General features: G+C 42.8%; 3 protein-coding genes and 1 pseudogene across 4 annotated transcripts; 2 read left to right on the top strand and 2 right to left on the bottom strand.

Moving 5' to 3' along the window:
• LOC135528665 (complement C1q subcomponent subunit B-like) overlaps window positions 1-16,459 on the top strand; it is a 25,408-nt pseudogene extending 8,949 nt beyond the window's left edge.
• An 18,963-nt stretch (window positions 16,460-35,422) lies between these two features.
• LOC135528664 (BUD13 homolog) lies at window positions 35,423-43,371 on the bottom strand. Its single transcript, XM_064957777.1, is given in 11 exon segments — window positions 35,423-35,647; window positions 36,982-37,063; window positions 37,421-37,611; window positions 37,864-37,944; window positions 37,946-38,015; window positions 40,297-40,405; window positions 40,680-41,002; window positions 41,444-41,722; window positions 41,824-41,908; window positions 42,049-42,139; window positions 43,219-43,371. Coding segments are annotated over 11 exon segments (1,548 nt in total). The 5' UTR covers window positions 43,362-43,371; the 3' UTR covers window positions 35,423-35,553.
• A 4,880-nt stretch (window positions 43,372-48,251) lies between these two features.
• LOC135528657 (maternal B9.15 protein-like) lies at window positions 48,252-52,110 on the bottom strand. The gene is given in 6 exon segments (XM_064957772.1): window positions 48,252-48,463; window positions 48,466-48,553; window positions 48,999-49,129; window positions 49,831-49,952; window positions 50,833-50,970; window positions 51,935-52,110. Coding segments are annotated over 6 exon segments (795 nt in total). The 5' UTR covers window positions 52,108-52,110; the 3' UTR covers window positions 48,252-48,320.
• A 3,639-nt stretch (window positions 52,111-55,749) lies between these two features.
• Window positions 55,750-70,136, top strand: LOC135528658 (cilia- and flagella-associated protein HOATZ-like). Of its 2 annotated transcripts, none has more exons than XM_064957774.1 (6): window positions 55,750-56,215; window positions 57,238-57,276; window positions 62,239-62,306; window positions 68,354-68,413; window positions 69,750-69,802; window positions 69,903-70,136. In XM_064957774.1, the coding sequence occupies exons 1-6, from the start codon at window positions 55,963-55,965 to the stop codon at window positions 70,000-70,002; spliced, it is 573 nt and encodes a 190-aa protein (XP_064813846.1). In that variant the 5' UTR covers window positions 55,750-55,962; the 3' UTR covers window positions 70,003-70,136. The 2 variants fall into 2 exon arrangements, with proteins under 2 accessions (XP_064813846.1, XP_064813845.1); XM_064957773.1 differs by having other exon boundaries at window positions 69,884-70,136.
• Window positions 70,137-72,089: the final 1,953 nt, after the last annotated feature.

Here is a 72,089-nt window from a genome sequence, read left to right as displayed (position 1 = left end):
TACAGCTATAGACTAATTAGACTGGGTTAGGGTTAGGGTTAGTATGAATATTTGAATACAGCTATAGACTAATTAGACAGGGTTAGGGTTAGGGTTAGTATGAATATTTGAATACAGCTATAGACTAATTAGACAGGGTTAGGGTTAGGGTTAGTATGAATATTTGAATACAGCTATAGACTAATTAGACAGGGTTAGGGTTAGGGTTAGGGTTAGTATGAATATTTGAATACAGCTATAGACTAATTAGACAGGGTTAGGGTTAGGTTAGTATGAATATTTGAATACAGCTATAGACTAATTAGACAGGGTTAGGGTTAGGGTTAGTATGAATATTTGAATACAGCTATAGACTAATTAGACAGGGTTAGGGTTAGGGTTAGTATGAATATTTGAATTCAGCTATAGACTAATTAGACAGGTTTAGGGTTAGGGTTAGTATGAATATTTGAATACAGCTATAGACTAATTAGACAGGGTTAGGGTTAGGGTTAGGGTTAGTATGAATATTTGAATACAGCTATAGAGTAATTAGACTGGGTTAGGGTTAGGGTTAGTATGAATATTTGAATACAGCTATAGACTAATTAGACAGGGTTAGGGTTAGGGTTAGGGTTAGTATGAATATTTGAATTCAGCTATAGACTAATTAGACAGGGTTAGGGTTAGGGTTAGTATGAATATTTGAATACAGCTATAGACTGATTAGACAGGGTTAGGGTTAGGTTAGTATGAATATTTGAATACAGCTATAGACTGATTAGACAGGGTTAGGGTTAGGGTTAGTATGAATATTTGAATACAGCTATAGACTAATTAGACAGGGTTAGGGTTAGGGTTAGGGTTAGTATGAATATTTGAATACAGCTATAGACTAATTAGACAGGGTTAGGGTTAGGGTTAGGGTTAGTATGAATATTTGAATACAGCTATAGACTAATTAGACAGGGTTAGGGTTAGGGTTAGTATGAATATTTGAATACAGCTATAGACTAATTAGACAGGGTTAGGGTTGGGGTTAGTATGAATATTTGAATACAGCTATAGACTAATTAGACAGGGTTAGGGTTAGGGTTAGTATGAATATTTGAATACAGCTATAGATTAATTAGACTGGGTTAGGGTTAGGGTTAGGGTTAGTATGAATATTTGAATACAGCTATAGACTAATTAGACAGGGTTAGGGTTAGGGTTAGGGTTAGTATGAATATTTGAATACAGCTATAGACTAATTAGACTGGGTTAGGGTTAGGGTTAGTATGAATATTTGAATACAGCTGTAGACTAATTAGACAGGGTTAGGGTTAGGGTTAGGGTTAGTATGAATATTCAAATACAGCTATAGACTAATTAGACAGGGTTAGGGTTAGGGTTAGGATGAATATTTGAATACAGCTATAGACTAATTAGACAGGGTTACGGTTAGGGTTAGGGTTAGTATGAATATTCAAATACAGCTATAGACTAATTAGACAGGGTTAGGGTTAGGGTTAGTATGAATATTTTAATACAGCTATAGACTAATTAGACAGGGTTAGGGTTAGGGTTGGGGTTAGGGTTAGTATGAATATTTGAATACATCTATAGACTAATTAGACAGGGTTAGGGTTAGGGTGAGGGTTAGTATGAATATTTGAATACAGCTATAGACTAATTAGACTGGGTTAGGGTTAGGGTTAGGGTTAGTATGAATATTTTAATACAGCTATAGGCTAATTAGACTGGGTTATGGTTAGGGTTAGTATGAATATTTGAATACAGCTATAGACTAATTAGACAGGGTTAGGGTTAGGGTTAGTATGAATATTTGAATACAGCTATAGACTAATTAGACAGGGTTAGGGTTAGGGTTAGTATGAATATTTGAATACAGCTATAGACTAATTAGACAGGGTTAGGGTTAGGGTTAGTATGAATATTTGAATACAGCTATAGACTAATTAGACAGGGTTAGGGTTAGGGTTAGTATGAATATTTGAATACAGCTATAGACTAATTAGACTGTATTATGGTTAGGGTTAGGGTTAGGTTAGGGTTAGTATGAATATTTGAATACAGCTATAGACTAATTAGACAGGGTTAGGGTTAGGGTTAGTATGAATATTTGAATACAGCTATAGACTAATTAGACAGGGTTAGGGTTAGGGTTAGTATGAATATTTGAATACAGCTATAGACTAATTAGACAGGGTTAGGGTTAGGGTTAGTATGAATATTTGAATACAGCTATAGACTAATTAGACTGGGTTAGGGTTAGGGTTAGTATGAATATTTGAATACAGCTATAGACTAATTAGACAGGGTTAGGGTTAGGGTTAGGGTTAGGTTAGTATGAATATTTGAATACAGCTATAGATTAATTAGACTGGGTTAGGGTTAGTACGAATATTTGAATACAGCTATAGACTAATTAGACTGGGTTAGGGTTAGGGTTAGGGTTAGGGTTAGTATGAATATTTGAATACAGCTATAGACTAATTAGACTGGGTTATGGTTAGGGTTAGGGTTAGTATGAATATTTGAATACAGCTATAGACTAATTAGACTGGGTTAGGGTTAGGGTTAGGGTTAGTATGAATATTTGAATACAGCTATAGACTAATTAGACTGGGTTAGGGTTAGTATGAATATTTGAATACAGCTATAGATTAATTAGACTGGGTTAGGGTTAGGGTTAGTATGAATATTTGAATACAGCTATAGATTAATTAGACTGGGTTAGGGTTAGGGTTAGTATGAATATTTGAATACAGCTATAGACTAATTAGACAGGGTTAGGGTTAGTATGAATATTTGAATACAGCTATAGACTAATTAGACTGGGTTAGGGTTAGGGTTAGTATGAATATTTGAATACAGCTATAGACTAATTAGACTGGGTTAGGGTTAGGGTTAGGGTTAGAATGAATATTTGAATTCAGCTATAGACTAATTAGACTGGGTTAGGGTTAGGGTTAGTATGAATATTTGAATACAGCTATAGACTAATTAGACAGGGTTAGGGTTAGGGTTAGGGTTAGTATGAATATTTGAATTCAGCTATAGACTAATTAGACAGGGTTAGGGTTAGGGTTAGTATGAATATTTGAATACAGCTATAGATTAATTAGACTGGGTTAGGGTTAGGGTTAGTATGAATATTTGAATACAGCTATAGACTAATTAGACAGGGTTAGGGTTAGTATGAATATTTGAATACAGCTATAGACTAATTAGACTGGGTTAGGGTTAGGGTTAGTATGAATATTTGAATACAGCTATAGACTAATTAGACAGGGTTAGGGTTAGGGTTAGGGTTAGTATGAATATTTGAATTCAGCTATAGACTAATTAGACAGGGTTAGGGTTAGGGTTAGTATGAATATTTGAATACAGCTATAGACTGATTAGACAGGGTTAGGGTTAGGGTTAGTATGAATATTTGAATACAGCTATAGACTGATTAGACAGGGTTAGGTTAGGGTTAGTATGAATATTTGAATACAGCTATAGACTAATTAGACAGGGTTAGGGTTAGGGTTAGGGTTAGTATGAATATTTGAATACAGCTATAGACTAATTAGACAGGGTTAGGGTTAGGGTTAGGGTTAGTATGAATATTTGAATACAGCTATAGACTAATTAGACAGGGTTAGGGTTAGGGTTAGTATGAATATTTGAATACAGCTATAGACTAATTAGACAGGGTTAGGGTTGGGGTTAGTATGAATATTTGAATACAGCTATAGACTAATTAGACTGGGTTAGGGTTAGGGTTAGTATGAATATTTGAATACAGCTGTAGACTAATTAGACAGGGTTAGGGTTAGGGTTAGGGTTAGTATGAATATTCAAATACAGCTATAGACTAATTAGACAGGGTTAGGGTTAGGGTTAGGATGAATATTTGAATACAGCTATAGACTAATTAGACAGGGTTACGGTTAGGGTTAGGGTTAGTATGAATATTCAAATACAGCTATAGACTAATTAGACAGGGTTAGGGTTAGGGTTAGTATGAATATTTTAATACAGCTATAGACTAATTAGACAGGGATAGGGTTAGGGTTAGGGTTAGTATGAATATTTGAATACATCTATAGACTAATTAGACAGGGTTAGGTTAGGGTTAGGGTTAGTATGAATATTTGAATACAGCTATAGACTAATTAGACTGGGTTAGGGTTAGGGTTAGGGTTAGTATGAATATTTTAATACAGCTATAGGCTAATTAGACTGGGTTATGGTTAGGGTTAGTATGAATATTTGAATACAGCTATAGACTAATTAGACTGTATTATGGTTAGGGTAAGGGTAAGGGTTAGGGTTAGTATGAATATTTGAATACAGCTATAGACTAATTAGACAGGGTTAGGGTTAGGTTAGTATGAATATTTGAATACAGCTATAGACTAATTAGACTGGGTTAGGGTTAGGGTTAGTATGAATATTTGAATACAGCTATAGACTAATTAGACAGGGTTAGGGTTAGGGTTAGGGTTAGGGTTAGTATGAATATTTGAATACAGCTATAGATTAATTAGACTGGGTTAGGGTTAGTACGAATATTTGAATACAGCTATAGACTAATTAGACTGGGTTAGGGTTAGGGTTAGGGTTAGTATGAATATTTGAATACAGCTATAGACTAATTAGACTGGGTTATGGTTAGGGTTAGGTTAGTATGAATATTTGAATACAGCTATAGACTAATTAGACTGGGTTAGGGTTAGGGTTAGGGTTAGTATGAATATTTGAATACAGCTATAGACTAATTAGACTGGGTTAGGGTTAGTATGAATATTTGAATACAGCTATAGATTAATTAGACTGGGTTAGGGTTAGGGTTAGTATGAATATTTGAATACAGCTATAGATTAATTAGACTGGGTTAGGGTTAGGGTTAGTATGAATATTTGAATACAGCTATAGACTAATTAGACAGGGTTAGGTTAGTATGAATATTTGAATACAGCTATAGACTAATTAGACTGGGTTAGGGTTAGGGTTAGTATGAATATTTGAATACAGCTATAGACTAATTAGACTGGGTTAGGGTTAGGGTTAGGGTTAGTATGAATATTTGAATACAGCTATAGACTAATTAGACTGGGTTAGGGTTAGGGTTAGTATGAATATTTGAATACAGCTATAGACTAATTAGACAGGGTTAGGGTTAGGGTTAGTATGAATATTTGAATACAGCTATAGACTAATTAGACAGGGTTAGGGTTAGGGTTAGTATGAATATTTGAATACAGCTATAGACTAATTAGACAGGGTTAGGGTTAGGGTTAGGGTTAGTATGAATATTTGAATACAGCTATAGACTAATTAGACTGGGTTAGGGTTAGTACGAATATTTGAATACAGCTATAGACTAATTAGACAGGGTTAGGGTTAGGGTTATGGTTGGGGTTAGTATGAATATTTGAATACAGCTATAGACTAATTAGACAGGGTTAGGGTTAGGGTTAGGTTAGTATGAATATTTGAATACAGCTATAGACTAATTAGACAGGGTTAGGGTTAGGGTTAGTATGAATATTTGAATACAGCTATAGACTAATTAGACAGGGTTAGGGTTAGGGTTAGTATGAATATTTGAATACAGCTTTAGACTAATTAGACAGGGTTAGGGTTAGGGTTAGTATGAATATTTGAATACAGCTATAGACTAATTAGACAGGGTTAGGGTTAGGGTTAGGGTTAGTATGAATATTTGAATTCAGCTATAGACTAATTAGACAGGTTTAGGGTTAGGGTTAGTATGAATATTTGAATACAGCTATAGACTAATTAGACAGGGTTAGGGTTAGGGTTAGGGTTAGTATGAATATTTGAATACAGCTATAGAGTAATTAGACAGGGTTAGGGTTAGGGTTAGTATGAATATTTGAATACAGCTATAGACTAATTAGACTGGGTTAGGGTTAGGTTAGTATGAATATTTGAATACAGCTATAGACTAATTAGACAGGGTTAGGGTTAGGTTAGGGTTAGGGTTAGTATGAATATTTGAATACAGCTATAGATTAATTAGACTGGGTTAGGGTTAGGTTAGTATGAATATTTGAATACAGCTATAGACTAATTAGACTGGGTTAGGGTTAGGGTTAGGGTTAGGGTTAGTATGAATATTTGAATACAGCTATAGACTAATTAGACTGGGTTATGGTTAGGGTTAGGGTTAGTATGAATATTTGAATACAGCTATAGACTAATTAGACTGGGTTAGGGTTAGTATGAATATTTGAATACAGCTATAGACTAATTAGACTGGGTTAGGGTTAGTATGAATATTTGAATACAGCTATAGATTAATTAGACTGGGTTAGGGTTAGGGTTAGTATGAATATTTGAATACAGCTATAGATTAATTAGACTGGGTTAGGGTTAGGGTTAGTATGAATATTTGAATACAGCTATAGACTAATTAGACAGGGTTAGGGTTAGTATGAATATTTGAATACAGCTATAGACTAATTAGACTGGGTTAGGGTTAGGGTTAGTATGAATATTTGAATACAGCTATAGACTAATTAGACTGGGTTAGGGTTAGGTTAGGGTTAGTATGAATATTTGAATACAGCTATAGACTAATTAGACTGGGTTAGGTTAGGGTTAGTATGAATATTTGAATACAGCTATAGACTAATTAGACAGGGTTAGGGTTAGGGTTAGTATGAATATTTGAATACAGCTATAGACTAATTAGACAGGGTTAGGGTTAGGGTTAGGGTTAGTATGAATATTTGAATACAGCTATAGACTAATTAGACAGGGTTAGGGTTGGGGTTAGTATGAATATTTGAATACAGCTATAGACTAATTAGACAGGGTTAGGGTTAGGGTTATGGTTGGGGTTAGTATGAATATTTGAATACAGCTATAGACTAATTAGACAGGGTTAGGGTTAGGGTTAGGGTTAGTATGAATATTTGAATACAGCTATAGACTAATTAGACAGGGTTAGGGTTAGGGTTAGTATGAATATTTGAATACAGCTATAGACTAATTAGACAGGGTTAGGGTTAGGGTTAGTATGAATATTTGAATACAGCTATAGACTAATTAGACAGGGTTAGGGTTAGGGTTAGTATGAATATTTGAATACAGCTATAGACTAATTAGACAGGGTTAGGGTTAGGGTTAGGGTTAGTATGAATATTTGAATTCAGCTATAGACTAATTAGACAGGTTTAGGGTTAGGGTTAGTATGAATATTTGAATACAGCTATAGACTAATTAGACAGGGTTAGGGTTAGGGTTAGGGTTAGTATGAATATTTGAATACAGCTATAGAGTAATTAGACTGGGTTAGGGTTAGGGTTAGTATGAATATTTGAATACAGCTATAGACTAATTAGACAGGGTTAGGGTTAGGGTTAGGGTTAGTATGAATATTTGAATTCAGCTATAGACTAATTAGACAGGGTTAGGGTTAGGGTTAGTATGAATATTTGAATACAGCTATAGACTAATTAGACAGGGTTAGGGTTAGGGTTAGTATGAATATTTGAATACAGCTATAGACTGATTAGACAGGGTTAGGGTTAGGGTTAGTATGAATATTTGAATACAGCTATAGACTAATTAGACAGGGTTAGGGTTAGGGTTAGGGTTAGTATGAATATTTGAATACAGCTATAGACTGATTAGACAGGGTTAGGGTTAGGGTTAGTATGAATATTTGAATACAGCTATAGACTGATTAGACAGGGTTAGGGTTAGGGTTAGGGTTAGTATGAATATTTGAATACAGCTATAGACTAATTAGACTAGGTTAGGGTTAGGTTAGTATGAATATTTGAATACAGCTATAGACTAATTAGACTGGGTTAGGGTTAGGGTTAGGGTTAGTATGAATATTTGAATACAGCTATAGATTAATTAGACAGGGTTAGGGTTAGGGTTAGGGTTAGTATGAATATTTGAATACAGCTATAGACTAATTAGACAGGGTTAGGGTTAGTATGAATATTTGAATACAGCTATAGACTAATTAGACAGGGTTAGGGTTAGGGTTAGTATGAATATTTGAATACAGCTATAGACTGATTAGACAGGGTTAGGGTTAGGGTTAGTATGAATATTTGAATACAGCTATAGACTGATTAGACAGGGTTAGGGTTAGGGTTAGGGTTAGTATGAATATTTGAATACAGCTATAGACTAATTAGACAGGGTTAGGGTTAGGGTTAGGGTTAGTATGAATATTTGAATACAGCTATAGACTGATTAGACAGGGTTAGGGTTAGGGTTAGTATGAATATTTGAATACAGCTATAGACTGATTAGACAGGGTTAGGGTTAGGGTTAGTATGAATATTTGAATACAGCTATAGACTAATTAGACTAGGTTAGGGTTAGGGTTAGTATGAATATTTGAATACAGCTATAGACTAATTAGACTGGGTTAGGGTTAGGGTTAGGTTAGTATGAATATTTGAATACAGCTATAGACTAATTAGACAGGGTTAGGGTTAGGGTTAGTATGAATATTTGAATACAGCTATAGACTAATTAGACAGGGTTAGGGTTAGTATGAATATTTGAATACAGCTATAGACTAATTAGACAGGGTTAGGGTTAGGGTTAGTATGAATATTTGAATACAGCTATAGACTAATTAGACTGGGTTAGTGTTAGGGTTAGGGTTAGGTTAGGGTTAGGGTTAGTATGAATATTTGAATACAGCTATAGACTAATTAGACTAGGTTAGGGTTAGGGTTAGTATGAATATTTGAATACAGCTATAGACTAATTAGACTGGGTTAGGGTTAGGGTTAGGGTTAGTATGAATATTTGAATACAGCTATAGACTAATTAGACAGGGTTAGGGTTAGGGTTAGGTTAGTATGAATATTTGAATACAGCTATAGACTAATTAAACAGGGTTAGGGTTAGTATGAATATTTGAATACAGCTATAGACTAATTAGACAGGGTTAGGGTTAGGGTTAGTATGAATATTTGAATACAGCTATAGACTGATTAGACAGGGTTAGGGTTAGGGTTAGTATGAATATTTGAATACAGCTATAGACTGATTAGACAGGGTTAGGGTTAGGGTTAGGGTTAGTATGAATATTTGAATACAGCTATAGACTAATTAGACAGGGTTAGGGTTAGGGTTAGGGTTAGTATGAATATTTGAATACAGCTATAGACTGATTAGACAGGGTTAGGGTTAGGGTTAGTATGAATATTTGAATACAGCTATAGACTGATTAGACAGGGTTAGGGTTAGGGTTAGGGTTAGTATGAATATTTGAATACAGCTATAGACTAATTAGACTAGGTTAGGGTTAGGGTTAGTATGAATATTTGAATACAGCTATAGACTAATTAGACTGGGTTAGGGTTAGGGTTAGTATGAATATTTGAATACAGCTATAGACTAATTAGACAGGGTTAGGGTTAGGGTTAGGGTTAGTATGAATATTTGAATACAGCTATAGACTAATTAGACAGGGTTAGGGTTAGTATGAATATTTGAATACAGCTATAGACTAATTAGACAGGGTTAGGGTTAGGGTTAGTATGAATATTTGAATACAGCTATAGACTAATTAGACTGGGTTAGTGTTAGGGTTAGGGTTAGGGTTAGGTTAGGGTTAGTATGAATATTTGAATACAGCTATAGACTAATTAGACTGGGTTAGGGTTAGTATGAATATTTGAATACAGCTATAGACTAATTAGACAGGGTTAGGGTTAGGGTTAGTATGAATATTTGAATACAGCTATAGACTAATTAGACAGGGTTAGGGTTAGGGTTAGGGTTAGTATGAATATTTGAATACAGCTATAGACTGATTAGACAGGGTTAGGGTTAGGGTTAGTATGAATATTTGAATACAGCTATAGACTGATTAGACAGGGTTAGGGTTAGGGTTAGGGTTAGTATGAATATTTGAATACAGCTATAGACTAATTAGACTAGGTTAGGGTTAGGGTTAGTATGAATATTTGAATACAGCTATAGACTAATTAGACTGGGTTAGGGTTAGGTTAGGGTTAGTATGAATATTTGAATACAGCTATAGACTAATTAGACAGGGTTAGGGTTAGGGTTAGGGTTAGGGTTAGTATGAATATTTGAATACAGCTATAGACTAATTAGACAGGGTTAGGGTTAGTATGAATATTTGAATACAGCTATAGACTAATTAGACAGGGTTAGGGTTAGGGTTAGTATGAATATTTGAATACAGCTATAGACTAATTAGACTGGGTTAGTGTTAGGATTAGGTTAGTATGAATATTTGAATACAGCTATAGACTAATTAGACTGGGTTAGTGTTAGGGTTAGGGTTAGGGTTAGGGTTAGGGTTAGGGTTAGTATGAATATTTGAATACAGCTATAGACTAATTAGACAGGGTTAGGGTTAGGGTTAGGGTTAGTATTTGAATACAGCTATAGACTAATTAGACTGGGTTAGGTTAGTATTTGAATACAGCTATAGACTAATTAGACAGGGTTAGGGTTAGTATTTGAATACAGCTATAGACTAATTAGACAGGGTTAGGATGAATACAGCTATAGACTAATTAGACAGGGTTAGGGTTAGGATGAATACAGCTATAGACTAATTAGACTGGGTTAGGATGAATACAGCTATAGACTAATTAGACAGGGTTAGGGTTAGTATGAATACAGCTATAGACTAATTAGACAGGGTTAGGGTTAGTTTGAATACAGCTATAGACTAATTAGACAGGGTTAGGGTTAGTATGAATACAGCTATAGACTAATTAGACAGGGTTAGGGTTAGGGTTAGGGTTAGGGTTAGTATGAATATTTGAATACAGCTATAGACTAATTAGACAGGGTTAGGGTTAGTATGAATATTTGAATACAGCTATAGACTAATTAGACAGGGTTAGGGTTAGGGTTAGTATGAATATTTGAATACAGCTATAGACTAATTAGACTGGGTTAGTGTTAGGATTAGGGTTAGTATGAATATTTGAATACAGCTATAGACTAATTAGACTGGGTTAGTGTTAGGGTTAGGGTTAGGGTTAGGGTTAGGGTTAGTATGAATATTTGAATACAGCTATAGACTAATTAGACAGGGTTAGGGTTAGGGTTAGGGTTAGTATTTGAATACAGCTATAGACTAATTAGACTGGGTTAGGGTTAGTATTTGAATACAGCTATAGACTAATTAGACAGGGTTAGGGTTAGTATTTGAATACAGCTATAGACTAATTAGACAGGGTTAGGATGAATACAGCTATAGACTAATTAGACAGGGTTAGGGTTAGGATGAATACAGCTATAGACTAATTAGACTGGGTTAGGATGAATACAGCTATAGACTAATTAGACAGGGTTAGGGTTAGTATGAATACAGCTATAGACTAATTAGACAGGGTTAGGGTTAGTTTGAATACAGCTATAGACTAATTAGACAGGGTTAGGGTTAGTATGAATACAGCTATAGACTAATTAGACAGGGTTAGGGTTAGTATGAATACAGCTATAGACTAATTAGACAGGGTTAGGGTTAGTATGAATACAGCTATAGACTAATTAGACAGGGTTAGGGTTAGTTTGAATACAGCTATAGACTAATTAGACAGGGTTAGGGTTAGTATGAATACAGCTATAGACTAATTAGACAGGGTTAGGGTTAGTATGAATACAGCTATAGACTAATTAGACAGGGTTAGGGTTAGTATGAATACAGCTATAGACTAATTAGACAGGGTTAGGGTTAGTTTGAATACAGCTATAGACTAATTAGACAGGGTTAGGGTTAGTATGAATACAGCTATAGACTAATTAGACAGGGTTAGGGTTAGTATGAATACAGCTATAGACTAATTAGACAGGGTTAGGGTTAGTTTGAATACAGCTATAGACTAATTAGACAGGGTTAGGGTTAGTATGAATACAGCTATAGACTAATTAGACAGGGTTAGGGTTAGTATGAATACAGCTATAGACTAATTAGACAGGGTTAGGGTTAGTATGAATACAGCTATAGACTAATTAGACAGGGTTAGGGTTAGTTTGAATACAGCTATAGACTAATTAGACAGGGTTAGGGTTAGTATGAATACAGCTATAGACTAATTAGACAGGGTTAGGGTTAGTATGAATACAGCTATAGACTAATTAGACAGGGTTAGGGTTAGTATGAATACAGCTATAGACTAATTAGACAGGGTTAGGGTTAGTATGAATACAGCTATAGACTAATTAGACAGGGTTAGGTTAGTATGAATACAGCTATAGACTAATTAGACAGGGTTAGGGTTAGTATGAATACAGCTATAGACTAATTAGACAGGGTTAGGGTTAGTATGAATACAGCTATAGACTAATTAGACAGGGTTAGGGTTAGTATACAGCTATAGACTAATTAGACAGGGTTAGGGTTAGTATGAATACAGCTATAGACTAATTAGACTGGGTCTAAATAAACCCTGTAATCCTGTAAATTCCTGGGATTTGAACTACATTAGACATGACTAATCACTACATACAGCAAAACCTCAAATTGCAGAAATAAGTCAATTAAATCATTGATGAGAGAATTGCCAGATGAACGATAACTAAAATATCAGTGCAGATGGCACTCTTTTTGCTCAGTGAAGATATGTATTAAAGGTAATGAATGTTTCGGGAATGCTGCAGACTCTGTGACACCCCAGAAAGGTCACCTCAAATCCAGAGATGGGGTCATATTTTAGCTGAATAGTGATAACACATGGAATTTCACATTTGAAAACGTAAATCACATGTGAAGTGTTTCAAAAACATGTTTTCACATGTGAAATGGCACATGAAGTGTTCTAAAACCACGTCTTCATACATAAAATTAAATGAAGTGCTCCAAATACATGTTTTCACATGTGAAGTGCTCCAAATACACATGTTCACATGTGCAGTGCTCCAAAACCACATGTGAAGTGCTCCAAATATATGTTTTCACATGTGAAGTGCTCCAAAAACAAATGTGAAGTGCTCCAAAAACACGTGAAGTGTTCCAAATACACATTTTCACATGTGAAGTGCTCCAAATACACGTTTTCACATGTGAAGTGCTCCAAATACATGTTTTCACATGTGAAGTGCTCCAAATACATGTTTTCACATGTGAAGTGCTCCAAATACACATTTTCACATGTGAAGTGCTCCAAATACATGTTTGTATTCAGCCCCTTTACTTTCAGTGCAGCAAACTCTCTCCAGAAGTTCAGTGAGGATCTCTGAATGATCCAATGTTGACCTAAATGACTAATGATGATAAATACAATCCACCTGTGTGTAATCAAGTCTCCGTATAAATGCACCTGCACTGTGATAGTCTCAGAGGTCCGTTAAAAGCGCAGAGAGCATCATGAAGAACAAGGAACACACCAGGAGCAATTAGGGGTAAGAGCCTTGCTCAAGGGAACATCCTGAGATTTTTCATCTAGTCTGCTCAGGGATTCGAACTAGCAACCTTGTAAAAAACAGTAACTTTTATTTAACCACGCAAATCAGTTAAGAACAAATTGTTATTTACAATGACGACCTACCCCGGCCAAACCCAGACGACGCTGGGCCAATTGTGCGCCGCCCTATGGAACTCCCAATCACAGCCGGTTGTGATACAGCCTGGAATCCAACCAGGTTCTGTAGTGACACCTCTAGCACTCAGATGCAGTGTTTTAGACCACTGCAACACTCGGGAGCCCAAAACCGCTGTTTAAATTGAATGAATGTCAATTACGCCTTTGGAAGTTAAATATTCTAAATTACATTTGACACCTGTTTTTTTTTTCATACTGAAGTTGTGCATCCTCATGTTGTCACATATATTTCACATAAAACACATGTTCTTACATGCTCAAATGTTGACATACGTGCAGTTTTATTATCACATGTTGTCACATTAACAACAAATTTATCACACAATCACAAAATCTAACAGGAGACAAATTAGAGGTTAGTTGTATTATTTAATCTACCAGAAGATATAAATTAAGGTTAGTTTGATTAATTAATCTAAGAGGTCTAATAGACTAAAGTGGGCCTCATCCTTAAATAGTTCTCCATTTAAATAATTTTCTGTCCAGTACTAGGCTGAATCTATGTCTGAGAAACTGTTTTATATTAATTTAGCCTTTCATATCTCCCTTTCATCCTGTGTTTTTATCTAGAATATTTATTTGTTTTGCTACTTCTGCATTTATTTTATTCTGATCTTAATATAAAGCATTTGATTCTGTCTGGATCTTTGTATGACAGGGGCCAGGATTCAATCCAAAACTGTGTTATAGCGCACTTTGACATTTACAGGTCATTCCTGATTGAGCCGACATCTGCAGCTATTACTTTGACTACGACCTCTGTGAACATGGCAACATTGCCTTTAAAAGATGCATTGTCGACAGCATTGTACACATTGAATCCCAGCTTGTGGTTGTGAAGGGGTTCTGTTGTGATGGTGTTATATTGTTGTTGTTGTTGTGAAAGTGTCCTGTTGTTGTTGTGAAGGTGTCCGGTTGTTTTTGTTGTGAAGGTGTCCTGTTGTTGTGAAAGTGTCCTGTTGTTGTTGTGAAGGTGTCCTGTTGTTGTTGTGAAGGTGTCCTGTTGTTGTTGTGAAGGTGTCCTGTTGTTGTTGTGAAGGTGTCCTGTTGTTGTTGTGAAGGTGTCCTGTTGTTGTTGTGAAGGTGTCCTGTTGTGAAAGTGTCCTGTTGTTGTTGTGAAAGTGTCCTGTTGTTGTTGTGAAGGTGTTCTGTTGTTGTGAAAGTGTCCTGTTGTTGTTGTGAAGGTGTCCTGTTGTTGTTGTGAAGGTGTCCTGTTGTTGTTGTGAAGGTGTCCTGTTGTTGTTGTGAAGGTGTCCTGTTGTTGTTGTGAAGGTGTCCTGTTGTGAAGGTGTCCTGTTGTTGTTGTGAAGGTGTCCTGTTGTGAAAGTGTCCTGTTGTGAAAGTGTCCTGTTGTTGTTGTGAAGGTGTCCTGTTGTTGTTGTGAAGGTGTCCTGTTGTTGTTGTGAAGGTGTCCTGTTGTTGTTGTGAAGGTGTCCTGTTGTGAAAGTGTCCTGTTGTTGTTGTGAAGGTGTCCTGTTGTTGTTGTGAAGGTGTCCTGTTGTTGTTGTGAAGGTGTTCTGTGATTGTAAGGTTGTTATTGTTCTAGGTTATGTGATAAACGTTGTTGTTGTTGTGAAGGTGTCCTGTTGTGAAGGTGTCCTGTTGTTGTTGTGAAGGTGTTCTGTTGTTGTGAAGGTGTCCGGTTGTTGTTGTGAAGGTGTCCTGTTGTTGTTGTGAAGGTGTTCTGTTGTTGTGAAGGTGTCCGGTTGTTGTTGTGAAGGTGTCCTGTTGTTGTTGTGAAGGTGTTCTCTGATTGTAAGGTTATTATTGTTCTAGGTTATGTGATAAACGTTGTTGTTGTTGTTGTGAAGGTGTCCTGTTGTTGTTGTGAAGGTGTTCTGTGATTGTAAGGTTATTATTGTTCTAGGTTATGTGATAAACGTTGTTGTTGTTGTTGTGAAGGTGTCCTGTTGTTGTTGTGAAGGTGTTCTGTGATTGTAAGGTTATTATTGTTCTAGGTTATGTGATAAACGTTGTTGTTGTTGTTGTGAAGGTGGGGTTCTGTGATTCGTCGAGTGGATTCCTGGTGACGTCTGGGTCGGTGGTGCTGGATCTGTTGGAGGGAGACGTGGTGTCTCTACAGCCCACCGATAACAACGCCTCATCACTAAAGACGAACGAGCTGACAACACTTTCACCGGCTTCCTGATCTTGCCCAACTCATAGAACCACATGAAATCACACAGAGCCACACAGAACCACATTGAATGAGCTCAAACCAGATTCAACCAGATCTAATCTCGGTTACCCAGAAGTAACATTTTCGCGAAAGTTTGTTACGTCCTATTTTACTTCAATTTTGAATTTGTAGGTGTGGTATCTAGCGGAAACCTTTCATCATCCATACACGGGTTTGAAATCTCAGCCACAGTTTGATTACTGCTTTTGAACAATCCTGATTCTATCAAATAATCAATGATGAAAACCCCAAACCAGGAACTGCCGCTGCTCGTAATCCCATAATTTTACGTGAGCCTTGACAGATTGTTTCCAATTACATACAGAATTTGTCCACGAGAGATTAAACCAGATCACACCTGCTGAAACCAGCTTCCTGCTCTTCCACACCACATAAAATACATATCACAGCCACACAATTCTGTTCTAGAAGCATCTGCAGAACAACCAACCATCTCTGTGTCTGTTTCTGCCTCCCTGTCTCTACTGCTGCCGCTTGCTGAGACAGTTCATCAATCAATTCATTCTCCCAGGTCGTTGTTGTAAATGAGAATGTATTCTCAGTCAACTCACCTGGTAAAATAAGGAATACATTTCAAATAAATCAAATAATCAATCATGTATTGCATCTGCTGAGCTGCCTACCAAAACTCAAAGATACCATTTTGGAAATGAGTTTGCAATCAATAAAGTGATTTGTTACCATTTTTTTTTATCAACAGTATAGATTGATTGTGAAAAATGTTGAGGCTGTCTACACTTTACACTTACATGTGACTTCTGCTATCAGAATAGGAGGATCGCTTTGAAAAGACAGGTCTCGATGCACAGAAGTGCCACTGTGGTCAGATAGAGTTCACATGTCGGACCACCACAGACAGCTGGTGGCTTTTTAATTGTGGAAGATGGGCTCATAGTAATGACTGGAACGGAATATATGGAATGGTTCCCATGTGTTTAATAACATTCCATTCCATCCATTATTATGAGCCGTCCTCCCCTCAGCAGCCTCCTGTGCTGACCACTTCAGGAGGTGGTCAGGGATGCATTGTGTGTGGATTTGTCCTCAGTCTGGGTGTCAGGGATGCATTGTGTGTGGATTTGTCCTCAGTCTGGATGTCAGGGATGCATTGTGTGTGGATTTGTCCTCAGTCTGGGTGTCAGGGATGCATTGTGTGTGGATTTGTCCTCAGTCTGGATGTCAGGGATGCATTGTGTGTGGATTTCTCCTCAATCTGGGTGTCAGGGATGCATTGTGTGTGGATTTGTCCTCAGCCAGGATGCAATCAGGTGACTGAAAGCGCCTACAGTGGGCGACATCATCAGCACCCCTCCCACAAGTCTCCAGAAAACGTGTGTTTTGGGACCGAGAGGCACTTTTTCATTATAATGTTGGAGGAAATGTGTTCATAGCGTGTCGGGAACGTGTTTGCTGACTTCATAAATGCTAGCCAGCTAGCTTATTCAGAAAAACATGTGTTTGTCTATGTGATATGCTAGCCAGCTAGCTTATTCAGAAAAAACATGTTTGTCTATGTGATATGCTAGCCAGCTAGCTTATTCAGAAAAACATGTTTGTCTATGTGATATGCTAGCCAATTAGCTTATTCAGAAAAACATGTTTGTCTATGTGATATGCTAGCCAATTAGCTTATTCAGAAAAACATGCTTGTCTATGTGATATGCTAGCCTGTTAGCTTATTCAGAAAAATATGTGTTTGTCTGTGATATGCTAGCCTGTTAGCTTATTCAGAAAAACATGTGTTTGTCTGTGATATGCTAGCCTGTTAGCTTATTCAGAAAAACATGTTTGTCTATGTGATATGCTAGCCAGCTAGCTTATTCAGAAAAACATGTTTGTCTATGTGATATACTAGCCAATTAGCTTATTCAGAAAAACATGCTTGTCTATGTGATATGCTAGCCTGTTAGCTTATTCAGAAAAATATGTGTTTGTCTGTGATATGCTAGCCTGTTAGCTTATTCAGAAAAACATGTGTTTGTCTATGTGATATGCTAGCCTGTTAGCTTATTCAGAAAAACATGTGTTTGTCTATGTGATATGCTAGCCTGATTGCATCGGTGCGTAGGTTACTTTCTAAATGTAATCCGTTACAGTTACTTGTCCAAAATTGTACTCAGTAACCTGAGTTATTTGGGTAACTTTTGGATTAACCAAACTCAGTAACGTAATCTGATTACATCCAGTTACTTTTAGATTACTTTCCCCTTAAGAGACATTAGAAGAAAACAAAAACGTATGTAACTAATTGAACCACATCTATTGCAGGATAAATCAATGTTAAGGTTTACATAGCTGGTCATATATGGATGTAACATGTTACATTATGGGTTGGTTATGTAGGCTTCTTCTAACACATCGCTTTCTACTACATTATAATAATACAATTCAAGTATATCTTTACATTAAAAACCAAAGTCTATCAGAATTACAGTCATTCCAATAAATGTTATACCCTTTGATCGTCAAGAATAGGACTATGAAAGTATAGATCCCCAAATTGTTTTACCTGAGCATGACGCCAAAACTAAGGACTTATGAGCCAGTCCTACTCTGTTGCCATGGAGGGCTGACTGGGCTCATTGATTCAAGTTGAAAAATATGGAATGGCATGCTCATGGAATGGCATGCTCATGGAATGGCATGCTCATGGAATGGCATGCTCATGGAATGGAATGGCATGCTCATGGAATGGCATGCTCATGGAATGGCATGCTCATGGAATGGCATGCTTTGCCAAGAGTGTGCAATGTTGTCATCAAGGCAAAGGTTGGCTATTTTATAAATGATATTCTTCAAGAATCAATGGAGATATAAATGATACACTGCTCAAAAAATAAAGGGAACACTTAAACAACACAATGTAACTCCAAGTCAATCACACTTCTGTGAAATCAAACTGTCCACTTAGGAAGCAACACTGATTGACAATAAATTTCACATGCTGTTGTGCAAATGGAATAGACAACAGGTGGAAATTATAGGCAATTAGCAAGACACCCCCAATAAAGGAGTGGTTCTGCAGGTGGTGACCACAGACCACTTCTCAGTTCCTATGCTTCCTGGCTGATGTTTTGGTCACTTTTGAATGCTGGCGGTGTTTTCACTCTAGTGGTAGCATGAGACGGAGTCTAGAACCCACACAAGTGGCTCAGGTAGTGCAGCTCATCCAGGATGGCACATCAATACGAGCTGTGGCAGGAAGGTTTGCTGTGTCTGTCAGCGTAGTGTCCAGAGCATGGAGGCGCTACCAGGAGACAGGCCAGTACATCAGGGGACGTGGAGGAGGCCGTAGGAGGACAACAACCCAGCAGCAGGACTGCTACCTCCGCCTTTGTGCAAGGAGGAGCAGGAGGAGCACTGCCAGAGCCCGGCAAAATGACCTCAAGCAGGCCACAAATGTGCATGTGTCTGCTCAAAAGGTCAGAAACATACTCCATGAGGGTGGTATGAGGGTCCGACGTCCACAGGTGCGGGTTGTGCTTACAGCCCAACACCGTGCAGCACGTTTGGCATTTGCCAGAGAACACCAAGATTGGCAAATTCGCCACTGGCGCCCTGTGCTCTTCACAGATGAAAGCAGGTTCACACTGAGCTCATGTGACAGACGTGACAGAGTCTGGAGACGCCGTGGAGAACGTTCTGCTGCCTGCAACATCCTCCAGCATGACCGGTTTGGCGGTGGGTCAGTCATGGTGTGGGGTGGCATTTCTTTGGGGGCCGCACAGCCCTCCATGTGCTCGCCAGAGGTAGCCTGACTGACATTAGGTACCGAGATGAAATCCTCAGACCCCTAGTGAGACCATATGCTGGTGCGGTTGGCCCTGGGTTCCTCCTAATGCAAGACCATGCTAGACCTCATGTGGCTGGAGTGTTCCCCAGGCCTGAATCCAATTGAGCACATCTGGGACGTCATGTCTCGCTCCATGCACCAACGCCACGTTGCACCACAGACTGTCCAGGAGTTGGCTGATGCTTTAGTCCAGGTCTGGTAGGAGATCCCTCAGGAGACCATCCGCCACCTCATCAGGAGCATGCCCAGGCATTGTAGGGAGGTCATACAGGCACGTAGACACCACACACACTACTGAGCCTCATTTTGACTTGTTTTAAGGACATTACATCAAAGTTTGATCAGCCTGTAGTGTGGTTTTCCACTTTCATTTTGAGTGTGACTCCAAATCCAGATCTCCATGGGTTGATAAATTTGATTTCCATTGATCATTTTTGTGTGATTTTGTTGTCAGCACATTCAACTATGTAAAGAAAAAAAAAAGTATTTAATAAGAATATTTCATTCATTCAGATCTAGGATGTGTTGTTTTAGTGTTCCCTTTATTTTTTTGAGCAGTGTATACCTACTGCTGAAGTTGGAAGTTTACATACACTTAGATTGGAGTCATTTAAACTTGTTTTTCAACCACTCCGATTATTTCACTTATAACTCACTGTATCACAAATCCAGTGGGTCAGAAGTTTACATACACCAAGTTGACTGTGCCTTTAAACAGCTTGGAAAATTCCAGACAATTGTGTCATGGCTTTAGAAGCTTCTGATAGGCTAATTGACATAATTTGAGTCAATTGGAGGTGTACTTGTGGATGTATTTCAAGGCCTACCTTCAAACTCAGTGCCTCTTTGCTTGACATCATGGGGAACTCCAAAGAAATCAGCCAAGACCTCAGAAAAGAAAATGTAGACCTCCACAAGTCTGGTTTATGCAATGTCCAAGCGCCTGAAGGTACCATGTTTATTTGTACAAACAATAGTATGCAAGTATAAACACCATGGGACCACGCAGCCGTCATACCGCTCAGGAAGGAGAAGCGTTCTGTCTCCTAGAGATGAACGTAGTTTGGTGCAAAAAGTGCAAATCAATCTCAAAACAACAGCAAAGGACCTTGTGAAGATGCTGGAGGAAACGGGTACAAAAGTATCTATATCCAAAGTAAAACGAGTCCTATATCGACATAACCTGAAAGGCCTCTCAGCAAGGAAGAAGCCACTGCTCCAAAACCGCCATAAAAAAAAAAAGCCAGACTACGGTTTGCAACTGCACATGGGGACAAAGATCATACTTTTTGGAGAAATGTCCTCTGGTCTGATGATAGAAAAATAGAACTGTTTGGCCATAATGACCATCGTTATGTTTGGAGGAAAAGGGGAGGCTTGCAAGCCAAAGAACACCATCCAAACTGTGAAGCATGGGGTGGCAGCATCATGTTGTGGGGGTGCTTTGCTGCAGGAGGGACTGGTACACTACACAAAATAGATGGCATCGTGAGAAGGCAAAATGATGTGGATATATTGAAGCAACATCTCAAGACGTCAGTCAGGAAGTTAAAGCTTGGTCACTAATTGGTCTTCCAAATGGACAATGACCCCAAGCATACTTCCAAAGTTGTGGCAAAATAGCTTAAGGACAACAAAGTCAAGGTATTGGAGTGTCATCACAAAGCCCTGACCTCAATCCTATAGAACATTTGTGGGCAGAACTGAAAAAGTGTGTGCGAGCAAGGAGGCCTCAGTTACACCAGCTCTGTCAGGAGGAATGGGCCAAAATTCACCCAACTTATTGTGGGAAGCTTGTGGAAGGCTACCCGAAATGTTTGACCCAAGTTGAACAATGTAAAGGCAATGCCACCAAATACTAATTGAGTGTATGTAAACTTCTGACCAACTGGGAATGTGATGAAAGAAATAAAAGCTGAAATAAGTCATTCTCTCTACTATTATTCTGACATTTCACATTCTTAAAATAAAGTGGTGATCCTAACTGACCTAAGACAGGGAATTGTTACTAGGATTAAATGTCAGGAATTGTGAAAAATGTAAAAAAACCAACAAAAAAAACATGTTATGTATTTTGCTGAAGTGTATGTAAACTTCTGACTTCAACTGTATAATGTAAGTCCAAAAATGTTTGTAGCAGATTGCCTCTTTAAGTCTATAAAAACGTATATATAAACAAGCTTATAATTGTGACAGTTGAACTAAGCTCATGAGGAATTTACAAGTTAAATTCTTCAAGAATCAATGGAGATATAAATGATATATTTATATAAGTCCAAAAATGAATGTAGCAACTACAGATTGTTCCTTTAAATCTATCTAAAGTGTGGGAGTTTGAGCTTGTGTCCTTTAGGCCTATGGATTTATTTATTTTATCAGCATTAATTAGTTTGAGCAATAAAAGCCCCACTGTTATTCCATAGGCTGGGATCCTCACTATGCAGCTGTTATTCTATAGGCTGGGATCCTCACTATGCAGCTGTTATTCCATAGGCTGGGATCCACACTATACAGCTGTTATTCAATAGGCTGGGATCCACACTATGCAGCTGTTATTCCATAGGCTGGGATCCACACTATACAGCTGTTATTCTATAGGCTGGGATCCACACTATGCAGCTGTTATTCCATAGGCTGGGATCCACACTATGCAGCTGTTATTCCATAGGCTGGGATCCACAAGATGTAGGAACATTGCTGCTATAACAGCCTCCACTCTTCAAGGAAGGCTTTCCACTAGATGTTGGAACATTGCTGCTATAACAGCCTCCACTCTTCTGGGAAGGCTTTCCACTAGATGTTGGAACATTGCTGCTATAACAGCCTCTACTCTTCAAGGAAGGCTTTCCACTAGATGTTGGAACATTGCTGCTACAACAGCCTCCACTCTTCTGGGAAGGCTTTCCACTAGATGTTGGAACATTGCTGCTATAACAGCCTCTACTCTTCAAGGAAGGCTTTCCACTAGATGTTGGAACATTGCTGCTATAACAGCCTCCACTCTTGTGGGAAGGCTTTCTACTAGATGTTGGAACATTGCTGCGGGGACTTGCTTCCATTCAGCCACAAGAGCATTAGTGAGGTCGGGCACTGATGTTGGGCGATTCGGCCTGGCTCACAGTCGGCGTTCCAATTCATCCCCAAGGTGTTCTATGGGGTTGAGGTCAGGGCTCTGTGCAGGCCAGTCAAGTTCTTCTACACATATATCGACAAAGCATTTCTGTATGGACCTCGGTTTTTGCACGGGGGAATTGTAATGCCAAAAGAGGTACCTAAGGCCACAAAGTTGGAAGCACAGGATCATCATCTAGAATTTCATTGTATGCTGTAGCATTAAGATTCTCCTGGCATCCCCCAAACCCAGATTCGTCCATCGTACTGCCAGATGGTGAAGCGTGATGCATCACTCCAGAGAATGTGCTTCATGAGTCCAATGGCGGCGAGGTTTTCACCACTCCATCTGACGCTTGGCGTTGCATATGGTGATCTTAGGCTTGTGTGTGGCTGCTCGGCCATGGAAACCCATTTCCTGAGGTTTCCCAACGAACAGTCCTTGTGCTGATGTTGCTTCCAGAGGCAGTTTGTGTTGCAACAGAGGACAGATGATTTTTACGCGTTACAGCACTGGGCTGTCCCGTTCTGTGAGCACATATGGCCAACTACTTCCTGGCTGAGCTGTTGTTGCTCCTTGATGTTTACACTTCACAATACCAGCACTTACAGTTGTCAGGGCAGCTCTGGAAGGACAGAAATTTGACAAACTGACTTATTGGAAAGGTGGCATCCTATGAAAGGGCCAGATTGAGTCACTGAGCTCCTCAGTACAGGCCATTCTACTGCCAATGTTTGTCTATGGAGATTGCATGGCTGTGTGCCCGATTTTATACACCAGTCACAGGTGTGGCTGAAATAGCCGATTTCACTCATTTTGAAGAGGTGTCCACATACTTTTGTATATGTCGTGTAGCTAGCTAGCTCGCTACAGTAGTAAGCTACTGTCATCAAGTTGTTGTTGGGTTATCATATTTCGTCTATTCTCATTCATGCATACGGGCATTTGAATATAGTGCGAGAAAAGGGGAACTGGACATGGTAGACACATTTAAATGTTGGTGTAGATGCATGATGTGTTCAGAATTTCATGATCAGATCTCCATGATCAGAATACTAAAGCTGCATGAACTGTCAAGTCTTGACAGGGCCTTAGCTGAAAACATTTACATTTAAGTCATTTAGCAGACGCTCTTATCCAGAGCGACTTACAAAAGCTGTCATAATGAATACCAGGCCACAAACAGAACCCTCTGGTGACAATAGACACACAAACAGAACCCTCTGGTGACAGCTGACACACAAACAGAACCCTCTGGTGACAACTGACACACAAACAGAACCCTCTGGTGACAGCTGACACACAAACAGAACCCTCTGGTGACAGCTGACACACATACAGAACCCTCTTCTGACAATCGACACAAACAGAACCCTCTGGTGACAACTGACACACAAACAGAACCCTCTGGTGACAATCGACACACAAACAGAACCCTCTGGTGACAACTGACACACATACAGAACCCAACAGAACCCTCTGGTGACAATCGACACACATACAGAACCCAACAGAACCCTCTGGTGACAGCTGACACACATACAGAACCCAACAGAACCCTCTGGTGACAATCGACACACAAACAGAACCCTCTGGTGACAACTGACACACATTCAGAACCCAACAGAACCCTCTGGTGACAATCGACACACATACAGAACCCAACAGAACCCTCTGGTGACAATCGACACACAAACAGAACCTCTGGTGACAACTGACACACCTACAGAACCCAACAGCACCCTCTGGTGACAATCGACACACAAACAGAACCCTCTGGTGACAACTGACACACATACAGAACCCTCTGGTGACAATCGACACAAACAGAACCCTCTGGTGACAACTGACACACATACAGAACCCAACAGAACCCTCTGGTGACAACTGACACACAAACAGAACCCTCTGGTGACAACTGACACACAAACAGAACCCTCTGGTGACAGCTGACACACAAACAGAACCCTCTGGTGACAACTGACACACATACAGAACCCTCTGGTGACAGCTGACACACATACAGAACCCAACAGAACCCTCTGGTGACAACTGACACACAAACAGAACCGAGCAGAACCCTCTGGTGACAACTGACACACAAACAGAACCCTCTGGTGACAACTGACACACAAACAGAACCCAACAGAACCCTCTGGTGACAACTGACACACAAACAGAACCCTCTGGTGACAGCTGACACACAAACAGAACCCTCGGGTGACAACTGACACTCATACAGAACCCTCTGGTGACAGCTGACACACATACAGAACCCTCTGGTGACAGCTGACACACAAACAGAACCCTCTGGTGACAGCTGACACACATACAGAACCCAACAGAACCCTCTGGTGACAACTGACACACAAACAGAACCCTCTGGTGACAGCTGACACACAAACAGAACCCTCTGGTGACAGCTGACACACAAACAGAACCCAACAGAACCCTCTGGTGACAGCTGACACATAAACAGAACCCTCTGGTGACAACTGACACACAAAAAGAACCCTCTGGTGACATCTGACACACAAACAGAACCCTCTGGTGACAATCGACTTACAAACAGAACCCTCTGGTGACAGCTGACACACAAACAGAACCCTCTGGTGAAAGCTGACACACAAACAGAACCCTCTGGTGACAGCTGATACACAAACAGAACCCTCTGGTGACAGCTGACACACAAACAGAACCCTCTGGTGACAGCTGACACACAAACAGAACCCAACAGAACCCTCTGGTGACAACTGACACAAACAGAACCCTCTGGTGACAGCTGACACACATACAGAACCCTCTGGTGACAACTGACACACAAACAGAACCCTCTGGTGACAGCTGATACACAAACAGAACCCTCTGGTGACAACTGACACACAAACAGAACCCTCTGGTGACAGCTGACACACAAACAGAACCCTGTGGTGACAGCTGACACACAAACAGAACCCTCTGGTGACAGCTGATACACAAACAGAACCCTCTGGTGACAGCTGACACACAAACAGAACCCTCTGGTGACAGCTGACACACAAAACAGAACCCAACAGAACCCTCTGGTGACAACTGACACAAACAGAACCCTCTGGTGACAGCTGACACACATACAGAACCCTCTGGTGACAACTGACACACAAACAGAACCCTCTGGTGACAGCTGATACACAAACAGAACCCTCTGGTGACAACTGACACACAAACAGAACCCTCTGGTGACAGCTGACACACAAACAGAACCCAACAGAACCCTCTGGTGACAACTGACACACAAACAGAACCCTCTGGTGACAGCTGACACACAAACAGAACCCAGCAGAACCCTCTGGTGACAACTGACACACAAACAGAACCCTCTGGTGACATCTGACACACAAACAGAACCCTCTGGTGACAATCGACACACAAACAGAACCCTCTGGTGACAGCTGACACACAAACAGAACCCAACAGAACCCTCTGGTGACAACTGACACACAAACAGAACCCTCTGGTGAAAGCTGACACACAAACAGAACCCTCTGGTGACAACTGACACACATACAGAACCCTCTGGTGACAACTGACACACATACAGAACCCTCTGGTGACAACTGACACACAAACAGAACCCAACAGAACCCTCTGGTGACAATCGACTCACAAACAGAACCCTCTCGTGACAGCTGACACACAAACAGAACCCTCTGGTGAAAGCTGACACACAAACAGAACCCTGTGGTGACAGCTGACACACAAACAGAACCCTCTGGTGACAGCTGATACACAAACAGAACCCTCTGGTGACAGCTGACACACAAACAGAACCCTCTGGTGACAGCTGACACACAAACAGAACCCAACAGAACCCTCTGGTGACAACTGACACACAAACAGAACCCTCTGGTGACAGCTGACACACATACAGAACCCTCTGGTGACAACTGACACACAAACAGAACCCTCTGGTGACAGCTGATACACAAACAGAACCCTCTGGTGACAACTGACACACAAACAGAACCCTCTGGTGACAGCTGACACACAAACAGAACCCAACAGAACCCTCTAGTGACAGCTGACACACAAACAGAAACAAACAGAACCCTCTGGTGACAACTGACACACAAACAGAACCCTCTGGTGAAAGCTGACACACAAACAGAACCCTCTGGTGACAACTGACACACATACAGAACCCTCTGGTGACAACTGACACACAAACAGAACCCAACAGAACCCTCTGGTGACAATCGACTCACAAACAGAACCCTCTGGTGACAGCTGACACACAAACAGAACCCTCTGGTGAAAGCTGACACACAAACAGAACCCTGTGGTGACAGCTGACACACAAACAGAACCCTCTGGTGACAGCTGATACACAAACAGAACCCTCTGGTGACAGCTGACACACAAACAGAACCCTCTGGTGACAGCTGACACACAAACAGAACCCAACAGAACCCTCTGGTGACAACTGACACACAAACAGAACCCTCTGGTGACAGCTGATACACAAACAGAACCCTCTGGTGACAACTGACACACAAACAGAACCCTCTGGTGACAGCTGACACACAAACAGAACCCAACAGAACCCTCTGGTGACAACTGACACACAAACAGAACCCTCTGGTGACAGCTGACACACAAACAGAACCCAGCAGAACCCTCTGGTGACAACTGACACACAAACAGAACCCTCTGGTGACATCTGACACACAAACAGAACCCTCTGGTGACAATCGACACACAAACAGAACCCTCTGGTGACAGCTGACACACAAACAGAACCCAACAGAACCCTCTGGTGACAACTGACACACAAACAGAACCCTCTGGTGAAAGCTGACACACAAACAGAACCCTCTGGTGACAACTGACACACATACAGAACCCTCTGGTGACAACTGACACACATACAGAACCCTCTGGTGACAACTGACACACATACAGAACCCTCTGGTGACAATCGACACACAAACAGAACCCTCTGGTGACAACTGACACACATACAGAACCCTCTGGTGACAGCTGACACACAAACAGAACCCAGCAGAACCCTCTGGTGACAACTGACACACAAACAGAACCCTCTGGTGACAATCGACACACAAACAGAACCCTCTGGTGACAGCTGACACACAAACAGAACCCAACAGAACCCTCTGGTGACAACTGACACACAAACAGAACCCTCTGGTGAAAGCTGACACACAAACAGAACCCTCTGGTGACAACTGACACACATACAGAACCCTCTGGTGACAACTGACACACATACAGAACCCTCTGGTGACAACTGACACACATACAGAACCCTCTGGTGACAACTGACACACATACAGAACCCTCTGGTGACAATCGACACACAAACAGAACCCTCTGGTGACAGCTGACACACAAACAGAACCCTCTGGTGACAGCTGACACACAAACAGAACCCAACAGAACCCTCTGGTGACAACTGACACACAAACAGAACCCTCTGGTGACAGCTGACACACAAACAGAACCCAGCAGAACCCTCTGGTGACATCTGACACACAAACAGAACCCTCTGGTGACATCTGACACACAAACAGAACCCTCTGGTGACAATCGACACACAAACAGAACCCTCTGGTGACAGATGACACACAAACAGAACCCAACAGAACCCTCTGGTGACAACTGACACACAAACAGAACCCTCTGGTGAAAGCTGACACACAAACAGAACCCTCTGGTGACAACTGACACACATACAGAACCCTCTGGTGACAACTGACACACATACAGAACCCTCTGGTGACAATCGACACACAAACAGAACCCGCTGGTGACAGCTGACACACATTGGTCATGCTACTGAGAATCAATACCGTGATGTATCATGGCTAAATTCTGACTGATCTAATATTGAGTAGTTATTAGGGCTGTCAAACATTTAAAATATTTTCATTGAGTTAATGGCATTAGTTAATCATGATTAATCACACTTTTGGTCCTAAATAAACAATTTCTCCTCTTTTTTGGGCTTGTATCTACCAAGTTATAGCAGCAAAAAAGCAGGCCGGTGCAGATACGCAGTGCTCTGTGTGACTGGGTAAGGGCTCATCTTGAGACTGTGACTGGGTAAGGGCCCATCTTGAGACTGTATGACTGGGTAAGGGCTCATCTTGAGACTCTGTGACTGGGTAAGGGCTCATCTTGAGACTGTGACTGGGTAAGGGCTCATCTTGAGACTGTGTGACTGGGTAAGGGCTCATCTAGAGACTGTGTGACTGGGTAAGGGCTCATCTTGAGACTGTGACAGGGTAAGGGCTCATCTTGAGACTGTGACTGGGTAAGGGCTCATCTTGAGACTGGGTAAGGGCCCATCTTGAGACTGTGTGACTGGGTAAGGGCTCATCTTGAGACTGTGACTGGTAAGGGCTCATCTAGAGACTGTGTGACTGGGTAAGGGCTCATCTTGAGACTGTGTGACTGGGTAAGGGCTCATCTTGAGACTGGGTAAGGGCCCATCTTGAGACTGTGTGACTGGGTAAGGGCTCATCTTGAGACTGTGACTGGGTAAGGGCTCATCTTGAGACTGTGACTGGTAAGGGCTCATCTTGAGACTGGGTAAGGGCCCATCTTGAGACTGTGTGACTGGGTAAGGGCTCATCTAGAGACTGTGTGACTGGGTAAGGGCTCATCTTGAGACTGACTGGGTAAGGGCTCATCTTGAGACTCTGTGACTGGGTAAGGGCTCATCTTGAGACTGTGTGACTGGGTAAGGGCTCATCTTGAGACTGTGTGACTGGGTAAGGGCCCATCTTGAGACTGTGACTGGGTAAGGGCTCATCTTGAGACTCTGTGACTGGGTAAGGGCTCATCTTGAGACTGTGTGACTGGGTAAGGGCTCATCTAGAGACTGTGTGACTGGGTAAGGGCTCATCTTGAGACTCTGTGACTGGGTAAGGGTCCATCTTGAGACTGTGTGACTGGGTAAGGGCTCATCTTGAGACTGTGACTGGGTAAGGGCTCATCTAGAGACTGTGTGACTGGGTAAGGGCTCATCTTGAGACTCTGTGACTGGGTAAGGGTCCATCTAGAGACTGTGTGACTGGGTAAGGGCTCATCTTGAGACTCTGTGACTGGGTAAGGGTCCATCTTGAGACTGTGTGACTGGGTAAGGGCTCATCTTGAGACTGTGACTGGGTAAGGGCTCATCTTGAGACTATGTGACTGGGTAAGGGCTCATCTTGAGACTCTGTGACTGGGTAAGGGCCCATCTTGAGACTGTGACTGGGTAAGGGCTCATCTTGAGACTGTGACTGGGTAAGGGCTCATCTTGAGACTCTGTGTGACTGGGTAAGGGCCCATCTTGAGACTGTGTGACTGGGTAAGGGCTCATCTTGAGACTGTGACTGGGTAAGGGCTCATCTTGAGACTCTGTGACTGGGTAAGGGCTCATCTTGAGACTCTGTGTGACTGGGTAAGGGCTCATCTTGAGACTGTGACTGGGTAAGGGCTCATCTTGAGACTGTGACTGGGTAAGGGCTCATCTAGAGACTGTGACTGGGTAAGGACTCATCTTGAGACTGTGACTGGGTAAGGGCTCATCTTGAGACTGTGACTGGGTAAGGGCTCATCTTGAGACTGTGACTGGGTAAGGGCTCATCTTGAGACTCTGTGTGACTGGGTAAGGGCTCATCTTGAGACTCTGTGACTGGGTAAGGGCTCATCTTGAGACTGTGTGACTGGGTAAGGGCTCATCTTGAGACTGTGACTGGGTAAGGGCTCATCTTGAGACTCTGTGAGACTGGGTAAGGGCTCATCTTGAGACTGTGACTGGGTAAGGACTCATCTTGAGACTGTGACTGGGTAAGGGCTCATCTTGAGACTGTGACTGGGTAAGGGCTCATCTTGAGACTGTGACTGGGTAAGGGCTCATCTTGAGACTCTGTGTGACTGGGTAAGGGCTCATCTTGAGACTCTGTGACTGGGTAAGGGCTCATCTTGAGACTGTGTGACTGGGTAAGGGCTCATCTTGAGACTGTGACTGGGTAAGGGCTCATCTTGAGACTCTGTGAGACTGGGTAAGGGCTCATCTTTAGACTGTGACTGGGTAAGGGCTCATCTTGAGACTGTGACTGGGTAAGGGCTCATCTTGAGACTCTGTGTGACTGGGTAAGGGCTCATCTTGAGACTGTGACTGGGTAAGGGCTCATCTTGAGACTGTGACTGGGTAAGGGCTCATCTTGAGACTGTGACTGGGTAAGGGCTCATCTTGAGACTCTGTGAGACTGGGTAAGGGCTCATCTTTAGACTGTATGACTGGGTAAGGGCCCATCTTGAGACTCTGTGAGACTGGGTAAGGGCTCATCTTGAGACTGTGACTGGGTAAGGGCTCATCTTGAGACTGACTGGGTAAGGGCTCATCTTGAGACTGTGACTGGGTAAGGGCTCATCTTGAGACTGTGACTGGGTAAGGGCTCATCTTGAGACTGGGTAAGGGCCCATCTTGAGACTGTGTGACTGGGTAAGGGCTCATCTTGAGACTGTGTGACTGGGTAAGGGCTCATCTTGAGACTGTGTGACTGGGTAAGGGCTCATCTTGAGACTCTGTGACTGGGTAAGGGTCCATCTAGAGACTGTGTGACTGGGTAAGGGCTCATCTTGAGACTCTGTGACTGGGTAAGGGTCCATCTTGAGACTGTGTGACTGGGTAAGGGCTCATCTTGAGACTGTGACTGGGTAAGGGCTCATCTTGAGACTCTGTGACTGGGTAAGGGCTCATCTTGAGACTCTGTGACTGGGTAAGGGCCCATCTTGAGACTGTGACTGGGTAAGGGCTCATCTTGAGACTGTGACTGGATAAGGGCTCATCTTGAGACTGTGTGACTGGGTAAGGGCTCATCTTGAGACTGTGACTGGGTAAGGGCTCATCTTGAGACTCTGTGACTGGGTAAGGGCTCATCTTGAGACTCTGTGTGACTGGGTAAGGGCTCATCTTGAGACTGTGACTGGGTAAGGGCTCATCTTGAGACTGTGACTGGGTAAGGGCTCATCTTGAGACTCTGTGTGACTGGGTAAGGGCTCATCTTGAGACTGTGACTGGGTAAGGGCTCATCTTGAGACTCTGTGTGACTGGGTAAGGGCTCATCTTGAGACTGTGACTGGGTAAGGGCTCATCTTGAGACTGTGACTGGGTAAGGGCTCATCTTGAGACTCTGTGTGACTGGGTAAGGGCTCATCTTGAGACTCTGTGACTGGGTAAGGGCTCATCTTGAGACTGTGTGACTGGGTAAGGGCTCATCTTGAGACTGTGACTGGGTAAGGGCTCATCTTGAGACTCTGTGAGACTGGGTAAGGGCTCATCTTTAGACTGTGACTGGGTAAGGGCTCATCTTGAGACTGTGACTGGGTAAGGGCTCATCTTGAGACTCTGTGTGACTGGGTAAGGGCTCATCTTGAGACTGTGACTGGGTAAGGGCTCATCTTGAGACTGTGACTGGGTAAGGGCTCATCTTGAGACTGTGACTGGGTAAGGGCTCATCTTGAGACTCTGTGAGACTGGGTAAGGGCTCATCTTTAGACTGTATGACTGGGTAAGGGCCCATCTTGAGACTCTGTGAGACTGGGTAAGGGCTCATCTTGAGACTGTGACTGGGTAAGGGCTCATCTTGAGACTGACTGGGTAAGGGCTCATCTTGAGACTGTGACTGGGTAAGGGCTCATCTTGAGACTGTGACTGGGTAAGGGCTCATCTTGAGACTGGGTAAGGGCCCATCTTGAGACTGTGTGACTGGGTAAGGGCTCATCTTGAGACTGTGTGACTGGGTAAGGGCTCATCTTGAGACTGTGTGACTGGGTAAGGGCTCATCTTGAGACTCTGTGACTGGGTAAGGGTCCATCTAGAGACTGTGTGACTGGGTAAGGGCTCATCTTGAGACTCTGTGACTGGGTAAGGGTCCATCTTGAGACTGTGTGACTGGGTAAGGGCTCATCTTGAGACTGTGACTGGGTAAGGGCTCATCTTGAGACTCTGTGACTGGGTAAGGGCTCATCTTGAGACTCTGTGACTGGGTAAGGGCCCATCTTGAGACTGTGACTGGGTAAGGGCTCATCTTGAGACTGTGACTGGATAAGGGCTCATCTTGAGACTGTGTGACTGGGTAAGGGCTCATCTTGAGACTGTGACTGGGTAAGGGCTCATCTTGAGACTCTGTGACTGGGTAAGGGCTCATCTTGAGACTCTGTGTGACTGGGTAAGGGCTCATCTTGAGACTGTGACTGGGTAAGGGCTCATCTTGAGACTGTGACTGGGTAAGGGCTCATCTTGAGACTCTGTGTGACTGGGTAAGGGCTCATCTTGAGACTGTGACTGGGTAAGGGCTCATCTTGAGACTCTGTGTGACTGGGTAAGGGCTCATCTTGAGACTGTGACTGGGTAAGGGCTCATCTTGAGACTGTGTGACTGGGTAAGGGCTCATCTTGAGACTGTGACTGGGTAAGGGCTCATCTTGAGACTCTGTGTGACTGGGTAAGGGCTCATCTTTAGACTGTATGACTGGGTAAGGGCCCATCTTGAGACTCTGTGAGACTGGGTAAGGGCTCATCTTGAGACTGTGACTGGGTAAGGGCTCATCTTGAGACTGTGACTGGGTAAGGGCTCATCTTTAGACTGTGACTGGGTAAGGGCCCATCTTGAGACTCTGTGAGACTGGGTAAGGGCTCATCTTGAGACTGACTGGGTAAGGGCTCATCTTGAGACTGTGTGACTGGGTAAGGGCTCATCTTGAGACTGTGACTGGGTAAGGGCTCATCTTGAGACTGTGACTGGGTAAGGGCTCATCTTGAGACTCTGTGAGACTGGGTAAGGGCTCATCTTTAGACTGGGTAAGGGCCCATCTTGAGACTGTGTGACTGGGTAAGGGCTCATCTTGAGACTGTGACTGGTAAGGGCTCATCTTGAGACTGTGACTGGGTAAGGGCTCATCTTGAGACTGTGACTGGGTAAGGGCTCATCTTGAGACTGTGACTGGGTAAGGGCTCATCTTGAGACTGTGACTGGGTAAGGGCTCATCTTGAGACTGGGTAAGGGCCCATCTTGAGACTGTGTGACTGGGTAAGGGCTCATCTTGAGACTGTGACTGGTAAGGGCTCATCTTGAGACTGTGTGACTGGGTAAGGGCTCATCTTGAGACTCTGTGACTGGGTAAGGGTCCATCTAGAGACTGTGACTGGGTAAGGGCTCATCTTGAGACTCTGTGACTGGGTAAGGGTCCATCTTGAGACTGTGTGACTGGGTAAGGGCTCATCTTGAGACTGTGACTGGGTAAGGGCTCATCTTGAGACTCTGTGACTGGGTAAGGGCTCATCTTGAGACTCTGTGACTGGGTAAGGGCCCATCTTGAGACTGTGACTGGGTAAGGGCTCATCTTGAGACTGTGACTGGGTAAGGGCTCATCTTGAGACTCTGTGTGACTGGGTAAGGGCCCATCTTGAGACTGTGTGACTGGGTAAGGGCTCATCTTGAGACTGTGACTGGGTAAGGGCTCATCTTGAGACTCTGTGACTGGGTAAGGGCTCATCTTGAGACTCTGTGTGACTGGGTAAGGGCTCATCTTGAGACTGTGACTGGGTAAGGGCTCATCTTGAGACTGTGACTGGGTAAGGGCTCATCTTGAGACTCTGTGAGACTGGGTAAGGGCTCATCTTGAGACTGTGACTGGGTAAGGGCTCATCTTGAGACTGTGACTGGGTAAGGGCTCATCTTGAGACTCTGTGAGACTGGGTAAGGGCTCATCTTGAGACTGTATGACTGGGTAAGGGCTCATCTTGAGACTCTGTGTGACTGGGTAAGGGCTCATCTTGAGACTGTGTGACTGGGTAAGGGTTCATCTAGAGACTGTGACTGGGTAAGGGCTCATCTAGAGACTGTGACTGGGTAAGGGCTCATCTTGAGACTCTGTGACTGGGTAAGGGTTCATCTAGAGACTGTGACTGGGTAAGGGCTCATCTTGAGACTCTGTGACTGGGTAAGGGTTCATCTAGAGACTGTGACTGGGTAAGGGCTCATCTTGAGACTCTGTATGACTGGGTAAGGGCCCATCTTGAGACTGTGACTGGGTAAGGGCTCATCTTGAGACTCTGTGACTGGGTAAGGGTTCATCTAGAGACTGTGACTGGGTAAGGGCTCATCTAGAGACTGTGACTGGGTAAGGGCTCATCTTGAGACTGTATGACTGGGTAAGGGTTCATCTAGAGACTGTGACTGGGTAAGGGCTCATCTTGAGACTGTGACTGGGTAAGGGCCCATCTTGAGACTCTGTGAGACTGGGTAAGGGCTCATCTTGAGACTCTGTGACTGGGTAAGGGCTCATCTTGAGACTGTGTGACTGGGTAAGGGCTCATCTTGAGACTGTATGACTGGGTAAGGGTCCATCTTGAGACTGTGTGACTGGGTAAGGGCTCATCTTGAGACTGTGTGACTGGGTAAGGGCTCATCTTGAGACTGTGTGACTGGGTAAGGGTTCATCTAGAGACTGTGACTGGGTAAGGGCTCATCTAGAGACTGTGACTGGGTAAGGGCTCATCTTGAGACTCTGTGACTGGGTAAGGGTTCATCTAGAGACTGTGACTGGGTAAGGGCTCATCTTGAGACTCTGTGACTGGGTAAGGGTTCATCTAGAGACTGTGACTGGGTAAGGGCTCATCTTGATATCTGCGGTGATGCTGGTTGTCCGCTATTAACATACAACAGAATATAAATCAGGAGCCACAGAGTTACAAAACAGTATTTAATAAAGCAGGAAAAACCACATCGTTGACTTCAGTACAGTGTGTAATGTAGAGCCTGCTGGGTTTGTTGAAGCAGTCTCATGGTGTAGCCAGCGCCTCGGTCTCCATCTCTCCTCTACATATCTTCCACGCTCCACTTGTAGGCCATCTCCTGCACAGCCTTCTTATCAGCCATCCTGGTGTACCGCTTCTGTTCAAAACCATTCGACCTGACACACACACACACACACACAATAATATGAGCAACATTTTTTTTCTCAAGTAATTAGAATGTTAATTATATGTTAATTCTAATTATATATGAATGATAAATCAGTGTGACGCTATACACACACACAACATACACACCCATCCCATCACACACACACCAAGACCCATCCCAACACACACCCACCCATCCCAACACACACCCACACACCCAGACCCATCCCAACACACACCCACACATCCCAACACACACCCACACAGACCCATCCCAACACACACCCACACAGACCCATCCCAACACACACACACACACACACACCCATCCCAACACACACATACACACACATACACACACATCCCAACACACACACACATCCCAACACACACACACACACATCCCAACACACACACATCCCAACACACACACACACACATCCCAACACACACACATCCCAACACACACACATCCCAACACACACACACACACAGACCCCCCAACACACACTGTTGGGGAATAATCAGAATTGGTTGGTAACATAATAGTTTTCTTCCCATTGAAATATTGTTATAGTTCAAAAAGTAGGAATGCCGTAGTGCAGACCAGACCTAGCTAGCTACGCCCAGGACCAGAGCTAGTGCAGACCAGACCTAGCTAGCTACGCCCAGGACCAGAGCTAGTGCAGACCAGACCTAGCTAGCTACGCCCAGGACCAGAGCTAGTGCAGACCAGACCTAGCTAGTGTTGTGGAAGAATCAGAATTGGTTGGTAACATCGGTAAGATGTTTTATATTCATCATATGTTTGTAAGTTACTTCTCATCAGAATGTTATTTTTGTATAATACTGTGGCGGGGTTGCAGTATCTGGTCTCTGTCAAGACTAAGTTGCTTGGGCCGGAGAGAGGGGAGAGGTCAAGCGTGTATCTCTTGGCTCCACAATGTCTGTGTGCCAGTCAGTGTGTCTCTGTGATCTTGTCAAGTAGGATGGATTTGATATATGCCTGTTGATATGGAGGATTGGTTTATGGTTCTGAGTTTGAGAAAAGAGACAAAGCTGAACGATAAATTATGCCTATGCTGTCTGGATATGTGTGTCTTTGCTATAAAGGATCTCAGTTGAAATGTGGAAGGGGCTCTCAGAGAATTCATTGATAGACACTGAATTGATCTGAGAGTCACAGGGTTGTGATGGAGCTCATATAATTAAAAAGATGGACTTTGTGATAACTAACTCTAACTTGTGTGTGGTTTGCTCTCATGATTTGGTAAATAGAGGAAATTTCCACGACAACACACAGACCAATCCCAACACACACACAGGGGGGTGAGAGGTGTACCTGTCCACTCCGTCCCAACGGTAGCCTGGTGGAATGTTGAAGCGGTTTGGGGGCGGAGCCGGGCCTTTGTAGCGAGGCTTCTCTGTAAACAACAACAGGAAGTGTCAGAGATTCGTTGTGATTGGCCGAGGAAGGTTGGAACCTGTGGTACATCACAAGTAGAATCTTAGCATTTGTTTCATCTTAACCCTTCACACACCAGGGGTTGAAACCACTTCAGGCCACTCTGGACCTCTGACACCAGACGGAAACGAAGAACACAACATAAATTTACCTACTATATAGATTTTCAAATCACTGCAAATTGCTTGTAGAGAAGAAAAAAAGAAGTCCCCAAAATAAATAGGTGCGGCCTTTTGCTGAACGTTGAAATCCCGATGTGGTCCTAGAGCCACAATACACCCCCCCCCCACACACACACACACACCCACCCACCTACCCTTGACTCCTCGTAGTTTGTTGTCTCTGTCCTTTTTGCGTCTCATCATGGCCAACATGGGGTCTCCCTCTCTCTCCTGCTCTCTCAACATCCTGTCCAGGTCCTGGTCATCACAGGAACGTGCTAGAGGCTTCTGGGATTCCCTCAACGCATCCTCAACATTCTGCAGCTGCATCTGGCCCTGGGCCACACTACACACAGACACACACACATAAATGACAGACGGATCATAGCTTTCAGCTGGTCAGTCTCTTATTGATGTCACTTGTTTAATCCATGGTGTGAGATTGCAAGAGTGTGCAAAGCTGTCATCAAATATATTTAGATATGTTTAACACTTTTTTGGTTCCTAGATGATTCCATGTGTTAATTCATAGTTGAGGTCTTCACTATTATTCTACAATGTAGAAAATAGTAAAGATAAATATAAATTCATACTACACACACAGTCTCTCTCACCCTTTCCCCACTGAGCATATTTCAGGTCTTTCTCTGCTTTCTCTCCTGCCATCCTCCTCTGCTCCTCTCTCTGTCTCGATGTCTCTCCGCTTCCCACTCTTATCTCTGAACACAGTCTCCGCATTTCGAGACGCATCTGCAGGAGAGAGACAGAACAGATGGATTAGTATAACACACCACATAGTATTACACCGAGTGAGTGGAGCAGACCAGCGCTAGCCAACACTACCCAGTGAGTGGAGCAGACCAGCGCTAGCCAACACTACCCAGTGAGTGGAGCAGACCAGCGCTAGCCAACACTACCCAGTGAGTGGAGCAGACCAGCGCTAGCCAACACTACCCAGTGAGTGGAGCAGACCAGCGCTAGCCAACACTACCCAGTGAGTGGAGCAGACCAGCGCTAGCCAACACTACCCAGTGAGTGGAGCAGACCAGCGCTAGCCAACACTACCCAGTGAGTGGAGCAGACCAGCGCTAGCCAACACTACCCAGTGAGTGGAGCAGACCAGCGCTAGCCAACACTACCCAGTGAGTGGAGCAGACCAGCGCTAGCCAACACTACCCAGTGAGTGGAGCAGACCAGCGCTAGCCAACACTACCCAGTGAGTGGAGCAGACCAGCGCTAGCCAACACTACCCAGTGAGTGGAGCAGACTAGCGCTAGCCAACACTACCCAGTGAGTGGAGCAGACCAGCGCTAGCCAACACTACCCAGTGAGTGGAGCAGACCAGCGCTAGCCAACACTACCCAGTGAGTGGAGCAGACCAGCGCTAGCCAACACTACCCAGTGAGTGGAGCAGGTACAGCAGACTAGCGTGTGTGTCTGGTAACATACAGCGGGAGTGTGTGTGTGTGTGTCTGGTAACATACAGCGGGAGTGTGTGTGTGTGTGTCTGGTAACATACAGCGGAGTGTGTGTGTGTGTGTGTGGTAACATACAGCGGGAGGGTGTGTGTGTGTGTGTGGTAACATACAGCGGGAGGGTGTGTGTGTGTGTGTGGTAACATACAGCGGGAGGGTGTGTGTGTGTGTGTGTGGGGTAACATACAGCGGGAGGGTGTGTGTGTGTGTGTGTGGTAACATACAGCGGGAGGGTGTGTGTGTGTGTGTGGTAACATACAGCGGGAGGGTGTGTGTGTGTGTGTGGTAACATACAGCGGGAGGGTGTGTGTGTGTGTGTGTGGTAACATACAGCGGGAGGGTGTGTGTGTGTGTGTGTGGTAACATACAGCGGGAGGGTGTGTGTGTGTGTGTGGTAACATACAGCGGGAGGGTGTGTGTGTGTGTGTGGTAACATACAGCGGGAGGGTGTGTGTGTGTGTGTGGTAACATACAGCGGGAGGGTGTGTGTGTGTGTGGTAACATACAGCGGGAGGGTGTGTGTGTGGTAACATACAGCGGGAGGGTGTGTGTGTGTGGTAACATACAGCGGGAGGGTGTGTGTGTGTGTGTGGTAACATACAGCGGGAGGGTGTGTGTGTGTGTGTGGTAACATACAGCGGGAGGGTGTGTGTGTGTGTGTGTGTAACATACAGCGGGAGGGTGTGTGTGTGTGTGTGGTAACATACAGCGGGAGGGTGTGTGTGTGTGTGTGGTAACATACAGCGGGAGGGTGTGTGTGTGTGTGTGGTAACATACAGCGGGTGTGTGTGTGTGTGGTAACATACAGCGGGAGGGTGTGTGTGTGGTAACATACAGCGGGAGGGTGTGTGTGTGTGTGGTAACATACAGCGGGAGGGTGTGTGTGTGTGTGTGGTAACATACAGCGGGAGGGTGTGTGTGTGTGTGTGGTAACATACAGCGGGAGGGTGTGTGTGTGTGGTAACATACAGCGGGAGGGTGTGTGTGTGTGGGGTAACATACAGCGGGAGGGTGTGTGTGTGTGTGTAACATACAGCGGGAGGGTGTGTGTGTGTGTGTGGTAACATACAGCGGGTGGGTGTGTGTGTGTGTGTGGTAACATACAGCGGGAGGGTGTGTGTGTGTGTGTGTGGTAACATACAGCGGGAGGGTGTGTGTGTGTTTGTGTGGTAACATACAGCGAGGGGTGTGTGTGTGTGTGTGTAACATACAGCGGGAGGGTGTGTGTGTGTGTGTGTGGTAACATACAGCGGGAGGGTGTGTGTGTGTGTGTGTGTGGTAACATACAGCGGGAGGGTGTGTGTGTGTTTGTGGTAACATACAGCGGGAGGGTGTGTGTGTGTGTGTGGTAACATACAGCGGGGAGTGTGTGGTAACATACAGCGGGGAGTGTGTGGTAACATACAGCGGGAGGGTGTGTGTGTGGTAACATACAGCGGGAGGGTGTGTGTGTGGTAACATACAGCGGGAGGGTCTGTGTGTGGTAACATACAGCGGGAGGGTGTGTGTGTGGTAACATACAGCGGGAGGGTGTGTGTGTGGTGTGTGAGTAGTACCTTCTAGCGGCTGGTTGATCTTGTCTCTGCGTCGGTTCTCCTCCTGTTCTCTTCTTAGAACCTCCACTGATACCAGTCCTGCTGAGGCTCCTGACAGCATGCTCCGAGACTAACACACACACACAGATGTTAGAATGGGCAAAGCTTCCACAAAACTTCTCTACCTAGCCACAGGGGCATGTTCAGTAGGATGCATTGTTTCGGAACGTTCAAATAGAAATATGCTATGTGGAACAAACATGCCTCTCTGACATGTAGAATAAGGCATTCATGTTGGCTCTATTCATGACATTTCTATCTGCAACATTCCATAACACATGTCAACTGAACGTGGCCCAATACTTGAATTTCTGTGCCTCTTCGCTTCAGCTCCACATGCTCACCTGTGATTGGTCAGGCCTACGAGGGGGGGAGAGGTCAGAGTCTGAGCCCCTCCCACCATGGGTTCGCCTCCTAGGGGGCGATTGGTCAGAATCACAGTTCTGCCCTCCCTTTCGCCTTCGCCTGGGCGGTGATTGGTCAGAATCAGAGGCCCCTCCCATCTGTGTCCTTTTCCTTGGAGGTGATTGGTCTGAGTCTGAGCCGGGCCCGTTCTGAGCCCGCCTCCTGGGTGGGGATTGTTCAGACCCTGAAGAGCGCTGGCCAACACGAGCAGACGACGAAGACTTTGCTTTTTTCCTGGACGGAGATGAATCTGAAGAAACATTTTTTTTAAATGACTTCAGAACTTAACCACACCAAGAACGTGGTGAACTACAACCCACACTGTCGAGTAGGGGAGTATTAATTAGGAACCAACGCAACCAAACAGAATGAAACAGGGAGGGACCCACCAGAATTTGCCCAATATGGATTTTTAAAATCAGAACACAACTTCCATTTGGAGGAAACGGTTGCCATTGCAAAACTGGTACTAAATGAATACACCCCAGGGTTATATAGAGAGATTTGTCTTTGAATGGATGTTAACATGGATTGTATTCAAAACTTTTTGCAACAGAAACTGTTTACGCCAAACAGAGAATTTTTTGTTTGTTTCTATTGGACAAATTGAGGTTGGTCTTTCTCAGTTTGATTCCAAGTGAATACACCTCTGAAGAACACTGATTTCTGGGTCAGAGGTTAGGAGTCAGGTCTCACCTCTGCTGTGTGTCCTGTGGGGGTTGGGATGATGATGATGGAGGAACGCTAGGCTTCAGTCTACGAAGAGACGCATCGGGGGATTCATGTGCAATCCTCCTATGCGGAGAGACGTCCGGCGAATCATGGCGCTGCTTTCTGAGTGACAGGGGCTCTGGTGAATCATGACGCTGCTTTCTGAGTGACAGGGGCTCTGGCGAATCATGACGCTGCTTTCTGAGTGACAGGGACTCTGGCGAATCGTGTCGAACTCTCTGTTCCTCCTCCTCTGGGACCTCTTCATCAGCTGAACAGATAGATAGATAGATAGATAGATAGATATAATTAGCACACACACACCATGCAGCGGACAACACCTGAGCGCACCTCCGCTGCTGTCTGGCTCACCTCCCATCACTCTCCATTTGTTGCTGGTCCTGAAGGCTTCCAGGCGTTTGATCTCATCTGGACGCTCGTCTATCACCTCAGCAACCTGACACACAATAGAGCGAGATACACAGGTGAGTGGATCAGAGCACTAACTAGCCACTCTAAAATTATGTTTTTGGTAAAGGTCACCCCAACGGAAAACAAAGTGACAGTGAAGTTAGCTAGATACGTAGCATTATTTACCACTGGCGCCTCCTCCTCTTCCTCCTCTTCGTTCCCCTTCTCCTCGCCGGCCAGCTGTTTCCAATCCACATCGTCATCTACTATCTTCATCCTGCGCAGACCGAGTAACGTAAACTCACCCCATTCCGTACAAATATGCGTAACTGCAACATTCAAACGAGGCTACAAAGAAAACTAATGGGACTGTAGCGACTGTGTTGACGTCAAAATTGGGGGTGGGAACAAGGTTTTTATTCAAGCGTTGATTGACATGGTAATGGCTCTATAGTATTGGAGAAAAGTTGAGAAAACGGACCCTCCGTTACATCTTGACGTGTCATGTCGTAACGTACAGCACGCATAAAGCAACTATTTCTGTCTTACAATCCCTCTCCACCAGGTGTAGCACTTCTATTATCATTTAAAAACAAGAAATGGACAGTGACGGGGGTAAAGGGGGATACCTGGTCATTTTTTTGCGTCATCGGTGCAAGCGATCATCATTCTCAAAGCCGCTGTTTACTTCTAAAATCACTTTAGCACCGCCCTAAAAACCCAATTAAAATTCGACACAAACCTTCAAGTAGGTATGTAATGACACATTATATAAACTCTTTATAGTGTTTTATTTGACATTGTAGAGGCGATAAGGTGATAAGTTAGACAGATCGAGTAAAAAAACAAACAATTTCCCTACACAACATCTCTCCGTCTCACTATCACGCATTAGTTTCGCTTCCCCGCCCGCCATTTTTAAAAGACCAGACGGGGCTCATTGCCTGCTTGAATTTTGCAGAAACGGGCAGCGTTTATGTCATGTAATTGATTCTGTTGGAATTGGGAGAAATTGTGCTTTACAATGGTATTGACATTACAGTTGATCTGGAACTATTACGTTTTTGGGGCTCTAAAATAAGGGCAATTGTACGGACCAAGGGGATGTACGAGTTTACGTTAACAGAGCGGTTAGAAACTACTGCCAAATAACAACTTTTTTTAATGCTAGCCAGCTAGTTAACTAGCTACTGGAGTTCGCCAAGAGGTTAGAAACTACAGCGAAACATCGACCAGATAAACGTTAGCTGGCTACCATAACAAACTTATCACAGTGTAGTAGGGCTAGCATGCTAACGTTAGCTACTGCTTGACTGTTTAACTCCATATTCCCACGGTGTTTTCACACATACTCACCCTTTTCCTGTAGCTTTAATGCATTTCCTTTTAGCCTTCTTCTCCCTTGACTTCTTGGCGTCTCCATCTGCAGATAAATAACGTTTCAGATACTCGGATTTGGAGAGAGACGCTCCTTTACTGTCATTCGTGGACGCAGCCATTTTGAAAACAGTCCACCTACATTAGGGAACGGAGAGGACCGAGGGACAAACAGTGCAATGAACGTCACGAAATGCCGCGTTTTCTATTTTGTTTTGTCAATGAAGAGTAGACTTCATAAATATACAGCTCTGGAAGAAATGAAGAGACCACTGCAAAATTATCATCCTCTGGTTTTACTATGTGTTTGTGTAAAATTAACATATTTGTTTTATTCTATAAACCAGCAACATTTCTCCCAAATTAAAATATTGTCATTTAGAGGATTTATTTGCAGAAAATGACAACTGGTCAAAATAACAAAAAAGATGCAGTGTTGTCAGACCTCGAATAATGCAAGTAAAATAAGTTTATTTTCATTTTTAAACAACGCTAATGTTTTAACTTAGGACGAGTTCAGAAATCAAGATTTTGTGGAATAACCCTGGTGGGTGGGTGAGAAGGAGACCACAGCCTCTAAAAGTATTTTTAGGGAACATGACAGCGACACCAAAGCCAAATCAAATCAAATTTATTTGTCACATACACATGGTTAGCAGATGTTAATGCGAGTGTAGCGAAATGCTTGTGCTTCTAGTTCCGACAATGCAGTAATAACCAACGAGTAATCTAACTAACAATTCCAAAACTACTACCTTATACACACAAGTGTAAAGGGATAAAGAATATGTACATAAAGGTATATGAATGATGGTACAGAGCGGCATAGGCAAGATGCAGTAGATGGTATCGAGTACAGTATATACATGTGAGATGAGTATGTAAACAAAGTGGCATAGTTTAAAGTGGCTCGTGATGCATGTATTACATAAAGATGCAGTAGATGATATAGAGTACAGTATATACGTATACATATGAGATGAATAATGTAGGGTATGTAAACATTATATTAATTAGCATTGTTTAAAGTGGCTAGTGATATATTTTACATCAATTCCGATTATTAAAGTGGCTGGAGTTGAGTCAGTGTTTTATTTTTTTTATTTTATTTTTTTATTTCACCTTTATTTAACCAGGTAGGCTAGTTGAGAACAAGTTCTCATTTACAACTGCGACCTGGCCAAGATAAAGCATAGCAGTGTGAACAGACAACACAGAGTTACACATGGAGTAAACAATAAACAAGTCAATAACACAGTAGAAAAAAAGAGAGTCTATATACATTGTGTGCAAAAGGCATGAGGAGGTAGGCAAATAATTACAATTTTGCAGATTAACACTGGAGTGATAAATGATCAGATGGTCATGTACAGGTAGAGATATTGGTGTGCAAAAGAGCAGAAAAGTAAATAAATAAAAACAGTATGGGGATGAGGTAGGAAAAATTGGGTGGGCTATATACCGATAGACTATGTACAGCTGCTGCTCAGATAGCAGATGTTTGAAGTTGGTGAGGGAGATAAGTCTCCAACTTCAGCAATTTTTGCATTTCGTTCCAGTCACAGGCAGCAGAGAACTGGAACGAAAGGCGGCCAAATGAGGTGTTGGCTTTAGGGATGATCAGTGGGTTCTGATCCAACAGAATGGGTTCTGATCCAACATGTACAGCCTACCAGAGTCAGCATGGGTTCTGATCCAACATGTACAGCCTACCAGAGTCAGAATGGGTTCTGATCCAACATGTACAGCCTACCAGAGTCAGCATGGGTTCTGATCCAACATGTACAGCCTACCAGAGTCAGCATGGGTTCTGATCCAACATGTACAGCCTACCAGAGTCAGCATGGGTTCTGATCCAACATGTACAGCTTACCAGAGTCAGCATGGGTTTTGATCCAACATGTACAGACTACCAGAGTCAGCATGGGTTCTGATCCAACATGTACAGCCTACCAGAGTCAGCATGGGTTCTGATCCAATATTTACATCCTCGGATACCAGTCAGTGTGGGTTCTGATCCAACATTTACAGCCAAGGTTACCAGAGTCAGAATGGGTTCTGCAAAATATACAGCCTAGGCTACCAGAGGCAGCATGGGTACTGATCCAACATATACAGCCTACCAGAGTCAGCATGGGTTCTGATCCAACATGTACAGCCTAGGAAGCCAGAGGCAGGATGGGTACTGATCCAACATATACAGCCTACCAGAGTCAGCATGGGTTCTGATCCAACATGTACAGCCTAGGAAAACAGAGGAAGCATGGGTTCTGATCCAACATTTACAGCCTACCAGTGTCAGCATGGGTGCTGATCCAACATGTACAGCCTAGGAAACCAGAGGCAGCATGGGTTCTGATCCAACATTTACAGCATACCAGAGTCAGCATGGGTTCTGATCCAACATGTACAGACTAGAAAACCAGAGTCAGCATGGGTTCTGATCCAACATGTACAGCCTAGGAAACCAGTCTGCATGGGTTCTGATCCAACATGTACAGCCTACCAGAGTCAGCATGGGTTCTGATCCAACATGTACAGCCTACCAGAGTTAGCATGGGTTCTGACCCAACATGTATAGCCTACCAGAGTCAGCATGGGTTCTGACCCAACATGTACAGCCTAGGAAACCAGTCAGGATGGGTTCTGATCCAACATGTACAGCCTACCAGAGTCAGCATGGGTTCTGATCCAACATGTACAGCCTACCAGAGTCAGCATGGGTTCTGATCCAACATGTACAGCCTACCAGAGTCAGCATGGGTTCTGATCCAACATGTACAGCTTACCAGAGTCAGCATGGGTTCTGATCCAACATGTACAGCCTACCAGAGTCAGCATGGGTTCTGATCCAACATGTACAGCCTACTAGAGTCAGCATGAGTTCTGATCCAACATGTACAGCCTACCAGAGTCAGCATGGGTTCTGATCCAATATTTACATCCTCGGATACCAGTCAGTGTGGGTTCTGATCCAACATGTACAGCCTAGGAAACCAGAGTCAGCATGGCTTCTGATCCAACATGTACAGCCTAGGAAACCAGAGTCAGCATGGCTTCTGATCCAACATGTACAGCCTAGGAAACCAGAGTCAGCATGGCTTCTGATCCAACATGTACAGCCTAGGAAACCAGTCAGCATGGGTTCTGATCCAACATATACAGCCTACCAGAGTCAGCATGGGTTCTGATCCAACATGTACAGCCTACCAGAGTCAGCATGAGTTCTGATCCAACATGTACAGCCTACCAGAGACATCATGGGTTCTGATCCAACATATACAGCCTACCAGAGTCAGCATGGGTTCTGATCCAACATGTACAGCCTACCAGAGTCAGCATGGGTTCTGATCCAACATGTACAGCCTACCAGAGTCAGCATGGGTTCTGATCCAACATGTACAGCCTACCAGAGTCAGCATGGGTTCTGATCCAACATGTACAGCCTACCAGAGTCAGCATGGGTTCTGATCCAACATGTACAGCCTACCAGAGTCAGAATGGGTTCTGATCCAACATGTACAGCCTACCAGAGTCAGCATGGGTTCTGATCCAACATGTACAGCCTACCAGAGTCAGCATGGGTTCTGATCCAACATGTACAGCCTACCAGAGTCAGCATGGGTTCTGATCCAACATGTACAGCCTACCAGAGTCAGCATGGGTTCTGATCCAACATGTACAGCCTACCAGAGTCAGCATGGGTTCTGATCCAACATGTACAGCCTACCAGCCTACATAACCTTTACATCGTTTCTGTTCAGTATATTTAAAGTGTTGGTCCCATGTTTCATGAGCTGAAATAAAGACCCCATACATTTTCCATAGGCACAAAAAGCTTATTTCTCTCAAATTTTGCACACAACTTAGTTTACATCCTTGTTAGTGAGCATTTCTCCTTTTCCGAGTTAATCCATCCACCTGACAAGTGTGGCATATCAAAAAGGTGTATGGGGCGGGAAACACCCTCGTCTTGTCCATTTTTCAGCTCCAATGCTTTATGTTCGAGCCACTGTCCGTAGTCATACATACTTGAAGCGACTCTTTCAAGCCCCCTGATGAAAGTGCCTCCCTCAGCCCAGCTGCGATTATGTCTCCGGTGTGGTCGTCTGGGAAATAAGGTCTGAAGGCATTTGCTTTTTAGCTTCCAGTTGTCAATGGAATGAATGTTGAGGCTAATGTATGGCTCTGTGGTCCGGCTTGACCATAAGTCTGCCGTGGTAGAGAAGGCAGCTTTACGGATTTCGTTGATAACTCGGTCCCGAGATTTGGTGTAGTGTTCTGGCAGACACGGCTAGGTCTCTCTTAGCTAGATTTCAAATAAACTTTATTCGTTCCATGTTTTTTTGCAATTGCACTCGTTCTCATTCCACTTCGTCACTAACGAATGACACCTTGAGTGACAGCCTGGCAGGCCTGGCTTGAAGTCTTGGGACTTGATGCACGCATTCTGGTAGAGTCATATTTGCGCACATGCAGGGTTCAGGTGGTAAAAAAAACTGGCTTTTCCACCTTTGGCTAGCACAATGCGTCAACTTACTGTTGGTCGAGGTTGAATATCTTGAAGCCAAACCAGTTCCAAACGAAAAGAGTTCCCCCTTTTTTCAAACAAATTGTTCTTTGTCCTGCAACTCAGTGTTATTCTCCTCGTCTTCAGTGCTTGATTTGGCACAAATCCATATCCTGGCTTCACTCACCCTAGTTGGTTTATGAGTATTGAAGCTCAGTCACTAACCAAATGAACCCCACAGAATAATATGAACCAATGTCAACCTGGACACTCCCACCCAGCGTTCCTCTGAAAACACTCATCTAAACGAGGTCCTAGACAATCCACTACAAACAGACAACCAGTTTGTTAAAAACAAATCAATTTTATTCAGACAATATTTTCCAGTTTAACAATCACAAGTTAAGACATAAAATATTTTTTAAATAAAAATACTGCAACTTTAAAAATGCTTTAACAGCATTGATTTGACCTTTCCATTATTCACACTTTGACCTTTTAATATTTTTAAGTGTTCTGGGCTCCAAGCAGCCAGTGGGGTCTTGTTTCCAGTAGGTTCTAGGTTGACATTCTAGGAGCGGTTCTTGCTGACCCAGTGGTACTTGTCCTGCCTGGGCCCAGTGAAGGAGGAGGTGGCTCTGTAGGGTTTGATGCCTTTAGGAGGCTGGAACTGGCTGCTGTGCTGCTGGGCGAACAGACCTCCAGAGGGGGGCCGTGGGGTGGGTAGCCATCTCCAGGGAAGGCCCTTCTGTTGGAGTAAGCTGCCCAGGCCGGAGGGGGTGGCACTGGGGCAAACTCACTGAACTGGAACAGAAAGAAAAAGTCACATCACAACCACATCATTGATGCCTGCCAGCTCTTACAACACCTGGGCCACATCTGTTACTGCATCATCAACTGTGCAATGTCTGAACACAACCAGAATCTAAACCCCATCTAACATCCCTAGAGCGCTCAAATGCAACTCTGGACTTTAAAGCCAGTTTCACTGCATTTCCTCCCCCCCTTCATTGTTCCCCTTCTAAATTAGGGACTGGTTTAGACCTGGGACACAAGGTGGATGCAATTATCAGGTAGAACAGAAAACCAGGAGGCTCCAGACCTGGTATGGTAAGAGTTAGGTACCCCTGCCCTAGAGCTTTGTTACATCAGAGCTCTTTACATTAGTTTGTTAGTTACCTGGTAGACATCCCTGGAGCACTAGTTACCTGGTAGACACCCCTAGAGCACTAGTTACCTGGTTAGTTACTTGGTAGACACTGTTGGGGTTGCTGACTGTTGGGATGGTTTTGGGTTTCGGGTTGTGGGCAGGGCAGGGAGCGGATAGGCTGCTGCTACTGCTACTCATGCTGGTGTCCCCGTCCTCCTCGTCGGAGCAGCCTGATTGGATTAAATCAAAGCTTTAAACACTTCACAGTAAATGGATTTGATTATCTGGCCTGGGTTACCCAGGTGAGAGGAGTTCACCGGTTGAAAAGTGGTTGTATTCGTTTTGGAACGGGGCGTGAGCCAGGTGTCCCGTTCAAATCCCGCAGTGAAGTCGGCTCAAAACAAAAGTGACGTAGACTAAATGATGTGGATAAGGAGTAGGAGTCTGTTCAAGGGAAAAGGGATTGGCGTCTTTATCAAAAGCAGTTGACGATCCCTGCCCTACCGGCTACAGTAAAACAACTGTAGAACCTTCCAGAACAGTTCATTGGGAATTGCCTTCCAGTGAAATCTAGTTAGAACATTTATTTTCAATAAAATACATGTTTGTGGACAATGCACCATCATGCTGCCTTGACGACAACATTTTTAAATTTATTTCACCTTTATTTAACCAGGTAGGCAAGTTGAGAACAAGTTCTCATTTACAATTGCGACCTGGCAACATGACCAAGCTGCGCAGATTACTGTTTAATTTGAGGACGCGCCTCCATCAGCGCTTTGACCAGTTACACCACGTGCCATAGACCGGTTCCCGCAGCTCAGCGTAATCCAATCCCCCCATACACGTTGCAACACATTTGATAATCAGGGTAAGAAATACAAAATATTTGTCTGAGAAACAGAAAACATAAGACAGAAAAGCAGAGCACCTGATTGGATGTCGGAGGCGGCCCGCTCCACTGCATTATGTATACGTCGGGAAAACTCCTTGTCACCCTGGTGACAGCCCTGCAGCTGCATCACACAGAAGGGAACGCTGCGCTCTCCGTACCTACACAGGAAACGCATCACAACATTCCTGCCACACAGTAGCCCCTTCCCCTGGGCTCAGATTAACAAGCAGAGGGAGGTTCTAGCGGAGCCAGACCAACACATTACTCAAACCTCTCCTTGTGCACCCCCCGTCAGAATTCTGTTTTATTCTAGCCCTGAACTAGCTCACCTGATTTAAGTAGACAAAAGCGTGATATTATTTGAATCAGGTGTGGTAGCTCTGGAATGAATTGAATACAGGGGGTCCCGTGGAGAGGTTTGGTCTAATAATCACATGTAGCTGGGGGTCTCCAAGGAGAGGTTTGAAAACCACTGGCCTAATCAACACAATCCTGGGTCATATTCATTAGCTCATTCTGTAAAAAACTTTTGCAATGAACATGACCCCGGCTGGCTCCACCCTAATGAACATGACCCCGGCTGGCTCCACCCTAATGAACATGACCCCGGCTGGCTCCACCCTAATGAACATGTCTCCACAGCACCAGTTTGTGGATAACTGAGAAGCCGGGGTCAAGTAGAACCTTCTGGAACCCTAGAACAGGTGTCAACTAGATTGAGTTGTTCTGGAGATGAGGTTCGGGGGACGGAACACGTACACCGCAAATTGAGCCATGAAGCCCAAAGACATTGTATTTGACCATTTCAAACCTGACATTTGTACATGTTCCCATACATCTATTTATGCTCCCAAACATCTATTTATGAGTGTAAATACTTGGGTATAGATTTCTTAAAATAGATAATTGTGGTGAATTCCAAGTGGGTTTTTAGTCTTATGTCTACATTTAACATGCCAAGGGGCTGAATTTGGCACACCAATTGACAGTCTCTGCCCGAGAGGCTCCAGTAAGACATACCAGTACAATAGCACTCACCTGCAGGACACTTCTCCAGGGTCGACCCAGATTGTCATCTCCCGTGGCAACCCCAGGTCCTCGTAACAGACAGCACTCCGTAAACACGCCCTCTCCAACACAGGGTCCCTCAGCTGAGCTCGGTTCATTCGCAGGCACCTAACACATGCACAATGGTTATACACACCGGAACACAAAGCCAGAGACAATCTTGCCTGTGTAGTTACTGACCGGTAGGCCTGTCCCTTGACAGGTGTGTGTAGTGTGTAGTTACTGACCGGTAGGCCTGTCCCTTGACAGGTGTGTGTAGCTACTGACCGGTAGATCTGTCCCTTGACAGGTGTGTGTAGTGTATAGTTACTGACCGGTAGGCCTGTCCCTTGACAGGTGTGTGTAGTGTGTAGTTACTGACCGGTAGGCCTGTCCCTTGACAGGTGTGTGTAGTTACTGACCGGTAGGCCTGTCCCTTGACAGGTGTGTGTGTAGTGTGTAGTTACTGACCGGTAGGCCTGTCCCTTGACAGGTGTGTGGTTAATACTGACCGGTAGGCCTGTCCCTTGACAGGTGTGTGTAGTTACTGACCGGTAGATCTGTCCCTTGACAGGTGTGTGTAGTGTATAGTTACTGACCGGTAGGCCTGTCCCTTGACAGGTGTGTGTAGTGTGTAGTTACTGACCGGTAGGCCTGTCCCTTGACAGGTGTGTGTAGTTACTGACCAGTAGGCCTGTCCCTTGACAGGTGTGTATAGTTACTGACCGGTAGGCCTGTCCCTTGACAGGTGTGTGTAGTTACTGACCAGTAGGCCTGTCCCTTGACAGGTGTGTGTAGCTACTGACCGGTAGGCCTGTCCCTTGACAGGTGTGTGTAGCTACTGACCGGTAGGCCTGTCCCTTGACAGGTGTGTGTAGCTACTGACCGGTAGGCCTGTCCCTTGACAGGTGTGTGTAGCTACTGACCGGTAGGCCTGTCCCTTGACAGGTGTGTGTAGCTACTGACCGGTAGGTCTGTCCCTTGACAGGTGTGTGTAGTTACTGACCGGTAGGCCTCTCCCTTGACAGGTGTGTGTAGTTACTGACCGGTAGACCTGTCCCTTGACAGGTGTGTGTAGTGTGTAGTTACTGACCGGTAGGCTTGTCCCTTGACAGGTGTGTGAGGGTACCAGTGGGTCTTGTAGGTGTCAAACAGGGCTGAGGTGAGGGCAGCAGCAAACTCCTCTCTGCTTTCAGCATCTAAACTACCATGGCGCTTCGCCAGCCGAGCAACGAAGAACACTGCTGCTGCAATCTCTTCCTTCATTGTTAGAACGTCAAACCACCTAAACTTAACACAACCTTAGCAACACAGACACTACTTAAAGGCTTAATTAAACTGCAGCTTTCGAAAACAAATGACAAAGTGTCCCAATCCCGAGCAAACAAATCTGCTTTTAAATGTTACCGTTTCTCTCTGAACTCTTCTAGATGACAGACAGTTCATGCAGTTAGCAGCAGCTTGAGACTAGAACCAACAGATTCTATATAAGAGCCTGTTGCTAAACACACCTCGTTTAAATCAGCTGTGTATGAGGGAAGAGCACAGGTGATGCGAGTTCCAATGTGATTGATTGATTGATTGATTGACAGCAGCTTGCGGTAGTACCTCTGACAGAAACAATGCACCATGGAGATAACCAGACTCAGTACCATCTCATTCATTGATATGTTAACCAGACTCAGTACCATCTCATTCATTGATATGGTAACCAGACTCAGTACCATGGACCGCTCTGTCTGTCAGAACGTTCACATAGACCGCTCTGTCTGTCAGAACCTTCACAGGTACCACCCTGTCTGTCAGAACGTTCACAAAGACCGCTCTGTCTGTCAGAACCTTCACAGGTACCACTCTGTCTGTCAGAACCTTCACAGGTACCACTGTGTCTGTCAGAACCTTCACATAGACCGCTCTGTCTGTCAGAACCTTCACATGGACCGCTCTGTCTGTCAGAACCTTCACAGGTACCACTCTGTCTGTCAGAACCTTCACATGGACCGCTCTGTCTGTCAGAACCTTCACAGGTACCACTCTGTCTGTCAAAACCTTCACATGGACTGCTCTGTCTGTCAGAACCTACACATGGACCGCTCTGTCTGTCAGAACCTTCCCAGGTACCGCTCTGTCTGTCAGAACCTTCACATAGACCGCTCTGTCTGTCAGAACCTTCACATGGACCGCTCTGTCTGTCAGGACCTTCACATGGACTGCTCTGTCTGTCAGAACCTTCACAGGTACCGCTCTGTCTGTCAGAACCTTCCCAGGTACCGCTCTGTCTGTCAGAACCTTCACATGGACCGCTCTGTCTGTCAGGACCTTCACATGGACCGCTCTGTCTGTCAAAACCTTCACATAGACCGCTCTGTCTGTCAGAACCTTCACATGGACCGCTCTGTCTGTCAGGACCTTCACATGGACCGCTCTGTCTGTCAGGACCTTCACAGGTACCGCTCTGTCTGTCAGAACCTTCCCAGGTACCGCTCTGTTTGTCAGAACCTACACATGGACCGCTCTGTCTGTCAGACCCTTCACATAGACCGCTCTGTCTGTCAGAACCTACACATGGACCTCTTGAACACCAAACCAACTTTCAAAAGTTCAGGCTATCCTAACTTAAAATTCTTTAAAACTTTTATCAACTATAACTAGACAAATGTGCATACATTTGCATAAATCAGCTCACCAACAGTGCCTCTTGAACCGTTCAAGCTCGAGACACCAAACCAACTTTCACATGTTCAAGCTAGCCTAACTTCAAATTCTTTACATTTTGTATCAACTATAACTATATACATTTGCATACATTTGCATAAAATAACTCACCAACAGTAACTCTTGAAATGTTTAAGCTAGAGACACCAAACCAACTTTCTTATGTTCAGTCTATCCTGACTTCACATTCCTAACAACGTTTATAAACTACAAGCAGTGGTCATTTGCATAAATTAGCATAACACTTCATGGATTCAATGCCAAAAATAAGAACACGGTGGTAGACATTTTCATGCTAGCGCTCTTTAACCATTTCAGCTACAAACATTAAAACGACATTAAGATTTTCTAAACGTTTCAAAACAAGCTAGCAAGCACACCACAATTTCTTCAGAAAATATATTTTATAGTTAACATTATTATTACAAATATAAGATTATCACTTCTCACAATGGTGCTCGTTTTGTAAAGTTAGATAAAGCTGAATCCATGGTTTCCATGGTTTCCATGTTTTGATGCCATTCCATTTGCTCTGTTCCAGACATTATTACGAGCCGTCCTCCCCTCAGAAGCCTCCACTGGTATGGGCATAGGCAGACGTTGCAATTGGCCTATTCTACAATGACATTCAATATGCTACCAACTTTGATTGAGAAATTATGACATCGTTTAAAAACTACATTTTGCGCTCCCTCACCTTAAAAAACATCACCACACCATTGGAATGGGAGGAAATGTGCCAATGCACGGTGGACTGTTCGGATGCTGTTAAATTATGTCGTTACAATGAAACCCATTGAACAAATGCCTGTGTCCCCCACCTAGTCACTGTTGTTGAGAATATAGACTTAACTCTAATTAATGTTGTTGAGAATATAGACTTAACACCTAGTTACTGTTGTTGAGAATATAGACTTAACACCTAGTCACTGTTGTTGAGAATATAGACTTAACTCTAATTAATGTTGTTGAGAATATAGACTTAACACCTAGTTACTGTTGTTGAGAATATAGACTTAACACCTAGTCACTGTTGTTGAGAATATAGACTTAACACCTAGTCACTGTTGTTGAGAATATAGACTTAACACCTAGTTACTGTTGTTGAGAATATAGACTTAACACCTAGTCACTGTTGTTGAGAATACAGGCAAAAAATGTTAACACCTAGTTACTGTTGTTGAGAATACAGGCAAAAAAATTAACACCTAGTTACTGTTGTTGAGAATACAGGCAAAAAAATAACACCTAGTTACTGTTGTTGAGAATACAGGCAAAAAATGCAGCTCCTAGTAACTGACTGGCTTGTCTTCAGTAGTCTCCTCTGCTCTGGCGCATGTTGGGGCTGGTGTGTAGGCAGTGTTGTTAGCTGATTGTCTAAACACACTGCAATTACGAACCATACTGCCAACATAACATATTTTATACCACTAATATGTAATTCTGTTTCAGACACACGCACACACTATAATAGTGTCCCATGTATTCCCCCCCTCATTCCTTATGCAACACACACTATAATAGTGTCCCATGTATTCCCCCCTCATTCCTTATGCAACACACACTATAATAGTGTCCCATGTATTCCCCCTCATTCCTTATGCAACACACACTATAATAGTGTCCCATGTATTCCCCCCCTCATTCCTTATGCAACACACACTATAATAGTGTCCCATGTATTCCCCCTCATTCCTTATGCAACACACACTATAATAGTGTCCCATGTATTCCCCCTCATTCCTTATGCAACACACACTATAATAGTGTCCCATGTATTCCCCCATTCCTTATGCAACACACACTATAATAGTGTCCCATGTATTCCCCCTCATTCCTTATGCAACACACACTATAATAGTGTCCCAAGTTCCCCCCCTCATTCCTTATGCAACACACACTATAATAGTGTCCCATGTATTCCCCCCCTCATTCCTTATGCAACACACACTATAATAGTGTCCCATGTATTCCCCCCTCATTCCTTATGCAACACACACTATAATAGTGTCCCATGTATTCCCCCCCCCCATTCCTTATGCAACACACACTATAATAGTGTCCCATGTATTCCCCCCCTCATTCCTTATGCAACACACACTATAATAGTGTCCCAAGTTTCCCCCCCCATTCCTTATGCAACACACACTATAATAGTGTCCCATGTATTCACAGTCACCTGGCAGAAAACCGGTGTCCTCCTGGAGCGTCCTGTCGCCTTGGTAACAGACGCTCTCTCCGCACTTCCGGGTTTCCCAAAACGTAACATTTCTTACAGTGTATCATCTCCTCATTTAGCTAGGTAGCAATATCAATGTTCGTCTGTGGCTCGGTTACTTTATAATATTGATGATTCGGTGATATCCGCTCTGTTGTTGGTTGGTAAAAAACACACGGGCTATCGTAATGTTTGAGTCAGAGCCGCGGGCTGGGGTAACGGAGGAGGAGGAGAGGAGAGAGGCAGAGCAGCTCGAGACAGAGTTGGATAAATACTTCTTCACGGTGTTTGACGGCTCGTCTCCTGAAGATGTGTCTCACGCCAAGCAGCTGTGGACCTCTTTGTCACTGCTGCCTCCGCTAGAGTCCCGCCTGGTCAACGCAGACATCCGCCAGAGGCTGCCGATAGCCCGGACAAACCACGAGACACTCCTGGTAGTCGGTAAGGTAAAGTTAGCCCGGACAAACCATGAGACACTTCTAGTAGTCGGTAAGGTAACATTAGTCCGGACAAACCACGATGAGACTCTTCTGGTAGTTGGTAAGGTAAAGTTAGCCCGGACAAACCACGAGACACTTCTAGTAGTCGGTAAGGTAAAGTTAGCCCGGACAAACCATGATGAGACTCTTCTGGTAGTTGGTAAGGTAAAGTTAGCCCGGACAAACCATGAGACTCTCCTGGTAGTTGGTAAGGTAAAGTTAGCCCGGACAAACCATGATGAGACTCTTCTGGTAGTTGGTAAGGTAAAGTTAGCCCGGACAAACCATGATGAGACTCTTCTGGTAGTCGGTAAGGTAAAGTTAGCCCGGACAAACCATGAGACTCTTCTGGTAGTTGGTAAGGTAAAGTTAGCCCGGACAAACCATGATGAGACTCTTCTGGTAGTCGGTAAGGTAAAGTTAGCCCGGACAAACCATGATGAGACACACTGCTCGGTTCACCTGCTGTCACACTCTTATTTCTGATGCAGTATTTGTTCCCCTATGAGATATTTAGTTATACTAGTACAGGACTGTGTATTGTGTAACATATGCAGCCTTCTGTGTTCTACCTCCTGGATAGGCTAGATCAGTGGTTCCCAAACATGTAGTCGGGACCCCATGAGGTCCCCTGGAAATATTTAATCTTATCATCAATCAAATTAAGAAAATGTCTTTCCTCAAATGGGTATAGAATAAAACATGTGAGTGTCAACTAAGAACCTTTTGCATGATTATGAGCTTTAATGTCATTATTGTGTGTTGGGAGTGCGTGAACTAATTTTGATTGGATACAAACACACAGCTTTAACTAGGGAATTAACCTTTTCAATTCATTTCGAGACACCAGTGCCTGCATTTATACCCCTGCATTTCTAGTCTCAATTTGAGGTCACGTGCCAAAACAATTAAATAATTTAATAATTTCATGGTTTGTCCGGGCTTAATAATAATAATAAAAATAATTTTATTTTTCCTTTTTAGACACCAATGCTGCTCTCAAACCATCTTCTTCTGACCATAGTAAGTATACAGCCATTCCTTAGATATCACAGTCATAAAGACATCACTATATGTATGTATGTATGTATGTATGTATGTATGTATGTATGTATGTATGTATGTATGTATGTATGTATGTATGTATGTATGTATGTATGTATGTATGTATGTATGTATAATACAGTGTATGTATGTATGTATGTATAATACAGTGTATGTATGTATGTATTATACAGTGTATGTATGTATGTATGTATGTATGTATGTATGTATGTATGTATGTATGTATGTATGTGTATGTATATATACACATATATATGTACATACACATATATATGTGTATACATATATATATACGTATATATATGTATATATACATATATGTATACGTATATATACGTATATATACGTGTGTATATATATATATGTATATGTATGTATACGTATATATACGTATATATACGTGTGTATATATATATATGTATATGTATATATATATGTGTATGTATAGATATATATGTGTATGTATATATATATGTGTGTATATATATATATATATGTGTATGTATATATATATGTGTATGTATATATATATATATGTGTATGTATATATATATATATATGTGTATGTATATATATATATGTGTATGTATATATATGTGTATGTATGTATATATATATATGTATATATATATATGTATATATGTATGTATGTATGTATGTATGTATGTATGTATGTGTATATATATATATGTATATGTATATGTATATATATATATGTGTATATGTATATGTATATATATATATGTATATATATATGTATATATATATATATGTATATATATGTATATATATATATATATATATGTATATATGTATATATATATGTATATATGTATGTGTAGGGTTGGGTAGGTTATTTTCTTTGCATTTATTAGTTACCTGTCATCAACAAAAAGGTAAACAATTGGCAAATGCAGCATATGACATTCATTTTTCACATGTGAATATCACTTTTTAGTAGTGCTCAAAGTATGCCATTCCATGAGCACAGCATTTATTCTTCATAAGCATTTCGTTACACTTGCAATAACATCTGCTAACCATGTGCATGTGACCAATATTTTTGATTTGTCCAAAATTGTAATCAGTAACTGTAACGATTTTTGTTGGTGGAAGGAGAGGAGGACCAAAGTGCAGCGTGTTATGTATCCATAACACTGTTAACCCAGAATGAATACAAACAAAAACAACAAAACGGTAAACGACCTTCTGACAGGTGCAACAAACACCAACCAGAAAATAATCCCCCACAACTCAAAATGGGAAAACAGGCTACCTAAGTATGGTTCTCAATCAGAGACAACGAATAGACAGCTGCCTCTGATTGAGAACCATACCAGGCCAAACACATAGAAGAACAAAACCTTGACCTACAACATAGATTACCCACCCACATCACACCCTGATCAAACTAAAAATAGAAACATACAAAGCAGTCTACGGTCAGGGCGTGACAGTAACATAACTTTTAGATTACCCAAACTCAGTAACGTAATCTGATTACATTCAGTTACTTTTAGATTACTTTCCCCTTAAGAGGCGTTAGAAGAAGACATGTATGTTACCAATTGAACAACATCTATTGCAGGATAAATCAATGTTAAGGTTTACATAGCTGGTCATATATGGATGTAACATGTTACATTATGGGTTGGTTATGTAGGCTTCTTCTAACCCATCGCTTTCTACTACATATAATAATACAATTCAATTATCTCTTTACATTAAAAACCAAAGTCTATCAGAATTACAGTCATTCCAATAAATGTTATACCCTTTGATCGTCAAGAATAGGACTATGAGATCCCCAAATTGTTTTACCTGAGCATGACGCCAAAACTAAGGACTTATTAGCCAGTCCTACTCTGTTGTTTATGATTTAGTTGTCATGGAGGACTGATTGGGCTCATTGATTCGAGTTGAAAATTAATGCTGATGGAATGGCATGCTGTGAGCACAACTGAGAAGGGCTATTTACATGTGAAGAATGAATGTCATATGCTGCATTTTCTATAGGCCTCTTGTTTACCTTTTTGTTGGTGACACTTCGATATCTTGATAATATGCAGCTGTTTAAAGGGCAGGTCCACAGATGAAATAATAACAAAATGGTCACCCCGCCTCTGTTTTGGTAAAAAGCTGAGGGATGGGCCTGGAGAAATGTAATCACTCTCAGGTTAATAGACAGAGCTGTGGATGCAAGGACCATCCATGATACCAAACTGATTGTTTTTGCCATGTTATGAGTTTACATTTACAATGTTTACAACAACATGTATATATAAACAATCTTATATTTTGTTTTTCACGAAGTGTGACAGTTGAACTAAGCTCATGAGGCATTTATAAGTTATATTCTTCAAGAATCAATGGAGATATAAATTATATATTTATATAAGTCCAAAAATGTATATAGCAACAACAGATTGTCCCTTTTAAGTCTATCTAAAGTGTGGGAGTTTGAGCTTGTGTCCATTAGGCCTATGGATTTAATTATTTTATCAGCATGAATTAGATTGAGCAATAAAGGCCCCACTTTTAGTCCATAGGCTGGGATCCTCACTATGCAGCTGTTATTCTATAGGCTGGGATCCTCACTATGCAGCTGTTATTCTATAGGCTGGGATCCACACTATGCAGCTGTTATTCCATAGGCTGGGATCCTCACTATGCAGCTGTTATTTTATAGGCTGGGATCCTCACTATGCAGGTGTTATTCTATAGGCTGGGATCCACACTATACAGCTGTTATTCTATAGGCTGGGATCCTCACTATGCAGGTGTTATTCTATGGGCTGGGATCCTCACTATACAGCTGTTATTCTATAGGCTGGGATCCTCACTATGCAGCTGCTATTCCATAGGTTGGGATCCTCACTATGCAGCTGTTATTCTATAGGCTGGGATCCACACTATACAGCTGTTATTCAATAGGCTGGGATCTGCACTATGCAGCTGTTATTCTATGGGCTGGGATCCGCACTATGCAGCTGTTATTCTATAGGCTGGGATCTGCACTATACAGCTGTTATTCTATAGGCTGGGATCCTCACTATACAGCTGTTATTCCATAGGCTGGGATCCACACTATGCAGCTGTTATTCTATAGGCTGGGATCCGCACTATACAGCTGTTATTCAATAGGCTGGGATCCTCACTATACAGCTGTTATTCTATAGGCTGGGATCCACACTATACAGCTGCTATTCAATAGGCTGGGATCCTCACTATACAGCTGTTATTCTATAGGCTGGGATCCTCACTATGCAGCTGTTATTCTATAGGCTGGGATCCTCACTATGCAGCTGTTATTCTATAGGCTGGGATCCTCACTATACAGCTGTTATTCTATAGGCTGGGATCCACACTATACAGCTGTTATTCTATAGGCTGGGATCCACACTATACAGCTGTTATTCCATAGGCTGGGATCCTCACTATACAGCTGTTATTCTATAGGCTGGGATCCACACTATACAGCTGTTATTCTATAGGCTGGGATCCACACTATGCAGCTGTTGCAAGAGCACATTTTTCACTGGCTGTCCACTGGTTTAAAAAACAATGATTGATAGGCAGCTTAAACCTCTTGAATTCAACCACAATCCGTAAGGCACAAATAGCTAAATGAGAGAGCAGCAGTGTGATTCACATCAATGCGCTATGTAGATATCGATAGTAAGTGATACTGTATCGCCGTAGACGACACCACTGCTGTCGTCATTACCTCCAAGCGTTTATTCAAGTTGGATCATCTTTGGATGCCAACAGCAGTCGCTCCATTGGAAGACATACAGTAGCTTGGACTGTAACCTACAAAAGCCTTTTCCTGCTCTTTTCCCACGATCCATCAAACACATTTGGTGTGTCATCATAGTGGTCTCTAACATCATAGTGGTCTCTGACATCATAGTGGTCTCTGCATCATAGTGGTCTCTGACATCATAGTGGTCTCTGTCATCATAGTGGTCTCTGACATCATAGTGGTCTCTGTCATCATAGTGGTCTCTGTCATCATAGTGGTCTCTGACATCATAGTGGTCTCTGTCATCACAGTGGTCTCTGACATCATAGTGGTCTCTGCATCATAGTGGTCTCTGACATCATAGTGGTCTCTGCATCATAGTGGTCTCTGTCATCATAGTGGTCTCTGACATCATAGTGGTCTCTGCATCATAGTGGTCTCTGACATCATAGTGGTCTCTGACATCATAGTGGTCTCTGTCATCATAGTGGTCTCTGACATCATAGTGGTCTCTGACATCATAGTGATCTCTGACATCATAGTGATCTCTGACATCATAGTGGTCTCTGCATCATAGTGGTCTCTGACATCATAGTGGTCTCTGACATCATAGTGGTCTCTGACATCATAGTGGTCTCTGACATCATAGTGGTCTCTGTCATCATAGTGGTCTCTGACATCATAGTGGTCTCTGACATCATAGTGGTCTCTGTCATCATAGTGGTCTCTGTCATCATAGTGGTCCCCGACATCATAGTGGTCTCTGTCATCATAGTGGTCTCTGTCATCATAGTGGTCCCCGACATCATAGTGGTCTCTGTCATCATAGTGGTCCCCAACATAGTGGTCCCCAACATCATAGTGGTCTCTGACATCATAGTGGTCTCTGTCATCATAGTGGTCTCTTACATCATAGTGTCTGACTTGTGGTCAGACTCGCTCAGTGGAACAAACATAAACTTGCGCCATTTTTTCAATGCTGATTTTAATGTCATTGAGAAAACAGAGTAGTGTCAATTTAAACATTATCCTCCAAGTAATCATCTAGCTTTTCTAAAGCATCTGTAATCTGATTATAATATATTTGCTGGTAACGTAACGGATTACAGTTACTGTTTTTTGTAATCCCTTAGATGTTATCTGTTACTCCCCAACCCTGTGTGTGTGTGAAACAGGAGAGAGGCTGCAGGAGGTTCGCCATCAGAAGCAGAGACAGGAAGAGAGACAGAGATACATGGACATGGTGAGAGGAAACGACCCGGGGTGTGTGTTAGAGTAGAGGTGGTAGTGACCAGTGATATAGTGGTGTGCTGATGGTCCATCCATCTGATGTGTAGACCTTTAACTGATTACACAGAGAGAGAGGGGCTATAGGGGGGATGGTGAATTAATTGACTGAAAGCTTGACTCGGGTATCTCATACCGTCTCAAGACACACACACACACACACACACACACACACACACACACACACACACACACACACACACACACACACACACACACACACACACACACACGTGCCCACACAGCATATTCCTAATGGTCTATCAGCCAGTGAAAGACTGTCTCTCTCTCTGTCTCCCTCCTGTAAATCAACCTTATAGCCTGTTTACTAATTACTGCTACTGCTGCACACACTGGGCTTCAACATTACTGTGTGTGTGTGTGTGTGTGTGAGTGAATGAGGGGCAGGGCTGGGAACCGGTTAATAACATTATTTTACGTTCCAGGCAGTTTTTCCCAGTCCCACAAGAAACTCAACAAAGCGTCTATGCAAAGCTCTTACTGCCACTCAGAAACGTTTTCCAGTGTCTGTCTGCCTGCCAGCTGAACATCTTTTCCAGTGTCTGTCTGCCTGCCTGCCAGCTGAACGTCTTTTCCAGTGTCTGTCTGTCTGCCAGTTGAACGTCTTTTCCAGTGTCTGTCTGCCTGCCAGTTGAACATCTTTTCCAGTGTCTGTCTGCCTGCCAGTTGAACATCTTTTCCAGTGTCTGCCTGCCTGCCAGCTGAACATCTTTTCCAGTGTCTGCCTGCCAGTTGAACATATTTTCCAGTGTCTGCCTGCCAGTTGAACATCTTTTCCAGTGTCTGTCTGCCTGCCAGTTGAACATCTTTTCCAGTGTCTGTCTGCCTGCCAGCTGAACATCTTTTCCAGTGTCTGTCTGCCTGCCAGCTGAACATCTTTTCCAGTGTCTGTCTGCCTGCCAGTTGAACATCTTTTCCAGTGTCTGTCTGCCTGCCAGCTGAACATCTTTTCCAGTGTCTGCCTGCCTGCCAGCTGAACATCTTTTCCAGTGTCTGTCTGCCTGCCAGCTGAACATCTTTTCCAGTGTCTGTCTGCCTGCCAGCTGAACATCTTTTCCAGTGTCTGTCTGCCTGCCAGTTGAACATCTTTTCCAGTGTCTGTCTGCCTGCCAGCTGAACATCTTTTCCAGTGTCTGTCTGCCTGCCAGTTGAACATCTTTTCCAGTGTCTGTCTGCCTGCCAGCTGAACATCTTTTTCATTGTTGGCTATCTTCCCCTCCCCCCTCCGTAGCATAGTCTACTGTATGTAGCCCCTGTTATTTAATGGGAGCCTCCCCAACATAATCCAGGTAGAATCAGGAATTCCCCAGGGCAGCTGTCTAGGCCCCTTACTTTTTTCAATCTTTACTAATGACATGCCAATGGCTTTGAGTAAAGCCAGTGTGTCTATGTATACAAATGATTCAACACTATACACGTCAGCTACTACAGCGACTGAAATGACTGCAACACTTAACAAAGAGCTGCAGATAGTTTCAGAACGGGTGGCAAGGAATATGTTACTCCTAAATATTTCTAAAACTAAAAGCATTGTATTTGGGACAAATCATTCACTAAACTTCAACTACATCTCATAATGAATAATGTGGAAATTGAGCAAATTGAGGTGACTAAACTGCTTGGAGTAACCCTGGATTGTAAACTGTCATGGTCAAAACATTGATACAACAGTAGCTAAGATGGGGAGAAGTCTGTCCATGATAAAGCGCTACTCTACCTTCTTAACAACACTGTCAACAAGGCAGGTCCTACAGGCCCTAGTTTCTACCTTCTTAACAACACTATCAACAAGGCAGGTCCTACAGGCCCTAGTTTCTACCTTCTTAACAACACTATCAACAAGGCAGGTCCTACAGGGTGTGTTGTATTGTAGTGTTGGTATTATACATGTTGTATTGTAGATATGTAGTGGTGGTATTATACATGTTGTATTGTAGTGGTGGTATTATACATGTTGTGTTGTAGTGGTGGTATTATACAAGTTGTATTGTAGTGGTGGTATTATACATGTTGTATTGTAGTGGTGGTATTATACATGTTGTGTTGTAGTGGTGGTATTATACATGTTGTATTGTAGTGGTGGTATTATACATGTTGTATTGTAGTGGTGGTAGTATACATGTTGTGTTGTAGTAGTGGTGGTATTATACATGTTGTGTTGTAGTGGTGGTATTATAAATGTTGTATTGTAGTGGTGGTATTATACATGTTGTATTGTAGTGGTGGTATTATACATGTTGTATTGTAGTGGTGGTATTATACATGTTGTATTGTAGTGGTGGTATTATACATGTTGTATTGTAGTGGTGGTATTATACATGTTGTGTTGTAGTGGTGGTGGTATTATACATGTTGTATTGTAGTGGTGGTATTATACATGTTGTAGTGGTGGTGGTATTATACATGTTGTATTGTAGTGGTGGTATTATACATGTTGTATTGTAGTGGTGGTGGTATTATACATGTTGTATTGTAGTGGTGGTGGTATTATACATGTTGTATTGTAGTGGTGGTGGTATTATACATGTTGTGTTGTAGTGGTGGTATTATACATGTTGTATTGTAGTGGTGGTGGTATTATACATGTTGTATTGTAGTGGTGGTGGTATTATACATGTTGTATTGTAGTGGTGGTATTATACATGTTGTGTTGTAGTAGTGGTGGTATTATACATGTTGTGTTGTAGTGGTGGTGGTATTATACATGTTGTATTGTAGTGGTGGTGGTATTATACATGTTGTATTGTAGTGGTGGTGGTATTATACATGTTGTGTTGTAGTGGTGGTATTATACATGTTGTGTTGTAGTGGTGGTATTATACATGTTGTGTTGTAGTGGTGGTATTATACATGTTGTGTTGTAGTGGTGGTATTATACATGTTGTGTTGTAGTGGTGGTATTATACATGTTGTATTGTAGTAGTGGTGGTATTATACATGTTGTATTGTAGTAGTGGTGGTATTATACATGTTGTATTGTAGTGGTGGTATTATACATGTTGTGTTGTAGTGGTGGTATTATACATGTTGTGTTGTAGTGGTGGTATTATACATGTTGTATTGTAGTGGTGGTATTATACATGTTGTATTGTAGTGGTGGTATTATACATGTTGTGTTGTAGTGGTGGTATTATACATGTTGTGTTGTAGTGGTGGTGGTATTATACATGTTGTATTGTGGTGGTGGTATTATACATGTTGTATTGTGGTGGTGGTATTATACATGTTGTATTGTAGTGGTGGTATTATACATGTTGTATTGTAGTGGTGGTATTATACATGTTGTATTGTAGTAGTGGTGGTATTATACATGTTGTGTTGTAGTAATGGTGGTATTATACATGTTGTGTTGTAGTGGTGGTGGTATTATACATGTTGTATTGTGGTGGTGGTATTATACATGTTGTATTGTAGTGGTGGTATTATACATGTTGTGTTGTAGTGGTGGTGGTATTATACATGTTGTGTTGTGGTGGTGGTGGTATTATACATGTTGTATTGTAGTGGTGGTATTATACATGTTGTATTGTAGTGGTGGTATTATACATGTTGTATTGTAGTAGTGGTGGTATTATACATGTTGTATTGTAGTGGTGGTATTATACATGTTGTGTTGTAGTGGTGGTATTATACATGTTGTATTGTAGTGGTGGTGGTATTATACATGTTGTATTGTAGTGGTGGTATTATACATGTTGTATTGTGGTGGTATTATACATGTTGTATTGTAGTAGTGGTGGTATTATACATGTTGTGTTGTAGTAATGGTGGTATTATACATGTTGTGTTGTAGTGGTGGTGGTATTATACATGTTGTATTGTGGTGGTGGTATTATACATGTTGTATTTTAGTGGTGGTATTATACATGTTGTGTTGTAGTGGTGGTGGTATTATACATGTTGTGTTGTGGTGGTGGTGGTATTATACATGTTGTATTGTAGTGGTGGTATTATACATGTTGTATTGTAGTGGTGGTATTATACATGTTGTGTTGTAGTGGTGGTATTATACATGTTGTGTTGTGGTGGTGGTGGTATTATACATGTTGTATTGTAGTGGTGGTATTATACATGTTGTATTGTAGTGGTGGTATTATACATGTTGTGTTGTAGTGGTGGTATTATACATGTTGTGTTGTAGTGGTGGTGGTATTATACATGTTGTATTGTAGTGGTGGTATTATACATGTTGTGTTGTAGTGGTGGTATTATACATGTTGTGTTGTAGTGGTGGTGGTATTATACATGTTGTATTGTAGTGGTGGTATTATACATGTTGTGTTGTAGTGGTGGTATTATACATGTTGTGTTGTAGTGGTGGTATTATACATGTTGTGTTGTAGTGGTGGTATTATACATGTTGTGTTGTAGTGGTGGTGGTATTATACATGTTGTATTGTAGTGGTGGTATTATACATGTTGTATTGTAGTGGTGGTATTATACATGTTGTATTGTAGTGGTGGTATTATACATGTTGTATTGTAGTAGTGGTGGTATTATACATGTTGTATTGTAGTAGTGGTGGTATTATACATGTTGTGTTGTAGTGGTGGTATTATACATGTTGTGTTGTAGTGGTGGTATTATACATGTTGTATTGTAGTGGTGGTGGTATTATACATGTTGTATTGTAGTGGTGGTATTATACATGTTGTATTGTAGTGGTGGTATTATACATGTTGTATTGTAGTGGTGGTATTATACATGTTGTGTTGTAGTGGTGGTATTATACATGTTGTATTGTTGTGGTGGTGGTATTATACATGTTGTATTGTTGTGGTGGTGGTATTATACATGTTGTATTGTTGTGGTGGTGGTATTATACATGTTGTATTGTAGTGGTGGTATTATACATGTTGTGTTGTAGTGGTGGTATTATACATGTTGTGTTGTAGTGGTGGTATTATACATGTTGTATTGTAGTAGTGGTGGTATTATACATGTTGTATTGTAGTAGTGGTGGTATTATACATGTTGTATTGTAGTGGTGGTATTATACATGTTGTATTGTAGTGGTGGTATTATACATGTTGTGTTGTAGTGGTGGTATTATACATGTTGTATTGTAGTGGTGGTATTATACATGTTGTATTGTAGTGGTGGTGGTATTATACATGTTGTATTGTAGTGGTGGTATTATACATGTTGTGTTGTAGTGGTGGTATTATACATGTTGTATTGTAGTAGTGGTATTATACATGTTGTATTGTAGTAGTGGTGGTATTATACATGTTGTATTGTAGTGGTGGTATTATACATGTTGTATTGTAGTGGTGGTGGTATTATACATGTTGTATTGTAGTGGTGGTGGTATTATACATGTTGTATTGTAGTGGTGGTGGTATTATACATGTTGTATTGTAGTGGTGGTGGTATTATACATGTTGTATTGTAGTGGTGGTGGTATTATACATGTTGTATTGTAGTGGTGGTGGTATTATACATGTTGTATTGTAGTGGTGGTGGTATTATACATGTTGTATTGTAGTGGTGGTGGTATTATACATGTTGTATTGTAGTGGTGGTGGTATTATACATGTTGTGTTGTAGTGGTGGTATTATACATGTTGTATTGTAGTGGTGGTATTATACATGTTGTATTGTAGTGGTGGTGGTATTATACATGTTGTATTGTAGTGGTGGTGGTATTATACATGTTGTATTGTAGTAGTGGTGGTATTATACATGTTGTATTGTAGTGGTGGTATTATACATGTTGTATTGTAGTGGTGGTGGTATTATACATGTTGTATTGTAGTGGTGGTATTATACATGTTGTATTGTACTGGTGGTATTATACATGTTGTATTGTAGTGGTGGTATTATACATGTTGTATTGTAGTGGTGGTATTATACATGTTGTATTGTACTGGTGGTATTATACATGTTGTATTGTAGATATGTAGTGGTATACAGACAGAAAGAGGACATCATCAACATGCTACATCAACCTTTTTACTCCTGAGGTGTGTGTGTTCTAGGCCAGACGGAGAGAGGACATCATCAACATGCTACATCAACAGAGACAGAAGAGGATCCAGGTGAAACACACACACAGTGTTACTATACTTGTGAGGACTTTTTGGGGACCATCAATTGATTCCCTAAACCTAACCTTAAACCTAACCCTAATTCTAAACCTAACCTTAAACCTAACCCTAATTCTAACCCTAACCCCTTAAACCTAACCCTAATTCTAACCCTACCCCCCTTAACCTAACCTTAAACCTAACCCTAATTCTAACCCTAACCCCTTAAACCTAACCCTAATTCTAACCCTAACCCCTTAAACCTAACCCTAATTCTAACCCTAACCCCTTAAACCTAACCCTAATTCTAACCCTAACCTTAAACCTAACCCTAATTCTAACCCTAACCCCCTAAACCTAACCCTAATTCTAACCCTAACCCCCTAAACCTAACCCTAATTCTAACCCTAACCCCCTAAACCTAACCCTAATTCTAACCCTAACCTTAAACATAACCCTAATTCTGACCCTAACCCCTAAACCTAACCTTAAACCTAACCCTAACCCCTAAACCTAACCTTAAACCTAACCCTAATTCTAACCCTAACCCCCTAAACCTAACCTTGAACCTAACCCTAATTCTAACCCTAACCCCCTAAACCTAACCCTAATTCTAACCCTAACCCCTAAACCTAACCCTAATTCTGACCCTAACCCCTAAACCTAACCTTAAACCTAACCCTAATTCTAACCCTAACCCCCCTAAACCTAACCTTAAACCTAACCCTAATTCTAACCCTAACCCCTAAACCTAACCTTGAACCTAACCCTAATTCTAACCCTAACCCCCTAAACCTAACCCTAATTCTAACCCTAACCCCTAAACCTAACCCTAATTCTGACCCTAACCCCCTAAACCTAACCTTAAACCTAACCCTAATTCTAACCCTAACCCCCTAAACCTAACCTTAAACCTAACCCTAATTCTAACCCTAACCCCTAAACCTAACCTTAAACCTAACCCTAACCCCTAAACCTAACCTTAAACCTCACCCTAATTCTAACCCTAACCCCTAAACCTAACCTTAATCCTAACCCTAATTCTAACCCTAACCCCCCTAAACCTAACCTTGGACCTAATTCTAACCCTAACCCCCTAAACCTAAAATATATATATATATTTTTCTTGGTTTACTATTCTTGTGAGGACTTTTAGCACTAAAGTACACACACACGAACACACTACCACAACGTACAGCACATGTGATCACTGACTGTTCAGGTCACATGACCCTGTTTGCCTGCTGGGTGCAAAGCCTATGCAAGGCTTTAGGGTTCCAGACAGAATAACATAAACCTCTGTGTCTTTGTCTTTGTGTGTGTCTGTGCATGTATGTGTATGTGACAGAGGGAAACAGTCTCGCTCCTCTACAAGCCTAGGCAGAGGGACAGGAGTGAGAGGTACGTGACACTGTGCGTGTGGTGTCTGTGTTCCGCTGAAGCTGCAGACTAAATCAGTGTGTGTGTGTGTGTGTGTGACAGGCTGGCTCTTAACCCCCAGGGCACCTGGACACAGACGTGGAGGAGGTCCGAAGGCTTCAGTAACACACAGACCTCGGCGTCAGAACAGAACCAGGCGGATCCATGTCTGCAGGAGTTGATGTTTTAGTTCCAATGACTTCCTGTTTTTATAAAGTCTGTCTATGATTAACTGGGTGGAAATATTGTCCTTTTTTTGTATAAAGGATGTTATCTTTAAAACAGAGGGATGTCCGTTGTTTAAAAGAGACGGATGTCCGTTGTTTAAAAGAGACGGATGTCCGTTGTTTAAAAGAGACGGATGTCCGTTGTTTAAAAGAGAGGGATGTCCGTTGTTTAAAAGAGAGGGATGTCCGTTGTTTAAAAGAGAGGGATGTCCGTTGTTTAAAAGAGACGGATGTCCGTTGTTTAAAAGAGAGGGATGTCCGTTGTTTAAAAGAGAGGGATGTCCGTTGTTTAAAAGAGAGGGATGTTCGTTGTTTAAAAGAGACGGATGTCCGTTGTTTAAAAGAGACGGATCTCAAAAGCGCTGCAGATGTCTCATGGTCTGACAACCACCCCTTTAACTCTGTCACCTTTCACTGCAGATGTCTCATGGTCTGACAACCACCCCTCTAACTCTGTCACCTTTCACTGCAGATGTCTCATGGTCTGACAACCACCCCTCTAACTCTGTCACCTTTCACTGCAGATGTCTCATGGTCTGACAACCACCCCTCTAACTCTGTCACCTTTCACTGCAGATGTCTCATGGTCTGACAACCACCCCTCTAACTCTGTCACCTTTCACTGCAGATGCAGACGTCCGACATGGTGGATTGTGGTGGATTGAGACGCAGCCCATGAAAAAACATATCTCTAGCTTAAACTGATGAAAACGTCTCAGTCTCTTTGTCTGTCGTTCTCTGTTTCTCTTGTCTGTCTGTCTGGCAATTCAATACATGGCATGAATGGGTGGTTGCCTCTGTTACCAAAGCATTTTCTATGAAGTGTAACATAAATGAACAATATGTTTGAGCAACTATAAAAATATACACGACATGACCAAGAGTATGTGGACTCCTGCTTGTCGAACATCTCATTCCAAATCATGGGCATTAATACGGAGTTGGTCTCCCCTTTGCTGCTATAACAGCCTCCTCTCTTCTGGGAAGGCTTTCCACTAGATGTTGAAACATTGCTGCTATAACAGCCTCCTCTCTTCTGGGAAGGCTTTCCACTAGATGTTGGAACATTGCTGCTATAACAGCCTCCTCTCTTCTGGGAAGGCTTTCCACTAGATGTTGGAACATTGCTGTCGGGACTTGCTTCCATTCAGCCACAAGAGCATTAGTGAGGTCTGGCACTGATGTTGGGTGATTAGGCCTGGCTCGCAGTCGGCGTTCCAATTCATCCCAAAGGTGTTCGATGGGGTCCGGGCTCTGTGCAGGCCAGTCAAGTTCTTCCACACAGATCTCGACAAACCATTTCCCTATGGACCTCGCATTGTGCACCGTCATGCTGAAACAAGAAAGGGCCCCAAAATGTTGCCACAAAGTTGGAAGCACCGAATCATCTAGAATGTCATCGTATGTTGAAGCATTAAGATTTCCCTTCACTGGAACTAAGGGGCCCGAACCATGAAAAACAGCCCCAAACCATTATTCCTTTTCCACCAGACTTTACAGTTTGCACTATGCATTGGGTAGGTAGTGTTCTCTTGGCATCCACCAAACTCAGATTTGTCCGTCGGACTGCCAGATGGTGAAGCGCGATTCATCACACCAGAGAATGCGCTTCCCCTGCTTCAGAGTCCAATGGCTGTGAGCTTTACACCACTCCAGCCGACGATTGGCTCATGGTGATCCAAGGCTTGTGTGCGACTGCTTGAAACCCATTTCATGAAACTCCCGATGAACAGTTCTTGTGCTGACGTTGCTTCCAGAGGCAGTTTGGAACTCGGTAGTGATTGTTGTAACCGAGGACAGAGGCAGTTTGGAACTCGGTAGTGATTGTTGTAACCGAGGACAGAGGCGGTTTGGAACTCTGTAGTGAATGTTGTAACCGAGGACAGAGGCAGTTTGGAACTCTGTAGTGAGTGTTGTAACCGAGGACAGAGGCAGTTTGGAACTCTGTAGTGAGTGTTGTAACCGAGGACAGAGGCAGTTTGGCACTCAGTAGTAAATGTTGTAACCGAGGACAGAGGCAGTTTGGCACTCAGTAGTGAATG

Source organism: Oncorhynchus masou, unplaced genomic scaffold (assembly GCF_036934945.1).
Source record: "Oncorhynchus masou masou isolate Uvic2021 unplaced genomic scaffold, UVic_Omas_1.1 unplaced_scaffold_1006, whole genome shotgun sequence".
In the NCBI taxonomy this organism is placed as follows: domain Eukaryota; kingdom Metazoa; phylum Chordata; class Actinopteri; order Salmoniformes; family Salmonidae; genus Oncorhynchus; species Oncorhynchus masou.
The sequence above is the reverse complement of the archived record's forward strand: the minus strand, read 5'-3'. Positions and strand labels throughout refer to the sequence as shown.

Coding starts and splice junctions, on each gene's coding strand:
- LOC135528658 (XM_064957773.1), top strand. CDS start 55,963: ATGTTTGAGTCAGAGCCGCGGGCTGGGGTAACGGAGGAGGAGGAGAGG. Junction 62,307..68,353: donor GACAGAGATACATGGACATG/GTGAGAGGAAAC, acceptor TGTGTGTTCTAG/GCCAGACGGAGAGAGGACAT. Junction 69,803..69,883: donor CAGAGGGACAGGAGTGAGAG/GTACGTGACACT, acceptor TGTGTGTGACAG/GCTGGCTCTTAACCCCCAGG.